This window comes from Poecile atricapillus, chromosome 3 (genome assembly GCF_030490865.1).
Source record: "Poecile atricapillus isolate bPoeAtr1 chromosome 3, bPoeAtr1.hap1, whole genome shotgun sequence".
Taxonomy (NCBI): domain Eukaryota; kingdom Metazoa; phylum Chordata; class Aves; order Passeriformes; family Paridae; genus Poecile; species Poecile atricapillus.
In genome coordinates, this window is record NC_081251.1 from 4680838 (window position 1) to 4752561 (window position 71724).

General features: G+C 42.2%; 2 protein-coding genes across 5 annotated transcripts in view; both read right to left on the reverse strand.

The window, feature by feature from the left end:
* Nucleotides 1-17084: 17084 nt before the first annotated feature.
* On the reverse strand, nt 17085-45059 carry TFAP2B (transcription factor AP-2 beta). 3 transcript variants are annotated; one of them, XM_058836590.1, is made up of 8 exons: nt 44923-45018; nt 40983-41009; nt 39235-39693; nt 33897-33957; nt 25614-25833; nt 22968-23086; nt 20169-20310; nt 17085-18161 (listed from the first exon to the last, which is right to left on the reverse strand). In XM_058836590.1, the coding sequence occupies exons 1-8, from the start codon at nt 45001-45003 to the stop codon at nt 17861-17863; spliced, it is 1410 nt and encodes a 469-aa protein (XP_058692573.1). In that variant the 5' UTR covers nt 45004-45018; the 3' UTR covers nt 17085-17860. The 3 variants fall into 3 exon arrangements, with proteins under 3 accessions (XP_058692573.1, XP_058692571.1, XP_058692572.1); XM_058836589.1 differs by lacking the exon at nt 44923-45018 and adding an exon at nt 43271-43468 and having other exon boundaries at nt 17088-18161; XM_058836588.1 differs by lacking the exon at nt 40983-41009 and having other exon boundaries at nt 17086-18161; nt 44923-45059.
* Nucleotides 45060-65966: 20907 nt separating this feature from the next.
* The window catches only part of TFAP2D (transcription factor AP-2 delta), a 47872-nt gene continuing 42114 nt past the window's right edge, over nt 65967-71724 (reverse strand). The window contains exon 8 of one of the 2 annotated variants that reach the window (XM_058836021.1): nt 65967-67750. In XM_058836021.1, the coding sequence (XP_058692004.1) occupies nt 67531-67750 (220 nt within the window). In that variant the 3' untranslated portion in view covers nt 65967-67530. The remainder of the gene's footprint in view (nt 67751-71724) is intronic. The other variant, XM_058836020.1, reaches the window with a different exon arrangement.

Genomic DNA, 71724 nt, shown 5'->3' on the forward strand with positions numbered 1-71724 from the left:
TGTGCACTGATTCATTCCTTAAAATTTGCACTTGAAGGCCCCAGTCTTGGGCCACTGATGGCACCAAAGGCTGTGGCAGTGGCGGGTGGATGTTGAAGCAGACACCACGCTCAGTGACTCAACACACACAGCTCAGACTTGAATCTGTGTCCTCTGACTTGAATCCATGTCCTCAGACTTGAATCCATGTCCTCAGACTTGAATCCGTGTCCTCAGACTTGAATCCATGTCCTCAGACTCTCATACCTCAGAGAAATCTGGGAGCATAATCCAAGAGCTTGCCTCTGAAACAAAGATCTCTAGTCACAAATCAGAGAACTATCGAAGGGCTGGAGCGCTGCTATGGAGACAGGCTGGGAGAGCTGGGGTTGCTCAGCCTGGAGAAGGGAAAGCTTTGGAATTACCTCATTGCAGCCTTCCAGTACTTGAACAGGGCCTATAGGAGAGGGAGAGAGACCTTTCACATGGGCAGATAGTGACAGGACAAGGGAGAATGGGTTTAAAACCATTATCTCTCCTGAAAGATGAGATGGTGTCACTTACAGTCCATAACCACTTCTATTCAAAGAGTACCAGAGTTGTTTCTACCCAGAAAAAAAGGAGATTTAAGGTTAGTGTCGTGCTCCACTTTAAGGATTTCAGGCCCATAAAGCCCCTTAAACCACCAGGCTACTTTAGGAAAAATAGAATCTCACTGCTTCATGCCGCAGTTAAGCGACTGTGAAACCAGGAGTGGGGAAACAGGGGAGTCTGATTTCCCTTTGGACAGCTACTGTGCCCCCCAGACCTGTCTTTGTATTACAACCAGCAGCAAGTGTTAAATGTGGAGACCACATCCAAAGACCTTCTGCTGCTGGTAGACATTTTGTGCTCCTCCTGTGGCAGCACAGCAATGCCAAGCACCTGCAATAGTGTCAGAACAAAGTGTGACTCTAAAGATGCTCTGAAACTTGAGCTCATGTCTTGCCTGTTAGGCCTCAAAAGCTGAATCATCCTAGGTCAAACAAGTTAAAACCCCTTGCACAAAAAAGCACAGCACAAGGAAGGAGGAAATTCTGCAGTAGTGATGAGACTGCTGGGAAAATGCAATTCTTTATGTCGTAAGACCTCAAAATTCTTCTCAGCATAAATTAAGTGGCAAAAATCATCTTTTTGCCACTTATCTCTGCCTAATTTAGCAACTTATCAGACACAGCCTCTTAGTTCATTGAGGGTATCACTAAGCATAAAAGGCAATTCATAACGTCTCCTTTGAGTCCTCTGAGTGTCTGTAAATTCCAGAAACAAAGATGTAGAAATTATGTTCTTCCAGCCAATCTAGGTACTCAGGTCAGGGTGATGCAAGGCACCCACTGGAAGTTCTTTCTATCCATGTAGAGGAAATATTTGTAATTTTTACAGGTGTCTCCTTATAGTCAGATAAAATCTAGTGAGATTAAGTTCAGTCCTTAACAAACAACCAGAATACTGCTCTTTATCCCCATTTATGAGCATTAGAAGTGAGGGTTAAAGCAGCTTCTCCAGTGGACCTGAGAAAATACAGCATTTTTTCCCCATTCCCATGCCATGTCTCTCACTCAGGCACATTGTTTCTCTAAAGGTTTTCTACTCCTGGAAATTTACTATTTCTGGATAATGGTTCCCAAGTAGTCACTTAATTAAAGCCCCCATGTAGCCCGTTTTATTCCAGAATTCTGGAATAGCTATTCTGGTAAATTCTGAAGTGTCAAGAAGCCCTAAGGCAAGAGAAGAGAAGTGTGTGCCTGTCTCAATGAGAAGCTGTTAAAAGGAAGGTGAAAATAATAGGAAACTTTCGTATATTGGTAAAAAGCAATGAGTGTGTTGCTGGTAGCATCACTTTAAATCATTCTGGCACACAAACAACTGGAGCTGCACAACTAGTTTGGAGGGGAAAAGAAGGATTGAATTAATGTACCTTCTTTTTTTTTGATTCACACATGGTTTTCAAGGTAGCAGTTTAGTCATTATCTGAATTAACATTCCAAATAATTTCTTGGAGACATCTCAGTCTCAGGTCTATGAACTGTTGATTGTATGTGTTTGATACATGAAAATCAAGCAGTGATAATTAGTTTTGATTTTACATATAGTTTATGATGTGTTAGCTCTTTGCCTTGATTGGATTAATGCAGCTTTTAGAAACACATGTTTCACATGAAAAAACAGTATTTTCAAGTACCTCTGACACAAATATCCTCTAACAGTCATTGGAAATTCCTTGTTTGCTTAAATTTTCCTGCAGTAAACTTACAGGTTAAACTATACATTAAAAAATATGCACAGGGAAAAAAAAGATACATTCAGTATTTTATTTGAGCAAGAAGTCAATGTTTCGTAGACTAGCCCAGCACTGTTCACTACTGGATTCATTAATTGCATCCACTAATTTTGTAGCCCTTGTTCCTGGCACTGAGAGTTCTCTGCTCACACACCAGCCCCATCTCTCACACACACACACACTGACCTTCAGCTTCAATCATGCCCTCCTGCCTGCACTAACATGTACTCACTCAGACACTTTCACATTGGGTTAGGTGCCCAACTCCTGGCACTCACATTCAGTTATGTCCAGAGGGTTACACCCACACTTAATTACAATCACACCCTCACACTCCCCATTCAGTTACACCACCAGGGCTGCCCACCTCCCCCCACGGTCAATTATCATCAGATGTGATTAAACCTGCAGTTCTGCACCTATAATCCTCCCCTGGCATTCGCATCCACTTATGCTCAACAGCCCTCCCTGGGACGCGCGTCTGCTCGTCACATTCGTGCACGCATGGAAACACCGAGGTTCTTCCTTCGTTCTGACACTGGAGTGGGTTTTCCTTTTTTTTACTTTTCCTTTCTGTGGCACAAAGAACACCCACTTCTTGTTGAGGAGCAGAAAGACCTGCTGTACCTCTGGACTGTTGCCTTCTCAGTAAATCGCCTTGAATCCTTATTTTATACCTCCTGAAGAATGTATGCTGTGCTGGTTTTAATTTTAGTTCTTGGTGGGACTTTAAATCAAGGCACCATTTCACAAAATGCTGTGTACTTGAAACAAAAGGCAGTGTAGATTCAGTCTGTATCAATCTTTCATCTGTAGACAGTGATGGAGTTTCTTTTGGAGGAATACAGTCACCTCAATCCCCTGTTGCATCCATGGAAATGTTACCAAAGCAAATTCCTGATGTTCCCTGACACATGGACAAGCACCCACCGAGTAGTCTGCAAGCAGACCATACACATCCCCTCTGAGGTGATCCATACAAATAATCCCCTCTGCATGGCTGCATGGCCTTCCTGAGCAGCTGGTGATGAGCAGGTGAAATCCTTCTCCTCCCAAATTCAGCAAAAAGGGTTGTTCCAGTGACCACAGACCCAGAGGTGTCCAAGGCCAGGTTGGAGGGGGCTGCCAGTGACAAGGTCTGGTGGAAGGTTCCCTGAGCATGGCAGGAGAATTGGAACATAACCTTCAAGGCTACTTCTAACCCAAACCATTCCATGATTCCTTGCTTCTCTGACCTCAGCCTGAAGCTCATCATGTCTTCATGAAGACAAGACACACCACAGAGGTGTGTGAAGCCCACACAAATGTTAACAAGAAATCTGGGAGGCAATGGGACTGGTTTCACCGGGTGCATTCAATTCCAGGAACAGTATCCACAGCCGTGAATAGTAATAAAAGATCAGTAAGAAAAGAGGATAGAAGAAAATGTTGTGTTCAGACCCTTCAGAGGCATAAAGAGAGAAGGCTCATCTGTACCAACTCATGTGCACCCATGTGCCCAGACATCACTTTATTTTTTTCAATATTTGAAACCACAGTCAGTCTGAAACAGACTTAAGAGGAAGCTCTGAGAATCTGAAGTAATTTCTAAAGTGGGTTTTGATTTAGGAAGATAAGGAAAAGCTCTGACTAAGGAGCCAAGTTTCCAATTGTATATTTCTGACAGAAGCTTGGACCAGAGTTTTTATTAATCAGGACAAGATCCCAACAAAATTCAGACCTAGAAGTAGTGACAGGTGGTGGGAGAAAGGAAAAAGAAGAATAAGGAAAGAAAAATAACAAACTTAAACCAAAAAATCCAAACCTAAAAACCCCTGCAGGACGAGACAGAGTCTATGGATAAGTGCCTGCCACCACAATGGGATACACATGGCCTGATCAAAAATGCCTTTGCAGTAAGCCAGGCCACAAATAAAACAAGACATGTGGTATGAGGTTGAATTGGCCACTTTTTTATTAAATAAACAATTGATCCACATAAGTAACTCTAAACCATTTAGGAGGTCTTTGTTGATCCTGACCAGGACTAATATGTGCAGATAACCTGGACTTGGCATTATGATCATCATTCCCTGCACGTCTACCACCCACCAGAAATTCCAATTCTGTGTGTCTCAGAGGGAAAGGAGACCAGAGGAGAGAGAAGGTAGGGAAGGACACAGAAAAAGGGAACAATCTCTTTTCATCACCCAAAAATCTTCAGGATTGTCCAAGCCTGAAGAGATACAAACCACAGAGGTTTGCCAGTGACACACTGGTGTTGGTGTCACGGGGATGGCACTCCCATTCCACCACCTCTGTGTGTTCTGCCCAGCATTCTATGCAGGGACTAAAATACCTTTCATGTCTGGCTGCTCCTGACATAATCCTTGGCAAAGCCAACAGAATGAGGTTAGAAAAATATGAAGTGCTGAATGCATCCTGCCATCTCCTAGAGAAAGATTAAAAGCCAGATTTTTGCCACAACCTAATGACATTAAAGATACAACAGAAATTGTGACGGACCATAGAAAAATTAGAAAGTATTTCAACACAGCATTGTCATAATCAACAAAGATCACAATGACAAGACAGAAAGAATATTTTGACCAAATCCCTTGCGAGGCTCTTGTGTTTGGAGAGGGTGAGATTCAGGTTTGGCTGCTGTGGATACTCCAGGTTCACTCCTGTGATTGGTGTGGCTTCAGATAAATTGTCTTGCTCCAATGTTCTTATATGGCTTTTATAAGTCAGGGATATTTTGATCAACATTTTTCCAAGCTGCTGTTGGCTGCTTACTCCTCATTCTTTTTCAGGAGCCCATATTTTAACCACCATTTTTTTAAAAGCCGTTCTAAATGCCACCCCTCCATAGTCACCATATTCACTCATCCTACAGAAATGGAAGCATTTTGGAAAATCCAATTTGACCCTGATGTAACCGAGATAGCACCTGTGAGCTTCTGCCATAGTTATGGCAAGGTTAGGGCCAAGGGGCAAAGATCTGGATTCAGAAGAGTGAAAAGCTTTGTGGTGACAGTAAAGATTATAATTCAATCATTTGCTAAGAACGTGAAAAAAAAATTGTAGATGTTGCTCTCTAGGAAATGTATTCTGCTTTTCAGCTAATGATCCATCATTGAGTATTTTGATTTTTCATCAAAATATGAAAAATGCCTTCAGAGTAGTATTTTTCTGGAGGCTTGATCCTTAAAGACTAGACCCAGCCCTGAGGGTCCATCAGGATCTCAGCAGAGTTTCTGTGGCACCACTGGCATCCCAGTGCTCAGTTAACTTTCTGCTGAGATGTTTTTTGTGGATTTGCACCCAAAATTATCCATGTCTGATGCTTGTAGTGGGCTCATTTCCTATAGAGTAAAGGAAGGGTGAAAAATCATGCAGCACGAGAATATGCCATTATTAAAACAAAAGTGATGAATGGAATAGAGCAAAGAGAGCAACTTTGCAATAAAAAAGATTCCAATCCACATTTTGGGTTCACACCTCTCAAACAGCTTGTGGGAAAATAGTAACAGCCACAACAATAAACACAGGAGCAACAAAAAATGTGGAATCCCAGTGCCTGTGCCCACAGTGAGAATAAAAAATGCAAAGCCTGGGCCACCTCGCCTTTAATTTCCTAACTGCTGTTTTGTAAGGCTGTGTCATGCTTCTCAGTTCAAACACGCTTTGGCTCTTTATTATTCATGGGCCTTTTTCTCAGTCAGTGGTGTTGAATAATAAAACAGCCCAGGATCAAATGGGCCAATTCTCCACGCCTGACACCAACTGCTACTGTTCGCTGGGCTCTGCCAAGCGTTGCCTCTGATAATGAGTGGGATTTGGTTAAACAGTAAATTAATGAATAATGAAATATCCAGGTTGATCAGTTAGAGAGCACGCTTGCTTTGCCCCCGGCCAAGTGCTCGGGGCAGAAATTACTCTCAAACGGCACTTGCCTGTGTGCTGGGCTGGATAACTATTTTACAGCCTATTGCTTGACAGGATGTTGGGAAGGGGGCGAGGGGAAGGGGGGAAGTCGGGGAAGCAGAGCGGGCAGGGCAATCTCCTTATCACCCTGCATGGAGGGGAGAAGGGGCTGCTTTGGGGTGTGCAGAACCCCCTAGGAAGGAAAGAGGGTTGCAGGGTTGAAGGAGGTGGTGATGAGGCTGGGAAAAGGATGGGCTCCCTCTTAGGTCTTCCTCCCTTTTCTGCTGGCATTCTTTTTATTATTATATCTGTGGTATCATTATTATTATTATTATTATTATCATCATCATCATCATCATCATCATCATCATCATCATCATTTATTTCCTAGTCAGGATTACTGATATCACTGGGGTTAACCCAAATTTTCCCCCCTTCCCCATCACTGTTAATTCTCGCTTTCCATCAGCCGCGTCCGAGCCTGTTTCAGAGCGGGGCCATCCCTCCTGGCAGGGCTTGGAGCCCAGGCTGCAGAAAGAGCCACCCGGAGCCGTGTGTCAGGAGTTCTGGGCAAATAAAAGAGCCTGTGAAAGGCTCTGCCTGCACGGGAAGGGGCACAGAAACAGAGAGATGGAAAAAGCAAGTGCGGAAAGGAGAAAACAGCCCCGAACCCTTCATTTTAATAACCCCGTACCCTTCATTTTCTGCATCGGGAGAAATAAGTAGCTGTGAAATGTTTCCCGCAGGTCGGGAACACAAGCACATGTATGTACACAAACACACAGGCACGATTTTTACCGCTGGAGAAGGTCAAAAATCCCTACTTGACTCTCACACGTGGGACTGTACCCCAGCCCAGGGAGTTTATTTGGGCTGCTGGTATTGCTCCACATCAGCGAGAAAACCACTACAGTTACCACCTTTTTATCCAGACGGGAAACTTTCTGTAACCAAGTTACTTGCTTTTTTTTTTATTATTTTTTTTCGTAATGGTTATTCTTTCCAAAGTTTCCAAACAAGCCCAAACTTCCAAGCCGGAGCAAGGAGGGTCAGGTAAAACAATATATACATATTAAAAATAAAAGAAGGGAGTAGAAAAAAACATCTCTTTCCAAAATGCGAGTTTTCAGGTCGGGGCTCAGCTACTTTTGCTCGCCTCATGTCACTCCGAAGTTAAAGTTTAGAGAAACCTGTGAAGCGTAAGGAGAAGGAGGTCCCTGCTCTGCCTCGGCCATCGCCCCCGTCCTCCCCCGGCAGCTGCCGGGAGCAAGGAAAAGCCTCCAGGCTCCGGCTGGAATGGCAATGTCCCGGGAAATCAGCATTGGAGGGGTTTAACCAGAGCCTCCCTGACTCTGCCAGCCTTCCCTGATGTGGCTGCACGGTGTTGTGTGAGTGTGGGGATGAACAGGCGGCTCTGGGACGGGGTAGAGCCGGTGATCGCTTCATTTCTCCAGAGGAGCCACCTCTCACATTCACCCTCTCGTCTTAACTTCAAAATCCAGAACTTTTCGAGTATTTCGCTCCTTTCCTTCCTGCTCTCCAATTTAAAATGCGTTTTTTACTCCAGACTATTTTCGTGAAAACCGTTTACCCAAAAAGTGGTTTCTAGCCCCGTTTGCAGTTCTTCTACCACCACCCCACACCCTTTTCCCATCACTACCAGTTATTATCCTGTGATTCTCTACACAGAGCTGGAATCAGGCTCCATTTTCCCAGCCAAAACAGGTTCCACTCTGCACTGGAATAAAGCGGAGTTTAGGGGTGACCGGGGCTGATCTCACCCCAATCGTTGGTCATAGTTCTTTGAGAAAACCGCAGCTTTTGGTTAAGTTACTGGGAGTTGCACAGGAGCAAAAAACCTGCCAGGTGATGCTTTGTGCACGAAGATAAACTATTGTTAGTGCTGATTTCATGAGGCAAAAAAAAAAACCTTCCCTGCTATTTTGACGGATTTTTACAAGGAAAATAAATGCCCACACGCATTTCATTCACATTGGTGTTTCAAACGAGTAAAACTATGGATATAATCGCAATTGAAGAGAATGCTCTTAGTAAATCTCAACGTGCACTGATTTATCACCTGGAAGGAGACAAAGGTTTTTGTTATAAAGGAAGTGTTCCTCCGGACCTGAGTGAAGCATCCTCCTCTCACGCTGCCAGGAGATGCAGACGATTTCTCTGTGTATTTAACAGGAGTGATAATGACCGCCGCGGCACTTCCCCACGCTGGGGAGCTGTGGAGGTCCAGTGTTTGCCTTTTTTATTAAAAACACCTTGCAAATGTCAGATTTGGGTGGTTTGGGGGTTATTTCTGTTGGGGAATTTTTTTATATATTTGTCCCACCCGTGGCCGGAGCGGGTAAAAAGATTCTGAAAATTCGGGTGAGAAATACATGCGCAAACACGCACACACACTTTTTTTAAATTTTAATTTTGTTTGGAGGAAGCTCCAAAGTAATTGCGGTCATTTTGTAATTGGGTGAGATTCTGGTTGGTTGGTTGGTTGTTTGTTTTAACTTCTTCATAGAAAGCAGGTAGCATAGAGACACTCTTAACTCCTAAACCCCCAGAGATTTATCCCTCCCTGCCCCTGGAAGAGCTCGAAGGCAGAGGGGGGATTTTGCTGGAAGGGTAATGGGGGCAGTCCCTCCTCCGCTGGGACACCGGGATGTGCAGAAAGCAGCAGAGCCCTGAGGAGAGAGCTCCGGGAAGGACCGGCCCCTTGCACCGCCTGGACTCTCCTGCAAGGGTTAAATTCCGAAGGCAAAGACAAGGCGCATTTTTGTTTTATCCTTAACTCCTAAAAGCCAATAGTGGAAACAACTCTGGAGCTACGAGCAGTTGTGACACAAAATGTAACACAAAGTCCTGGTACAGCTGTGCACAGACACAGGCACACTTCCAGCTACAGGGGAAAAATATCTGTGGATGCCTGTTTACGAGACAGACAGAGAAAACGAAGGAATTCGGTGAATATACTGGTCCTGGGGATTATTTAAGACATTTGACTAGTTCCATCATAGGGACACCAGATGTTATTTATGAGATCTCGTATAAATGTGGGCCATACCATGCAGGTAGGGAGGGAAAACGCAGGGAAAAGAAGCTAAAGAAAAGAGTTCACCCCAAAGGGATGAAAGACAAAACTGATGTTTATAACTACATAAATCACGCTGAAGTTTTGTAATGGAAGCTAAAACTACCTGAGTTTAAAGGAAGAGAATGGGGCAGGGCAGGAGAGGCGGAGGGAGGGAAGGTCCCTGCTGGTCATGGCTGGGAAAGCAGATGAGAACCCTGGGGAGGGGAGGTGGTGCTGAGCTGGGGCACGGCTGGACTTGCTTGGGGTCACCACGGCTACTCTGGGGTTCATCCTTTACTGGGGAAGGTGCGAGGAGGAAAACCAAGGCATAGGTAGATAGGTAGGAAGAGAGAAAGAGAGAGAGAAATAGAGAGAGAGAGAGAAAGAAAGAGAGAAAGAGAGAAAGAGAGAAAGAGAGAGAGAGAGAGAGAGAGAGAGAGAGAGAGAGAGAAAGAAAGAAAGAAAGAAAGAAAGAAAGAAAGAAAGAAAGAAAGAAAGAAAGAAAGAAAGAAAGAAAGAAAGAAAGAAAGAAAGAAAGAAAGAAAGAAAGAAAGAAAGAAAGAAAGAAAGAAAGAAAGAAAGAAAGAAAGAAAGAAAGAAAGAAAGAAAGAAAGAAAGAAAGAAAGAAAGAAAGAAAGAAAGAAAGAAAGAAAGAAAGAAAGAAAGAAAGAAAGAAAGAAAGAAAGAAAGAAAGAAAGAAAGAAAGAAAGAAAGAAAGAAAGAAAGAAAAGGAAAAGAGACATCAATCTGATCACTAGGAAAATGCAGTGGAGGAGATCAGCAGGAATATTCCTGCTTTCCTGACACGGTTTCCAGAGTGCAGTGCTCCAGTGTCCGAGCTGGCTGCAGGGCCCGGGGGGAGGCAGGACACAGCACTGCCTCCCAAAGCAGCGAGCTGCACTTTATTATAAACAGACACATGGATGTGCTTTGGATTTGCAACCTTGACACCGTCGCCGGGAGCCTGGGAAACTCGGGATGAGCCCTTCCTCGTTTTGTCGGGTCCCGTTTAAAAGGAAGCCCTCGGTTTCCACAAGCGGGTCCTTCTGCTGAGTTACAAGAGAGCTTTTCCCGGTGCATTTGTTTTTCTTTTGGTTTGGGTTTTTGGTTTCGTTGCTTCGGTGTTTTGGGTTTTTTTTTGGTTTTTTTTTTTTTTTTTTTTTTGTTGCTTTTATTTGTTTGTTTTTCTGTTGTTTTTTTTTTTTTTTAAATCCCTTTTTTACATAACTGTTGCACAGTATTTGAAGCAGAGAAACTTCCTGATCCCTCCCTCTCCCTCCAAACCATCTCCCCCCAGACTCCGCTGGGAACGGCGAGGTCTGTTTTGGAAGGTTTCATGCAAAACATGTGCTCTACTAAAAATAATACTATCGATGCGATTAAAACAAAAGCGAACAAAACAAACTAAAAAAGCGGGGCATGCAGCCTGGCTTTAGGGAATCAGCTCCAGTGCGGCTGGTGTTCCCAGCCCAGCGGCATCCTTACCCCCACACCTGCCCGCAGCTGCTCAGAGCGACCGAGGAGGGGAATTTTGGGGGTCCCCGCTCCCCGCCCTGCAAAGTCACGGTAAAAATTAGGAAAGGGAAAGAGGGGGATGCCCTTTGCTCTTCCTCCCGCAGCTCGGCTGCTCCCCCAGCTCGTTTTCCCCGTGCTTGGACCCCGGGCTGTGCTGTCCCCGTCCCCCACACCCACCCACCCGCCTCCTCCATCCCGGGCCCCACAAACTTGCTCCGGGCGTTTTTGCCATCACACCACGGAGAGAAAGTAGGTCACGGCTGAGTCCAAGCCTGGCTGAAGCCGAGGCAGCCGAGCCTCGAAAGCTTTCCCATAGAACACACTTTGGGCTCGTCGTTTGCAATGTTGTTTGGTTTTGGTTTTTTTTATTATGATGAAGATGATGATTTATTTTGGACACCATGGGCGATCAGCTGAGCCGGCTCCCGCAGTCCAAGCTGGAAGGAGAGGGAGAAGGGAGGTAGTTTGGGAGATGGAGGTGGGGATGGATTTATTCTTTGCTATTCCCCCATCCCCTCCGAGAGAAATATTAAGTTGCAAAAACCGATCCACCGCCTGTCAGGGCTCCTGCACCTCTCCGTCTGCCCTCTCCAAACATCGACCGCTCTCTCTAGAAACCAGCAGATAAACCCCAGCCCAGGCGAGCCCTCAGACCGGCTATTTCTCTGAAATAGTTCACCGCACTAAAAGGGAGCCTCTAAACCGGTTTTCCACCCTCAGGGCTCCGTTCGAGCACACGTGTGTGTTTGTTTTCAGAGTGACTGCGCGGAGGGTTAAATTGACAGTCCTTTCCAGGAAAAAAAAAAATGCCCGAAAAATTAAAAAAGAAAACAAAATTAAAAAAAATAAAAAGAAACACGGTGGGGAGGGGTGGAGGAAAAGGTGTTTTCTATAATACCGGTAAAAAGCAATTAATTAAAAGACCCTGAGGCCCTAATCTGGTCCCGCTCCTCCTTTCCCCAGCCGCAGGGTAAACCCCGAGTCACTCCGGAGTGGCTCCGGGTTCACCCTGGGGATCCGGATCTCCCCTCAGCTCTGCCGCGATTACAAACCTAAATTTGGGAACGGAGGGGAAGGGAAGGGGGAAGGGGGAGAAATAAGTTTTCTTTTGAATATTTCCTTTTGCTAATTGCTGGTGCTGCAAGTGTAGACCCAAAGGTAGAAAATAAACCCGCACTGTGAATACGAACATCACTCCCGATCTCTATAGAAGAGTATATATAAATATACATCTATTTACAGACATCCAGGTATGCATAAGCGAAATGTACAGTTACAGTAACATAGCGGTGGGAGGGAAAAAAAGTTTGCTGAGCTGCAAGCTTACATAAAATTTTCTTTTAGCGGATCATACTTTAGAAAGAAAAAGGTTTACTCCGAATTCAGCTGGTTAAAGCAAAATGAAACAAAAGCTCACGTTAACATGACATGAGGTTTATTATAGGTCTGCTTAGAATGAAGAGGTAAGAATGGGAAAAAATATGGACACTTTTGAGTCAGACAGAAATAAAATACCAACATTTCTGAGAAGCAATATTTATTGTCTTTTTTTTTTGTCTTTTTTTTTTTTTTTTTTTTTTTTTTTTTAATGTAGAGACATGTCCTGAATTTCCCCAAAGCCTAGATTGGGAAAATAAAGACTTCTTGGCATTATAAGTAAATCCGTCTGCAGAATCGAAGCAGCACCAACATTCAAAAAAACTGAAGAGGAAAATACAACAAAACACAACAATCTCTTTTTTTTTTATTCTTATTCTTATTATTTATGTAAATCAGGTCATCACTGGACAAGAAACCAATTTCTACCCATTACCATAACAGCTTGTCTATAAAGAACAGAAAAGATTCAGATAGGATACTATCTAGTCAAGCGGGATTTTTTTTTGTTTGTTTTATTTTTTCTTTCTTTTTTGTTTGTTTTTTTTTTTATACTTTTCGTTTTTAAATTCCCCCACCCATTCACAGAGGTATAGAGTCACAGATAAATAACCCAAAAACTACTTGCTCGCCATATTTACACATTCCCGTTAAATTAAGCATAAATAAATATATACAAACTCAATACTGAATGCCTCTCCACATGTCTTCTCAGGAAGAGTCGATAAACTGATATTTCTAACTGCATGGTCAGATTTTTCAAGAAGAGGAGGTGAAAGGGATTGTTTGGGGCGTAAAAGGAGAAATTTTTATTATTTTTTCTTTCATCTTACCAGTTTCTCATTTGCTTTTTCAGAGCTTTGCGTTTGTTTGGGTCTTTTTTTTTCTGTCTTTCTTTTTTTATTCTTTTTTTTGCCTTATTTCTCGCTGGCACACAGTGTTTCATCTCTCTCGAAATGTTCAGGCGTTTGCCAGTGTGTTTGGGGATGTTTTATTTTTTTTTTTTCCCTTTGTATAAGAAAATATACTATTTGTAAAAAGCCTACGGTCTCTCTCACACAGGGAAGCCGGAGGGGAGGGGGAGGTTGGCTGGGTCGATCTGGTAAATGCTTACGGCAGCTGAAACAAGCACCAAATTCTCGGAGAAATGTATTAAAGCAGAGCCGGACAGGTCTGTGTGATAAACCGGTCAGAGAGGAGCAGGGGAAGGGAACAAGCCCTTTGGGCACAGCTAAAGGTCTTAAAACCATCCTTCCCCCGCTCCCTCCCAGCCCCAAATGCAAATCTGGGGATTTGGGGAGAGACTGGTCTGGGATGCAAAGGGACTTTAAACAGCTTCTCACAGAGAATTTCTATTAGGTGGGACAAGACACAACCCGATTTTAAAGAAACCATCGGGTTGTAAAAGGATTCCCATAAAATTGCCTTCTTGTTTCCCTCACATCTTGTGTAAATAACAACCAGGAAAAAAAAAAAAAAAAGTCGGGGAGCATACAAAAATAAAGATCTTTCCAATGGCAATTAAGGAATTGTTATTAAAAAAAAAAAGAAAAAAGCGAGACTAAGAATAAAATAAAATTTACAGCAACCCACCTGTTTGGTTTGAAAACAAACTTTTCATGGTCTCTCCTCAAACTTTTCCCTTGAGTTACAAAGCAAGGCTGCCGTGTTAATCCTCCTGTTTATTGATTTATGATCCCGAGGAAACCAAATCTTTTAATAACTCAATTATGAGATAAACGTCTGAGGTGCTCCGCCAACACAAGTAGTCGGGCTGGGAAAGTGGAGGGGAGCAGGAAAATGCCTTCCAGAGGGAGGCTGAGTTTAGTTTGGGGGGGACCTCTGTACTCAGCACTGAGAGGAGCCACCAAGCAATGGATAATTCCCTCTGGGACCAAGACTAAGCTGGGGGGAAGGACAGAGAGCTGTGCTCCTCTCCCGTTCTCTGCCTGATTGCATTCAATCATAAACCTCGTGAGTTCTGTCTCCACACTTTGGGGAGCAAATGGAGGGAGGACATCCCACTGCAGTCAATGGGAATTTGGCTTTATTTTGCCTGAGCACTGCACAGTCTGGCATTTGCAGTTTGGCTCCTCCAGGTAGAAGGCACAAAGGGACAGACTGAAACTCTTCCCTCAACCTGCTCAAGGTTTAGGCGTGGTCCAGGTGACCAAACCTGTGTCTAGGGGAGATTTCAGCAACAGCAGGATCAGGCCCTCACATACCTAAGTCTTTCCCCAAGAGGTTCCCCAAGAGTCCCCTGTGCCCACTAATCCACAGTGATGGTGGGATACTGTCGTGTGCAGCTGAAAGGAGAATCCCCTACATTTCCCCAAAGAGACAAGGAAAGGCCATTCCCAACACGGCCCCAAAGCTTCAGCTGGAAGCTCTGGGGTGGCAGGGGGCAGGTTCCCATGGCCCTGCACATGCAGCTGGGGACGTGGAAGACTGAGAGCTAATTTGTTCTCAGTCTAATAAAGCTCCCCACACCCAAAAGCCCCACTGGGCTGGGTGATGCTGAAGGGCTGGACCCACAGGCTCCTCATAAATCCTATTTGCAGGGGGAATGCAAGGCAACATCCAACACTTGGCTCTCTGCTCCAATAAACAGGATATTCCCATCAGGCAGAGAAGGGAACTGTGCTTCCAGGTGGGGCCATTTGCTCCTCCCCAGATCCCCTCTTTCCCTTTCCCTTGCATCACTGCTGGGCCACTGGAGCCTGAATTGTCCTTCCCCAGAAGCCTGATGGACTTTGGGGTGGTTGGCAAGGGGTAAGATTTGGAGGACTGGGGGCTGCCTGGATGTTGTTTTTCAGTCTGAGGGTCCCCAGCCTGCTGGTGGGGATCCATGATTAGACCACCACACCTCCCCTGGTGACATCCACAGGGATGTGACAATCCCTGCCACAACCAAACCCACTGGCAGGGACATGCCAGGGTCTAAGGCTGCCTCCAACTCATCCCAGCAGCCCATGGAGAAGGCTGCCTGCCTCGGTTCCCCCATTTTCTCCCAGGAGAGCCCCCACAGCACACTGCCCCAGAAGAACCAAAGGTACGTGAGCAAGGAGCAGCTCAGGAGGGGCCACTGCTCCTTGGGGCTGGATGATCCCTGGATTTCCATCGCCACCTGTGCCCAAATCACAAGTAGAGGACAAGAGCTGAGGCCTGGCTGCATGAAGATCTGAAAAGCAGAGCAGGTCCTCAGCTGTAACCACGTCTCAGAGAGCCAAGGGACAAGAGGATAGTTTGCTCTTTTGTTTTGAGAACATTTCATCAAGGGATGTTGAGAGTATGGCTGAATTATTTCTCCCTCACTATCCACTTTGGAAGGTATCTCAAAATTAAAGCAAGGCTAAGGTTTCCTCTCTCTCTCTCTTGTTTTGAGTTCAGGTGTGCATGCTTGGGATGGTGGGGCTGAGTCCTGCAGCTTTCACAGGGATCTTAGGGGGAAGCCTGACCCCACTGGAATTTTGCCAGTGGCTCCAGGAGATTTACCCACACCCAGTTCTGACATAAGCAAAAAGATGTGTTAGTGCACAAGGCCTGCCCACTGAGAAACACATGCAATTACCCGACACGGCAGAATCCAAACAGAAATTCATATCCTTACACTTCAGCGTTATTTTTACCAGAGAAGACAAAGAAACGTATGTTGAAAAAAGAAAAAAGAAAAAAAAAAAGAGAGAGAGGAAAGAAATAAGACTTCCCCTTCACCCCCACCACCCCAAATCATATGCATAAGACATCCTGTCAGACACCAAACCACCAAGAAAAACATTGGAGTTAAGAAGTTTTTGCCCCCCTTACCACACCGACTTGTTCTAAAGCAAGAGTCACAAGACATTTTTTTTTTTTTAAATAAAGCTTTCTAAGAGAAACAGAGTTCCTCAGACTGAGCTCAGAAATCAGGATATTCCCTGGCAAACCCTCCCCACTCCCATCACGAGGAGCCAGCTCACATGGCAACTCTTTCCTCCCTGGGTACAAAATCCTAGTGCCAAGCAAGTGCCGTAACATTCAACACAGCTCTTATTCTCTTTGCAACAGTACACCTCGATTTCAACTTATATTTTTATCTCATTCAAATTATTCCCTTTGAGCTTCTTTAAAGAAGTGCACCTACAGAATTCAGTAACAACTGGCTTTGATTTGAAAAAGCAAAAAAAGCAAAAAATAAAAAGTATCAGAATATCAGAATTGTGGATTTTTTTTCTCTGTACCTGATATATTGTGTAGGGATCTCTAGTCCTCTTTGAAGAAGCTCATAAGCCAAGCGGGCAAAGCTTTAGGAAACAGAAGAAAATAAAATAGTGCATACTCCTGAGAAAGAATTACATACTCATATCACTCATTTTTTGTTGCTGTTAACAGTTCTTTAAAAATGGGGGAAGAGCTCTCTCACACACACTAGTCAAGGAAATTAAGGACTGAAATATTGGCATAGTTAGGAATATAAAACTCCCTAGAGAAAAAGAGATCTCAGAAAATTAAGAAATCAGATAGCGCTGACATTGTACCAGACCTTACTTCCAAAATTTTGCAACCCATTATAGACAAGGCATTTTACCATCAAAGACAAAATTACTAAATTACAAAGGTATGTTTGCATGCATTAATATGCGTGGCTATGCACACATATTTTATATATATTTATATATATATATATATATGTATATATCCACATATATACATATATATCCACAAACATACAGGGGATACCCGTGCCCCCCTGGGGAGCTGGGTGTGCACATACACAGATGCACGCACAGAGGCACACACGCACCCAGACACACCTGTAAACGCTGCCAATCTAAACAGAGAGTCTGTCTAGACCAGGAAAAAGACCACAAAATAGTTCTTAAAAAATAAGAGCTGGCAGATTCATCTGAGCCACGGCGACCCCGAACGTCCCTTCTGGTGGCACCGAGAGTTAAGACGCTGCCGTGAGCGCAGCTGGTGTTGATGGCTTGGCGAGGGGTCTGGGAGCTCCCCTCCTTTCCTAGTCTAGACAGAACCAGGGTGGTGAGATGAGGTGGGAAGAGCTGAGGGGAATGAGGCCATGGGGCTGCTCAGAAAAGAACATTCTGGAAGATTGTTTTAGTCTAGGTGGAGACAGGACGTTGTTCAAAATAAAACAAAACAAAACAAAAAAAAAAGAATAAAACAAAAAATAATAGCAAGACAGACCGTGCAGCTCAAGAAATCAAAGCACTGACACCAAAAATGTTTCTCCGATTTCTTCCAATAAGTTATTCATTTCTTTCTTTTATTATTATTATTAATTATTATTATATTCCCCTCCCCCCCAATCATTATTTAAAAAATGTGAAAGAACAGAAGTGGGGAAAAAAATCCTGGTAGTTGTCTTCACATGTTCCTGGCAAGAGACTCTGAACCACTGGTCTTGCGCCATTGTGCTCCTCTGATCTTAAATTATTGTCTTTCTTTTATTATTATTATTTTTATTTTATTATTATTATTATTATTATTTTGTCCTACCTAATAGAATTCTTCCAAAGCCCAATCCAGTATTTTTAAAGCTAGAATTAAGACGGTTTTGTTTTAAAAGATTATCTCTCTCTCTTCTCCTTTTATTTATTTAACTTTTTTTTTTCTTTTCCTTTCTTTCATTCTAATTTTTTTCCTCTCTCTCTCTCTCTTTCTCTCTCTCTCTCTCTCTCTCATTTTCTGTGTTTCTCTTCCTTGTCTCCAGTTTTACTACCTGGTCCTTCGCCAGATGTGTGCCTGTTAGCAGTGTTGTTGTTCAAGAACATCTTGTCCATGCCTTTGAGAGCTTCAGTCAGGTAGTTTTGGAGGGCCGTGAGGGCAGCGCAGATAGCGGGGGCCCCAAAGCCGTGAGTGATGAGGCTGAAGTGAGTCAAGCAGCTCTGAATGCCCGGTTCCAAAATAGGGGTGGGCCGGCTGTTTCCAATGGGCGTCCTGTCCTGGGCCAAGAGATCTGTAAATTCTTTACAAAGTTGCCTGCAGGGAAGACAGAAAGGCAAAGAGAGGGAGAGAAGAGTGGTTGTTAGGCTCACCCAACAATTCTCTGTGACAACCAAGGGGCAGGTTCAGGCCAAAAGTGATCCCAAGACATGGGATGGGACCCTTTTTCCATCCTTACACCCATCTGTTCTTGGGGACCAGCCATGGTGAGTCAGCAGCTCCCTGCTCAGACTGATGCTCTTCAGGTGACACCACCAGTTCTGGAGATTAAAATCTCCCCAGCAGCCACAAGGATGCTTCTGAAGCACTGTGAAGACCCAGCCCTGCCTGGTGGCTTCAGGAACAGCCAGGCTGAAAGGGAAATGTCTGGATCTGCCAGGCACCCATCCTCCTGGAGGCCTGAGCCTGGCTCAAAGCAGCTCCCAGAGTATTTCTGTACTCTTCCTGTAGGAGAGCTATTGGGTGGCACAGGGACCTGGAGCAGGGAAAGGCTAAAACCTCTGAGAGCCTCTCTGAGACTGCTCAGGCTGGGCCAGATTATTGAGAAAAATCAGGATTTTGGGACTCCGTGCTGGCTTGTTTGTGGCATGAGAAGCCAAGCCTGCACTTCCCATTTGATTCTGGGGGCATGGCACCCCAATTAACACATCAGAATTGACATCTGGCTCTTGGTTGTTTGCCTGCACCTTTGAAAAATCAGATTTGATTTTTCTAACGAATTCACACACAAACATTTTCTTTTGAATTACTCTGCTCCAAAAGACCTTCAAGTCAGCAGGTGCCTGGGCAATGCAGAAATCCTGGAGGCTGGTGGGGTTCCCACAGGAATAGTTTCTTTAAGGATACCCAAAGGAATCAGTTTTTTTTAAGATAGGTGCCTACCCAGGGACTGGAGATAAAAAAGACCAGATTTTTTTTTTTTTTTTTTTTTTTTTTAAAAAAAGGAAAAAAAGAAACCCTTAAAAAAGACATTCAGCTCTCATCTTCTGAAATTCACTGAAATTCCCAGTGGGTTAAAGGTTTCAGAGGGTGGAGAAAGATAAAGGTCTACTTCTATGTGTATTATCCATTAAGAAAGTGCAAGAGAGGAAACTTTGAATTTGGAGAACAAACAGTAATGAGTCCAACATTTTACATCTTCAAAGAGCAAAGCAGGGTCTGTGAGCAATTAAAGTTCTGGGACATTAATATCTTCTGACCCTGTGGAAAAGGGCAATCAAATTCCAATCACGTCTAAGAAACATCTGGACAAATTTGAGCAAATGATTTTTCAACCCTCCATATATTTCTTTAAATTACACTGTCATCGGAGGCAAGCCACGTCCCAGAGCATGAAATAAATGAGAGCTGTTTGGGCTGGGATTTTTCTTTCTTTTCTTTATTTTTTTCCCTCTTTTTTCTTCCTGGCAGATGAAGATGTGTGAACACTCAGGACCCACTGCCAAGTACCCGAGCAAACCATGAAGCACCCGGTGAGTAGCCTGGGAGGCACAGCCTGGTGTAAATCATCACACACCGAGGAAGTCCCAAGGGAGAGAGATGGGTTGGGGGGGCCCAAACAGAGAATCATTAGCAGTGCATGGTGGTGGGCTTTTATTTTTTTCTTTTTTTTTCTTTTTTTTTTTTTTTTAATATAGATATTTTTAATTAAGTCATATGGGAAAGGCATTGCAGTTTGGTAGCAGACAGACAGGTGTGTGTGAGCAGCAGGAGGGACAAACAAACACACTGTGGAAGCAAAATATAAATTTTTGGTTCACTTTGCATAAAAATTATTTAATTGGGGGTGGCTTGGAAGTGATGTACAACAGCTAGGGGAGCATCACCTACAACTTCTATAGGGGCAGGGTCTGGTTGGCAGGAACCCCACTGCAAAGGGTGCAGAGGTCCTTCGGGCCATTCGAGCATCCTTCCTCCCCGCAGGGCTGCTGGAATTTAGAGCTTGGAAATTCCGTCTGCTTTCCAAACTCAGAGGAAGAGTTTGAGGGCAGGGAGGATTTTCTCCGAGGAGGGCAGAAGGGGACGAATTAACTTGGCACTCACTTTGTAGCAAGCAGCATGTTTTTCCTGGAGTGGAGGTCGCTGGGGTCCGTGTGCTGTCTGTTCAGGTACTCAGAAACAGCTTTGGCTGGGAACTCCGTTTCACAGATGTACCCAAAATCCCGAGCTAAATGAACGGCCTCACCTGGAAGGAACGAGACGGGAATTAACACCTCCGGGCACCGCCGGCCCCGGGCTGGGCTGGCTGCGGGACACCGGGCGGAGCCCGCGGCTCCCCTGGGGGACACCAGCTCCTTGGAGCCGTGTTTGGAAACCTCTCATCATCCCTTCCACCTCAGGGACAGGCTGCAGTTGTGTGTTTTTCCCCCAGCAGCCCTGTTGTGGGGACAGAAGTCGATGGGACAGATTTTGAGCTGAGATTTGTCTTTGCTGCGCTGCACTCGTGTCGGTCTGTACCCAACAGCTGCTTGTGCAGAACCGAGGGAAGAGTTCACACACACACCCACCACAAACACACACAAAACTTTAACTGGACCAAAGGAAAATGCGAGAGGAAACTGGTCAAAACCTGAAAAACTAAGGACTCAAACTTCTCTAAAGAGCAGAGAAACCATTTCTGTTTCAATACCTCATTGCCCAAAATTGTACAGATGCGGATATATTGTTAATATTGATGTTAATTCTTTGTGGGACGTTATAGGAACACTTTACCCACACACAGAGCACTCGCATCATTATCACAGTTATCCCACATCTGTAAAATTAAGGAGATAACTGCATTCAGCCCGATGGCAATTTAACAACCTGCATTTTTAACTGACCATCATGCAACAAGAACTCCTGTCTGCCGGGTGGAAAGATAACAACTAATGGCAACTTTTTCTGTGAACAAAATAATTATTATTCTAACTCTAATTCTAATTCACTTTTCCTGCCTGCCTGGTTTCAGGTTTCTTGCCTACAGAGGTTTGTGTCATCCAACTCCTACTGATGTACTTCATGCCACAAGAAGAAGACAGTAACTGCAGAAAGGAGGAAAAGAGGAGGGGGGAAAAAAACCCCTCAGACTCTAGAGGGATTCCACCAGATTACAGCTCAGCCCCTCTAGAATAAAGCGTTAAACCCTTTAAAGCATCGCCCGAGGGACGAGGGGGAAGATTTCCAGCAAGCAGGTATGTCTAATAACTCCAGGACCACGTTATTTTTAACTCTCAGGAGCTGCTTTCCAGCGTCATCTCCTGCTCTCCAATGCTTCTCGCTAATCATCAAACCGGTTAATGAGGGCAAGGGCAGAGCCTGGAGGGGGGTCCCGAGCAGGGCAGGGTCCTCCCCGGCAGCGTTCGGGCAACGCGGGCCGGGACCGACCGGAGCGCTCCTGCTCCTGGAGATGCAGGAGCAGCTATGCTAAACCTGGCTGCCGGCAGGAGGGAGAGGAAAAAAAAAATAAAAGAAAGAAAAAAGGAGATAAAACTCCATCAGGTGCAGCTTCTTCCAAAAGGAGGGAACTCTCTGGAGGCAAACTGTTGATTTGTAAGGGAATCAGGGGAGAGGAGGGGAATGTACACCTTACTGCACACTTGACACAGATTTTAGCATCACTACACAACCCCTCCGGCTTTTGAGCCTCACAGCAGCCTCGGGGAGGGGCTGGTGCTGCTGCGGGCAGAGTGCACGGTGCTCCGCACACACCGCGGGGGTGAAGCTGCACTAACAGGGCTCTCAAGGGCACTTGTGCCCCCCGAAATGCTTCACACAGCGAGACCCTTTACCCGGAACCCACCCTGAGCCGTGCACACTCGGCATCACCCACACGCGGGTACCAGACAGAGCTCCAGCCCCCCTCCTTTCCCGAGCCTTCCTTCAGCTCTGCAAGCAGCAAGGTCTTGTCGCTCACATAACTCAATCCAAAGAGTTGAAAAGTTAATATCTAGCACAAATATTTATGCTCGCTTTATACGCAGAAGAGATAAGTGGATCATTTATACGCCTCTCGGTGTGCATGGGTAATGTAGACACGCATAATTCATAATTGCATCCATACTATTCCAGTTAGGTTTCTTTTGGAGGAAGTCCAACTTCTCTTAACATAAACACGCACATAACTCTAAACTTATTAGTGGCTCTAACTTTTCCTTGTCGATACAGAAACCACAAATCAAAGAAACACGCTGGCCACCAAAATGACATTAGTTGACTTGAAATGACTTGAAACTTCAGTCTGACCTTCCCTCTCTCCTTCCTCAGGAGTCGCTGGTCTCTTTTTTCAACTCCAGCCACCTTAAGGGAAACTGAGCTCTGCTACTCTTAAATTGCCCTGCTTTCTTATCAAAAATTAAAAAAAAAAGAAGAAAAAGAAAAAATATTTTTAACAAATAATTTTGTATTATTTTTTCCTCAATGAGCATCTTGTAGAGGCCATAAATCAGCTCAAGAGGAGCGAATTAGCGGGAGGATGGAGCAGACCTGGAGCTGGAGATCACAGGGCAGAAATGAATAGCATGAGGAATGGGATTGCCCTGCAGAGTTACACATGCACACAAGTGTTCACACATATATCCACACGTACACACACAGACACACTCCCTCACTCCTGCCACCAAGAGGGATCACTGATCCTCCAGACAGTGACTTCTTTTTTGGGAACTGTATCCTTAACAGTGATGGAGTTCCTCCTAACCCACCCCGATTTTCACCTCCACAAGGTTTTCCCACCTGATCCCAAAAGTTGGTGGGTTTTTTTTTTGTTCGTTTTAGTTCAGTTTGGTTTGTTTTGGTTTGTGACTGTCAGGCAGGAGCTCAGAGCAGGCAGGGGTGTGAAGGGAGCTGCGACCCTCGGCTTACCTTCCACCAGGGAGGTGAGTAAAGTGACATTTGCGGCCTTACGCCTGCCGGCTGGTAAATTCAAACCGATTTTTTCTAGCCTTTCTCGCAAAGATCTCCCCCCGTTTTTCGATTTGGCTCTAGAATTGCAAAGAAATTAACATCGTGATTAACCCCGCAGTGTTCCTGGAAGAAACGTTTAGTCTGTGCAGTCAGCGAAGCCTGGGAGGGTTTTCACTCAACTTTAAGGACTCTGGGGGTGTTGATTTCTGCTCGGGTTTGCTGAGATTTTCTTAATTTTTCCCAGGGGTAGAAGTGGGGATGAACCCACTTTTCTCCCGATTTTATTCAAGGAAATCAAATAACATCAAACAGCAATAATTAATGGAGAGGTTCTAATCTAGAGAGCAAGTGGGTATGATACCAGCTTGTGTTAAAATGTAGTAAAGGGATGAGCAGGAAGGTAGAAGAGGATTAAACCCTCTGTTATTCCGAGGGGATTAAAAAAACAAATAAACCTGAAAAGTTCGAAGGGTGTGTGTGCGCGCCTGTGGATAAATTGAAAAGGAGGGAAATATTTATTAAACTGTTTCGCAGCCTGTGAGTGTGTTCCTGTGAGAGGAGGCGATGCTGAGAGGAAGAGCTCACCTGGGGCAGGGTGCTATAAAGAGGGAATGGATTGCCTGAGGGAAGACTGGAGTATCTGTCGGAGGTTACTGATAAGGGCAATGAAAGAGTGAGTGAGCTCTACGTGGGAAATTCAGAGCTATTGTTCGAACGCCCATACATATGTAAACCCCCAGGGATGAAATCTTGCCACCTGCGAAGTCAGGGAGAGTTTTGGCACCTAAGAACAAAGTCTATCCCTAACTGTCTAACTGTCTCCTAATTCTTCAAATTTGTTGAAGAATTAGAATTCACACTTAGAAAAAGGAAACCAGAAGCTACAGAGAAGCCAGGCTGGCTTTCCACTACTCTATATGGAAGTAAATAGGGCTGGATGTCAGAATTGCAAGAGAACAGCTTTCTATATTTCATCTGCTCAAAACCAAAATCTTGTTTAAAATTTAGATTCAAGATAGGAACTGAAGTCAGCAGCAGCCAATAATTATGGCTTGGGCCAGGTCCAGAAATCTGTTAAAGTTCAATAATAATGCTTCTTTACCTTGGTAATTATATTTTCTACAGAGCATCTCTCAGATGTTCTCCCTGCTCCATTTGTAGCCTCACAGAAGGAGCAGGCAGGTTTGCATCTGTAAGTAAAAATCTCTGCTGCTCTCCCTGGCAGCTGAGCAATGATTACAGACATTCACATGGAACAGCAGCTATTTTAGGAGACCCCAATTCTCACGTGTGTATTTGGGTGACTAAACACATGTAGCAGAATTTTTCCCCTCGTCTCCAGACACGGAACCAGAGCCCTTGACATCATCACAGAATTTTTGACGAGGGGGGAACCCCAAACATCAACTTCATTTTAAAGCACCTAAGAGCCAACATATTCTAGGGGCTGCTATAGGAGTTTTCAAGATATTTCCTCCTCTAAGATTAGCAACTTTTAAACGTGATCTGAAGTTTATTCATTGTCAATTTGCATGCATCTGCCCCCGTCTAAAAGTTATGATTTTTATCCAGTTTGGTGTCTACCTCACACACAAAAAATGACATCTTATACCTTCTCAGCTTGAGTGAGTGAACTGGTACCTCGTACAGTTACCTCATGGCTTCTCCCCTGTTTGACTGGAGATAGAGCCTGAGCTCATCTTTCTTACAGACAAGCCCTGCTGACAATTCACAGCCCCTCAGGCACTGCCAAGAAGAAAAACCCCTTTCTCCCTGGTAGCTTTTCCAGCTAATGGCCTCAGAGTTTAAATTCTTGTTGCTTCTACATAAAAGCACAGTCTCCCACCTGTTATGACGGAGTGGCAACAGGACCTCAAGGTTATTCCTTGCTCCCCACTTCCTTCAGTACCAATATTGCCAACAATTTTGAGATCTTCAGCAAAACCCACCAGTGGGACATTAGTGGGTGATTTACACAAATATTAAGCAGCAAAAGCCTCTAGACCAGCTGTGAGCTGTAGCATCTTTCTCCGTGTGAAGCACTAAGTTTCTGGCTTTCAGAGCTCCCTGTTGGTGACTTTTCTTCAGTCGGGTACTTGCCTACCTTACAGTTTGCCTATCAGATCCCTGCCAATTTCGTGTGTGACACCACGTGCCATAATTGACATAACTGCCTGATCATTATTGCCATACAGAGGAAGCCTCGTGGGTTTATCTAGGAAATCCCTAGAAATATATCAGGTCCTGAAATACTGGCAGTTCAGCCTGAAACATGCCCATCATGGCATTTTATCTTGTCCACTTTCTAAGAGAGAAGTGTGAGGAGGAGAAAATATAGAAAGTGTGTGTGCATGGAAGAGGAGAAAGTCTTTCTTGTCTCAGTTCCTTCGTTTGTGGATAAACAAGGCCAAATCTTTCTCTGCTCTCCATACATCCATCCCAACGTTTGAACACAGCATATTTTTGCCTTATCCCCAGCATTACACACACAGGCTCTGACAGTAGGAACAATGCATGTTTGAAATCATCTGTGCTGTTGACCAAGGATTTCTGGTGCATGCATGGAGGCCCAGACACACTGACACGTTTTCCCCAGGCTCTTACCTTCTAAGCACTCCTCCTAGGAGGGACGCGTTCAGACACTCTGGAGGGGAAAGGCGTCTTTGAACTTCTCCCACAGTTACTTTGTACTTTGAAGTTGAGCTAAGCAAAGACAAGCGGCCAGGTACAGAGCAAAACACCTCTCCGGTATTGACTGAAATTCCACCCAGGAAGCCATCTTTATTCATCATCAAAGAAGTAACAGATTTTGGAGGAACCGGAACTGGAGAAAGAAAACGGGAGGAGGGGAGAGAGAAACCATCACGCCAGGAAGGAGCACAGGATAACCACAGTCTCCCTGACATGCACAGAACAGCAAAATGAAAGGGAATTTTGAATCTCTGGCTACCTCCAGCAACCTAAAGGGTGCTGCTCCCCCAACCTCTAGGAAAGTGCTCCATGAATGATGGATGGAGAGAAGGGTGGTACAGTACAGCCTCTATGCAGGGTTTGATCATTGGGAAATAAAATACATATTGGCAAGCACCTGGCAACTTTCGGGTTTGAGCCTGTGTCTCACCCAGAGCCCCCCGATGCCTTTTGTACAACGGACAGCGCCTTTCTGGAGGGGAAAAAAAGAGGAAAATTTACTTTTTTTTGGCTAATGTTTCCATTACTGCTAAGCTGAGCCAGGAATAAATTCACTACACAAAGGGAGTTGCTGTCTTAAATAAGTATCAAGGCTGGAGGATACAGCAATGAGAAGACAGCTCTGTTATTGCTTTGTGTTTTTATTAAGTCTGGTTTATGAAATAAAATGAGTCTTTTCCTTCAGAAAGATGAACACCAGGAAAAAAAATATCTGGTCTAACCATGGTGCTCTCCACTCTGATCATATTGTGCTGTCCGTGAATTAGAACTCTCCTGCCCCTAAATTAAACTGATTTAGTTACTGCAACATGTATTTAAAGGTAGTTATAGGGAAAACTAAAAGGAGAATGATAAAGTGAAACTAAACTAAATAAAACCATGTTGTTCTCTCCAAGATAAAAAGAAGTATTTCTGAGAAACCAGTGAGGTTATTTTAAGAGCAACCAAGGGATTATAACAAACAAATTCCTATAATAGCAACCAGACACACTCAGAAATAAACAAAAAAAAAATTGGTTAAACTAAAACTGAGAGCAATTCCCCCATGACATGGATTTTGTTTACAAATGAACTTAAATAGCTCCCTCATAATTGTGTGTAACTGTTATGATTTACAGCAGGTGCTCTAATCAATCACCCAATCACTTTAATTTATAGGGAGCCTCGCTGCATTTTCCCAGTTGTTTCATTTCTGCAAGTAATTGATAACAAACCATACTTAAGGTATGTTTTATGCAGGAGTTAATAAGAGCTGACAGCTGCTACTGCAGCTTCCTCTCAGATCCACAGCAACATGCGTTTCCTTATAGAAAATATACGCTGGAATTGGGGTTTTTGCTGGTGAGAGAGACCTGGCAGTCCAGCGGGCATGTTTCAGAGGAGAAGACTAATTGATTACACACCCTCTTCAAGCAGATACTGCTCCACAATCTCCCTTTTCCACTCAATCAATTGCAAAACCAATTCGGCAAATAATAAGGTTCTATTATGCACATATGCCAGCTATTTAGGTAGTTATAATACATGTCAGTTAAGTCATAAAAGCCCTGTTTATTTGCAACATATCTGGAGAATCAAACCATTAGGGTTGAGCGGATATTTAAGTCGTCTGGAGTTGCTAAACAATAAGATCGGGTATCCTAATATATTACCAAGTGCTAACTACTGGGCAATTGCCAAATTTATAACCTCAGTGCATGGAATAGACACAACCGTGTTTCACTGTTTTTATTGCAGATCATTTCCTACTGCCAGACCAGACCCCCACAATAAAAGCTCTATAACAGCTAAAAACCAAAAGGCATGTCGATTTTAGATATACATATTGCTTCGTATGCCTTGTATGTAGTCTCCAGTGTAAACAAATTATTTTGAGTGGCTTGACTTCAGGGAATCGGAAAGTGAAATGGATTCCTATTTCTCTATTATTTTTAGTTAGGCACTTTATGCAGCTCATAAAGGCGGTTTCAAATAGTTTGAGAATGGCTCAGAAACAGTTATAAAAGAGTTAGAGGCCCGCTCCTGCCTTCGTTGCCATTATTAGGCTTTTTTTTTTTTTTTTTTGCCATTGATTCTATAGGAAAAAACTCGTCTGCATATCAGAGGCAGTACCCGCAGACCAAAAAATTACATTTGTACTTTCCCCCTCATTATATATAAATTTATCTCTTATTTCATGCACAATGATCTGTTTGAGTGAGGCATCAAGAAGAAAAAAATAGAAATTAAAGTAAAAAAAAAGAAAAAAGAAGAAAGTTGGATTGAAGCAGTGCCACCAGACAGATTTTCATGACTGTCTTTTTTTTCTTGGGGCAAACACACGGGCTCCGTGGTTCGAGTACACCTTTACCGTGGCTATATTTAGTGACCAGTTTATCAGGTCACTGTCCAGTGAACTGAGAAATTAAACAAGAGGCAGCAATTCCACGAACATCTGATCTTAGTCCAAACTCACTAAAGAGAGAAGGACCCGTGCAATGCTTAAATGTACCTCAGCCCACTCGCTTTGGCCTTTTGGAGCACTCATTACATTAGTTAACCTTTGAATTATGGATTTTCACATGCTCGGTGTTTTTTGTTGTTTTTTTTTTTTTTTTCCCCCTTGCAAATTGCTTTTGGAAAACAGCCTGGCTCCCTTCCCTGCTATGCTAAGAGCTCCTCAGCTTCTTTTCCTAGCAGTGTTTCCCTGAAAAGGACGGTATGAACAAACCCATCAGCTGGAGCCTGATAGCTCTGAGCCCATTTGAGAGGCTTGCCAGGCGGTGTAAGCATATCCATCGCAATTTCATAGCTTCAGAGAGATCTATTCTATCTAGGCTCTATATCTTCTGTAAATTACCTAATGCTGCCTCAAAAAAGTGTTTGCCATGGAATGAATTATCTCTATCTATATCATATCTATATGTTTATCATGGCTGGAGCTTTTCAGATCCAGCCCAGACATCAGCAGAGATAACAGAACGTGGAGCTTTTGTGGGTGAGGAGATCTCCACGTCCGTGCGTGCAGCTGCATGTGTCAAATCCCTGTGCGTATGTAAATAAACCCGAATGCAGAGTATATTTTTAGCCAATGTCAACTTCCCCAGTTGGTCAGGGACTGCCACAGCTGCTGAAATGACACGGAATAACACACACATATCCACGCAGCGTCCCCACCACCCCTGCTTTCACTTTATCCCATCTAGTTCTTGTCATCCCAGGCAGAAACTGTTCGATTTTCTTTCATCCCTAAACTACTTTCTGTGTGTTTGTGAGCACTCACAAATACATAATTCCCCCTTTCAAAATCTCTGCCTTCTCCCTTCTTTTATACTTCTCTATTTACCTCCTTTGTCTCTCTCTTTTCCCCCTCTCCTTTTTCATCCCTTTATCTTTTTCCTTTTCCTTCCTCTTTTTCTTTCTTTTTTTTTTTTTTTCCTTTTTCTCTGTGGTTGCTTCCAGCCTCTTTGTCATTTCTCCCCCTTCCATTTCTCTTCAGCTTATCAATAAACCGGGAGAGCAACAGTAGCCGCTTGATTTGTTAGTAATTATAAGCATACTGTTCCTGCAAACGGGATCTCTAGATGAGTGAGATCGCTTTAGAACGACAGCAGGAAATGGTGGGGAAATGGAGCATGGCGAAACTCAGCGTGAAGCTTTCAGTTCTTTACATGTTTACAATTTTCTGTGCATACATTAAGTCTTAGGCTTTTTCTTTCCTTTTTTTTTTTTTTTTTTTTTTTTCCCTGGTTTTTTGGTGGTGGTTTTCTCTTGGGCTGCCCGCCACAAGAGTGTGAAAATGCGCACGAATGTGAGAGCACAAGTGGAAACAGGGTGAAAAAAGCTGTTTTGACTACAGCAAAACTAAAGAAATAAGATTTATGTCCTGCAAACAGCTCTTTAATAAGGTTTTAAACCACTGATATCATTGCAATAACCCAGCTGAATAATATCGTAGTCAAACAGTCACTCAAATAATCAATCAACAAAAATATTTCTTGTATTTCTTGCTAAAAATGTCGTGGACAATTTAATTACTAATAAACTCTTAAACTACTTTGAATTTTTTTACTCTGCCTATTGGGCTTTAAACGAGTAGAAAGTCCTTTGTCTGTGCTAACAACAGGACTTTAAGTGGTGATTCTGTCTGACTCAGTAGCCAAGCCTAAATCGTCCAGGTAAAGAGTCTTAGAGGCTGAGACTAAAGGGACCCGGAGTTTATCTGAATTTTAAGGAGCAAATACAAATAGTGCTCGTTCATCTCTCATTTCCTGCTGTCCCACTCGTCCCCTCCTCTCCTCCAGCGCAGCCCCCGTTCCCTGAAAGCCGGGAATAAATTTCCAGGTGGAATGTATTCCCTCGAAACTGTTTTGCGTTTAATTAAAGGGGATCCTCAGGTTCAGTGGGTAATCCAGGAATAAGCACGGAAATGAGTGGTATGGAAGCAGCATCTCATGAGCCCCAGATCCATCACCTGAAAAGCTGAGGCCAGAGTGGTTCTCAGTTAATGATTTATCAGCTGCTCCGAGGGGTGGGGGGGAAACTCGTGCTGGATTATTAACAGCTAAAAACAAAAGGTTAGGACACCTTCTTTCAAGTGTTTCCTTAGAACGGGAGGAACAACGGGGCACGTTTGCAAGACCATGAATTAAGGTCTTCAAATTAAAATGGCCTTTCATGCTAAATCAGATGTGAGTGTGCAGACGATCGTCAGAAAGAGCTGAAAGTAAATAAATACATCAGAATAATTTTAAGGTCACTGACTCTGCCCCAGAGTCACAAAAAATTAACTTGGGACTCAGGCCATGTAAGGTTTTGCAGGAAGACAACTTCTTTCACCATAGAGAGTGCCAAGGAAATTTCAGATGAGCATTTGACAAGGGGACTCGATCTTTTATTCCTGACACATGGCAAACCTTCCCTTCGTTTCAGAAAAAAAGTGAGGGAAAGGCCTCAAAGTGTGCAGCCGGTAAGCTCTGAAAGCTGAGTTAAATCTGATATTAATGCTCTTGGCAATTATTATCATCTTGATGATTTATCTGGCTCCCTCCCTCCCACTTCCACCACCCAAATCTTAATGGAAGTGGGAGTTAAAGATGATTTTTTAATGTCTTGTTGGATTTTTAGACTCTTAATGTACCGCATCCTTCTCATTATTAGCTTATTGATTGTTCATTGACCAGCCCCCTTCAAATCGTATTAACCACCCTCTGCCAGTTTAGATTAGGGGAGTTTAAAAAGCACCTTTCATTATTTCAGCGCCACCACCACCACAGTGGAGTTCAGGCTTGGTAGCTTAATGCTCGCTCTAATGGGGCAGCTAAGAGACAAGGGGCCACGGTCCCTGCCTATTGCATTAATAGCTCAAAGGGGGCTAATACAGAAAATTAGCCTTAAACGAGCTCTGGAGATCTCCAAATGAAAGAGCCATTTATCACGCTGGCTACCTTCACTCCACTCGTTTGCTCTCTCTACTGGGAACAACTCATTTCCTCTTAACTAAATTACTTCAGAAATGTCAAGTAAGCTCAGATAGCAAACATAACAGGAGCCTGGGTATATGTAATCTGTTGTGTGGGATCGATACGTGAGATAAATCAATACCCGTGTATGAATCCCTATATAATTTCCTTAATATTTTGGCAAACCTTTTGCATAGAGAGGAAATTCCCTCTGCAGGCCTCAGAGGCCATAAAGGAACAGACACAGCCTGGGTGATGTAATTAAGTTTAGGCTTCAAGTTCCCATCACACTTTTCCCACTCCTTTGCAATTAAAGAATTTTAGGGACTGAGTAGGGATTGGGTGAAGCAGACCCCCTGCGACCCTTGTCTGCCAAATATGAGTCACAGCAGTGTTCCCCTGCACAAAAATCTGTCAGTACCTGTGTGTCTGTCTATCCATCTGTGCCATCTGCCTGCAAGAACGACTCACAGAGTTTAAATAACTTCTTCTTGTCTCAAAGTACACCCTCACAGCTACAAACTGCAGGGAACAAAGCGAAATTGATACTGAATGTTCTCTGTGCTGCTCCTTCCCTCGTCCTGATTAAATATTGACTGCCACAAATGTGACCTGCTATTTATTACCCATTTCTCTTCCTCTGCACCCAGGAAACTCTCTGTGCAAAAAAATAAATAAATAAATAAATAAAAAAAAATAAAAAAAAAAGGAAGAAAATATAATACAATATTCCTTTATGCTGGAAAGTTTCTTGGATCTCAGCCTTACTTCTAAGGAGAAAATGCTGCTACAGTGACTTTTAAACAGTAGCAAATGCATCTCAGGCTCCTTTTTGGTCCCCTTTTTTTGAAAGAGCATGTGTCTCCTGTTCATCATGTGTAAACTCAGAGTATCTCTCCTTCTGGCTGCAAATAGGCACAAGTAATCCCACCTAGATGGGACTGGGTCTCTTTAGGCAGCAGCTGCTCCATCTGGGGCCGCTGCAATGCCCACACGCACAAAGCACACCTAAATATATGCCTAATGCATATAAAAACCTGTACCTAACACGTAATGATCGCAGGCATTCACATTCTAGTGCTACTCGCTGTCTAATTGCACCACCCAGCACGCACAGGGAATATCTCCGCTGTCCTCGTCAGCTGAAGGAGGGAGAGATACAGGAGTGTTTAAAAAAAAATAAAAATAAAATAAAATAAAAAAGCATTTTGGATTGTGCATTCAGCGAAAGACCAGCACGGAACAACCTTAGAAAGGAGTGTCTCGACCACAAATCAAGTACCAATTAATCAAATACACCCAAGAGGGAGTGAATGAGGTGTCAAGTGGGGGTGGGGAAGAGGGAGGAGAGTGAGAAAAAAAAAAAGTTAAAAATACAACCAGAAACCATCAGGTTACAGACCTTGAGTATAAATCTCACCAAACATCCAAATTGAACCAAAACAACAGAAACATACCACTTTTTTTTTTTTCTTTTTAAAGTTAAGTAACTCTCTATTTCTTAAAAAAAAAACCCAAACCAAAAAACAACCCCAAACCCTTCGACCTTTCAACCGATAGTCATAAATGGTGCTGTCAAATGGTCTTCAAGTTTTCATTTGTCCTCGCTCAAATAACAAGACCTTGATCGCGTGTGTGAAAGAGAGCCCGTACACGGAGATTTAAATTAAAAAAAAAAAAAACCAAAAAACGAAAAAACACAAAAACCAACAAAACAAAAACAACAACCAACCAACAACAAAACAAGCAATAAATACACGGAAGGACCTCATGCTGCCTTCAACACATTTTAGATAAACACCATCCCTGTTATTTTGCTTTACGTCCTAGAAAATCGTCGCTGTTAAACTATTTGTGCGCGTTTGACAATAACAAGGTCCTGGAGATAAGCGCCGTTGATAGTAAGCATAAGGGACAGCGTTTTTAAATCCCATCTCTGGTACTTAAAATTGAATCTAGAAATAGAAACTCCTTAGATAATTAAAGATAGCTTTCCCTCCATTTGCAGCGCGTGATCTGTTTAATGTCTATCAGCATAACACAACACTAATCGCCAAGCATCTTCCAGTGACTGTCAGAGAAATGTAAAAAAATTAAGCAGCTGCAATACGCCCAAAATGAGTTATTGTAATTACATTTAATTAGTTTAATTAGTTAATTATTTTGCTTACAGCTGTACGAGAGACTGCAAACATTTGTTAATATCACATTCGCTTTAACAGTATGGGGTGATTCTGCAGTTACACTAAATCATGGGCGCATATGTAGAAAGATGTAAAAAATGGGCACGGGGAAGGGGGGAACCTTGGGGGAAGGGGGGAATCTTGGGGGAAGGGGGCTGAGTCTGCCCTTCCTTGGGCATCTCCTTCTCTCCTCTCCGCCTTTGACTCGCCTGGGAAATGCATTTAAGCCCCAAAGGGAATCAACACCTTCCCCCATTAAAAACCGAGGGGTCCGCACCGAAGAGCATCGGGGGAGAGGGGGAGGGAAGGGGGGCGGTGGAAGCTGCACTGGAGCACGGGGTGCCCCGTTAGAGAGCGTTCGTGTAATTAAACCCTTTGAAGGGCGGGGATATAAACTTTTCCTTTCGCGTGTCTTATCCCTTCACTCTATCTGCTGATCCAATCAACTATTCATCTTGCTGCCATGGGTGCCTGCTTCCCGGAGAAATTCATTGCCCCAAAGTCAAAATATATCATGAAGATATCGCTTTTACACAGTAAAAGTTTGTCTAGCTTGTTGGAATAATCCATACCTTTTTTAATGACAGACTGGTCCAATAAGTTCATACCGCTGTTATTGGCATCTTCAACTGACTGTGGATATAAAAACATCACTATTCAAATTGACTGGATATTAAAGAATCGCGTACATAAATCATGTCATTCCAAACTGGAGTCCCTGTTATTTCCATTTATATTAATTCACTAAGGGAGGAGGGATTTTTTTTTTTTATTGTTGTTATTATTATTATTATTATTGTTGTTATTATTATTATTATTTCCCCCAATCGACAAGGAAATTAAATTCTTACAAATTATATAGTCTTCTAATAAAACAAAAAGAGGTGTGAAGCATATGGGGTGCAATACTGGTTTTGTTATCTTATAAAACATAGATATCACATAGACTTCTTTGCATTCCATAAAGCTTTATATTTCTTCCTTTGAAAATGTGGCAATTTGGCAACATCTGCAAGATCTATTGCATGACATAAATGAACACGATTAAGGACAACTTAAATGCTCCCTCCCCTTTCCTCCCCCTCCTCCTTTTTCTTTTTTGTTTTCCTTTTTTGTTTTGTTTTGTTTGTTTGTTTAACCCTGCTACAACTTAATAATTCAAGGGCCATTTACTTTTTATATATCATAGTTTACATTATGGACTTTTAATTAAAGCCGGAGCCTTTCGGAGCTCAGTGCAACGCCCACATCGTACAGGGGACGAGCAGAAAGAGATTTACAGCTCCCGAGGTTGCTTCCATGTCCTGAATTAGTGGGGACGGGGAGGGAGGAGCGGGAATACACATTATCAAAAGTATGAACCATCAAATTGATTGCCTAGGAAAAAAAAAAAAAAAAGTCTCCGAATTTCAAAGCCTTGTTTTCCCCCCTCTTTTTTCGCCTTTCTTTCCAGCCAGCCAAGGAGCACACCTGTTATTATGGAATTAACTTCTTTAGCAGGGAAGAGAACAAAGACGGGCATAGAGGACACAGAAAATGTTTAGTTTCATTTCTCAAAACGAAAGTGGGAGATACAAAAAAACCCACAAGCAAACCAAAATTACTGCCGAATCTGCGTTCAGCACGGTAAAGCCACCTCCGAAAAAGAAGAGGTGTCATAAGAACAATTTATTGCAGAATTCCAACAGGCTCCGTTTTTAGGGTAAATTCTGAAGAAAAGGGGGATTTGGCTTTATTATTTTATTTTTTCCCATTACTATTACTATAAGGTTTGGAGTTTTCGGTGTTATTGCATATTTGGGCAGTTGTCACGTTTTTCCTTGCTGAGCAAAGCACCTTTACAGCAAAGCAATGATTAACACTTCATTATTTTAACTTTATCTTTGCTACGAGAAGCTGAGCTTATTCGGGTCCAGCCCTTATCTCCGTCTCTGTGCTCTGCGGAGACATTCCAGATGGAATGCGGGTTAGGAGAAAATTACATCTCCCCAAAATGCGATGGAACAATATTTTCTGTGAGAGCTTTCCTTTCATTTTCCTCGAATCCACCCTCAAATGAGCGCACACACAGAGCGGTGCCTTATGTGCTGTGTTTGGGCATGGCTGTGTCTCTCTCTCATAATCAATAGGCTCCATACCTAAAGGGCACAAAATAAAATTACAAAGTCTTTCCCTCCTTTCCCTGAGCAGCTCCCAACGAGGGATGATGAGCAAATCCTGCAGCCTGCTGGAGTGCAGAAACCTCGATGGCACAGAAACGGAGGTAAATGTGAAACATCATCTTCCCTTTTTTTTTTTTTTTTCCCTCGTTTTTCCTCCTTATCTCACCTTATGTCTGGAGCCGATGGTTGCGCGCACCCTTTATGCGTGTGCGTGCACTCAGCTCGCTCCATCAGCAACGTGGGTTAGTTGTTGTAGTTAATGAGAAGACTCCTGTCTGATTTTCTATCTAATTACGCCCTCCTGCTGGGTTTTTGTACAGGATATTCGCTCAGCATGCTGGCAGTTAATAGTCACAGAGAGGATCGTAAAGATTTAATTAGGACTGCATGCGGAAACGTGGAAAAACAACTCAGACTTTTAATTACTAGACTTCTTTAGTTAAAAGTGATACCAGGGGTTACTTTATAAGAGACTTGGGTGTTTTGGTGCAACTTAACTTTCCGTGTCTCTAGCTCTAGCACGTAGTAGCAGCGTGAGTGAGGAGGAGGAGGAGCGGAGGTGTGTGTGCAGGGAGGGGAAAGGTGATGAGTTTCCAGATATACTTGGAAAATCTGGAGAGGAAGATTCCCCTCCCTTCCCTCCTCCAATAATCTGATAGCATGAAGCTTCCTAAGTCCTATCTGTAACCACCTTATTCAACTTCTATGGATACATCTGAGCGAAAACCTTAAAACTGAGCTCTATATTTTTCTTCAAAGAGTCTAAAGAATCTGAATTTCCCCCTCCATTTTTCCTTCATCTAATCCTTTATTACTGTAATCCTACTTTTGCCCAGCCAGTGGTGGGGGGCAAAATATGTGGGGTTGTAATACCGGATTTTTTATTTTTTTTTTCAGGGTCCCTATTAGATGATGCAAATTTTTGTTCAATAAGTAGGTCTTGGCTTCTGAGTTCCCTGTCTTGAAGGTTGTAAATCGCAGATTGAAAATTCCTCACGAGAGAGGCAGCAATAGCAATACAGTGTGTCCTGTTTACAATAACAGAGAGCTATCGTGTTACAATCACTTAATTCTAGCCCTGGACAATGGCTCACACATGGACTGGATTAGATGTTTATAAAATAACCACTGTTTCTTTCTGTCACGCACTCTCTGTCTCCTTCTCCTCAGCCCAGCCCATTCTCATGGCACATATTCGATCAGACATGCATAAGTGAAGCAAAGAGAAACATCTTTATCCAACTATACATCTAGTTATCCTTTCAACCCCTTGGATTACTGAAATAAGAAAAAACCCTAGTATTTTAAACCCTTCTTGGAAATTGTATCTAGTGATGGTGGATAATGAGTATAGGTCGCCTAAATAAAAAACCTGTTGCTAGAAAAGGTTCCTCGAATCTAGAATAAACCCAGATTAAACATCAAGATGGAAAACTGCCCAGCTTCATCTGTCACTAGTTGAGGGAAAAGAACAGAGAACGCTGAGCAGCAGCAGCGAGTTCTAGGCTGCTTTCCCTGCTGCCTGCGTTAACTTGCAGTGGGACACCTCTCCCTTCACGTGTTTCTCCTTGGGATACCCTCCTCTCCCTCTTCCCCTCCTCCCCCGACCTGGGAACAAACTTTCAGAAATAAGGGCTCTGTTTAATTTCCTGCTGTCTCAGCATCCCAAAAACAAGAGCCCCAGCCCTGCTGATCCACAGCCTCGCCTGTCCCATCCTATCCCCATCCCATCCTATCCCCATCCCATCCTATCCCCGTCCCATCCTATCCCCATCCCATCCTATCCCCATCCTATCCTATCCCCATCCTATCCCCATCCCATCCTATCCCCATCCTATCCCCATCCCATCCCATCCTATTCCCATCGCACCCCCTGGCCCGGCCAGCCCTGGCGAGCAGGTCGCGGGTGGCCGCGGGTGTCCCCGCAGCTCTGGGACCATCGGGGACAGGCACTTTCCTCCAGTGCAGTGCCCTTCCCGCAGAAGGGATGTTTTATTGGGAAACGGATGGAGAGCTGCTTTATTTGAGCTCCTTCTTTCCTATTTCTTCTTTCTTTATTTCCTTCTTTATGTCTTTCTCTCTCGTTCCCTATCTTTCCCCCTCCTTTCCCTCTCTTCTCTATCTTTTCCTCTCTTGTCCTTTCAGCATTCTTCTCTCTTTTTTAATCTCCTTCCTTTCCCTCCTCTCTCCTCTGTTTTACTCCGTTTCTCACAAAAGCACAACAATTACCGACTATTCTTTGGGGAAAGTGTAAATACCCAGGCACAAACAGTACTTAACGCCTATCGGCTGCAGAGGGAAAGGAGGAGAGCGATCTCCTTTCTGCATTCACAGAGGTAAAACTCGCCTTGACTTGCAAAGCACTTTGTCTGAGCCAGGAATGCGAGACGAGACCTGCGCATCGCACCCTTGGCGGTCAGGGGCTGCCCCCAGGTCTCAAAGCCACCTCGGAAATCAGCAGGAACCAGCGACCCGGCGGTCACTGAGCTCGGAGGCAGGAGCAAATCCAAACAGCAAAACCTTTTTTTTTCTAAAACATTCCTCCCCAGCAAAGCTCGGGAATTTTCCCGTGCAGCCCTAAGACAAGCCTCAAGCCAAAGCAATGCATCCCCTCCGCTTCCCTGCCGCTGATTCCTCTCATGTTCAGCAGCATCCTTTTTCACGGCTATTTTTAAATCTTCCCAGCTCCTCTTTTCTCCTTTCTTTTTCCCTTTCTGTAACTTTGACGTCATTATTTCATTCAGTGGCCCATACCTTTATTTATCCCAAGACTAAATACATATACAGATATGAGATATGATAAAAAAAATTGGAATTAATATATATATATATATATATATATATATATGTAAAAACGCATGGAGGGGAACCCCAAAAATCGCGATCAGGAGCGCCTGAGGCAGGATTTGGACCCCGGAGGCTCCAGCCCCTGCCTCGGGGGTCCCCACGGGCTGGCCATGCTCTGCTCCAGCAAGGTGCAAACCTCCCCAGCAGCGAAGCTGTTAAGGGTCCTTCTGTTTTTAGGAAATAGCACGTGATGATGAGTTTCGCGTGGGATGGAAGAAAGCTGGGAAATACTGTGCTTTGAGCTCGGCGAAACTCCTTTGTTATCCAAAAGAGGGAATGAAACTATTTAAAATCTGTGCTACCCTACCAAGCACACTTCGCAAATAAGGGGGGTGGGGGGACGGACGCGGGACTTGTTCCTGATTGCCAGTTATTGCTTTTGCTTTGGGTTTTGTTTATAATTTCCCTCCCTCCCGGATGAAAAATGTAGTAATTCGACAGTTTCATCAAAATCTCTGAACGGCAGGAAATTGGTTGGGGGGAGGAGAGGGGGGTGGAGGGGAGTGGAAGCTGAGATTGCATGGGAAATAACTGGAATTTGAAAAGCCAAGCTTGAACTCTGCCAGTTTTTGAAACACGTGGAATATTTAGAGCAGCATGCCTGCCTTCCCCCTGCACTTTGCTGCTTGGCCATGTAGGGGAGGGTTGATAAAGCAGAGCCTGTGCGTGACGGCGAGGAAATAAATTCTCTTATTTAAAAAAGAAAAAATAAATAAGTAAAAAAAAATAGAAAAATAGAGGGAGAGGGAGGGGGAGGGGGGAGGACCACAGTTACAAACCCGGTGTGGAAAAAGGACAGCAACCCCCAGCAACACTACTGAAAATCCCTCAGCGATCACTCCTGAGCCAGGGACGGGGGCTCCATCTGCCTTGCCCGGGAGAAAGGAACGCGGTGCCTTACCTGGACCTCCTCCATCCCTGGGTGTCCGATGCCGTGCAGAGAAAGGCTGTCCCCCATGCCGGAGTCAAGGCCATGGTGAGCTGAGTGCAGGAGGACATCTGGCCTCCGAACTGAGTGGTAGTCCCGCCTGGGGTCCAGTCCCGAGAGCTGGGGCAGGGCGGCCCGAGGCTGTGGCAGCAGTGACCCGGTTTCTGATCCCACCTCTTGCCTCTGCCTCTGTCCCCAGGGGTGCTGCTGGGGCTGGTGCAGGGGGTTTAGGGAGTAGGGGTCATTGACATGGGAGTAAGGGTCCTGGCTTTGGTGGTAAGGAAGAGGCTGGTAGGGGGGTGGGAAATAAGGCGGCTGGAAATCCGAGGATGGGGTGTGAGAGAGCGGAGGAGCGCTGGAGTAGGGTCCCTGCGAGACGGATCCCAGCTGGGACAGCCTGGAACTGTGGCTGGGCACTCCATCATGCCGGTCCTACAAGCGGAATGACATACAAACAACAACAAAAAAGAGGATCTTTTTTAGAAAAAAAAAAAAAAAAAAGGAAAAAAAAAAAAAGAAAAAGTAAAAGGAGCACAAACCACCCCCCCCGAAGTGAAATAAAACAAAATAGGATGTAAACAGCCGGAAAGTGGGATTCAGATGTGTCCCCTTCCCCCGCCACTTATTAGAAATGTTTTGCACCCACATCATGTCTATTCCCAGGAACTATCAAGGAGGGGGAAGGGGCGGGGGGTGTGAGGGAGAATTGCTAAATGTCATAATTAAAAATGTAGGACTAGTGCTCCAAATACATGTACGATCTGCGATTTCAGACCAGTAGCATAATTCCCAATCCACAGCCCCCTCAAATCAAACCAAAGGGAAAAGAACACTTTAAAAAATTAAGAGCACCAAACCAAACTATCCAGACAACCCAGCCCTTCTCCTGCCTAAAGTTTCCCAACATCTGTTTATTCCCTCTGCTCAAGTCGTGTAACTCAAAATCACCAACCCATTTTCACATGGAAAAGCCCAAAAAGAAAGTTGCACTTCTCGGAAGACTCCGAGATGAGAAGTTGTGTTAAAAAGGACTTGGGAAAAAGGAAAAAAAAAAGGAAAAAAAAAAGAAAAAAAAAAAAACCCACTACGGGGAATCTTCGCTTAAAGGGAGTCTACCCCTTAAAAATGAATTTAATAAAAAATCAAATAAAATAAAGATGAAACATCGGTATTGAACAAATCCAGGCGCTATGATGTCTGCAGCAACTTCCAGGGTCTTTTGTTTCCTTTTCCAATATTATATTCCAGAGAATGGGGTGGGGGTTAATTGTAATGAAAAGTCTTTGAGATGTGGGGGGGGACAGGGGGTGGGGGGAGTGTGTAGAGGCTTCAGAGAAAAGGTGGGAGAGGAGTTTTGTCCAACTCCAACGCACTGAAGCTGCGAGGTTAAAGTAAACAAGAAAAATATCTATTCCACAAAGTGTAGCTCAAACCCCCACAAGCGATGGCACACATGATTTAAAAAAAAAATAAAAAAAAAAATAAAAACAACAAGGAAAAGAAGTTCTTTTTCCCCCTGGTCGCCCCCCCAGACTCCCCTAGCTCAAATCGGGAACACACAATGCAAAAAGGGAGAAGCAGCTGCAAGCCTCCTCCAATTATTGTGCTAAATTACCAAGCCAAAGGCGTTTAAAAAGACAGAGAGAGGGAGAGAGAGACACAACAGATCGAGAGAGAGAGAGAGAACATGCAATTCTAGTACAACATGGATCCAAACTCACCATGGCGGAATAGGTGTGGACTAACATCTGGAAATAAAAAAAGTCTTGTAATAGCTAAAAATAAAATAATGGTGATAATACTAATAATTGGAGGGAAAAAATATCAAGGAGATCTGCAAAGGGACGTGTTGGACACAGGAGAACAGCTTGAGATATTTCGAAGTCTATCCATCAAAAAAAAAAGGTTAAAAAAAAAAAAAAGAAAAAAAAAAAAGGACCAGTGCCCCCAAAACCGAGCCTGGAAACCTCTATCTACATATATGATTTACCCCTCCCTCTCGGGGTTTTTTTTTTCCTCCTTTTTTTTTTTTTTTTTTGTTTTTGTTGGTTTTGGTTTTTGGTTTTTGGTTTTTTTTTTTTTGCCTTTGAGCTCCCAAATACAATCCTCTTCAACCCAAGGCTAGGCTCAGACTGCTCCGCTACCCCTTCCTCCCTTTCCTTCTCTACACCGCCTCATAATAATTGATATTCATGACTATTAATATTACACGACTACTTTAAAGGGAGAATGCAGGACCAAATGGAGCGTGAAGCTGGCAGGCAGCTCGAGAGCTCCCCTACTATTGTAAATGACGTTCATTCAGTGGAGAATTACTAGATGTAATCAGACGAGGGGGGCTGGCAGAGGCAGAGTTTGGGGAGAGGGAGAGGGGGGAAAAAGTTTAGCGAGGAAGAGGCAGAACTTCAATAAACTTGAGCGGAGGAAGATGTGGAAAGTAGACACTGCTGAGCTGGATCATGGAACTGAGATGAAGCAATGCTTCAGGCGAAGAAGAAGAAGAAGAAGAAGAAGAAGAAGAAGAAGAGGAAGAAGAAGAAGAGGAAGAAGAAGAGAAAAGTATATTTCCTTTTTGTTTTAATACATATTTAATTATACATTTCTAATACAAGGAATTGATTGCCTCCGGTGTTTTTGTACTTGCAGTTTGTTGCTGGGTTTTTAAGTAAATAATGAAGAAAAAGAGGCTTTTTTCTTTTTTCTTTTTTTAGGTAATTTTTAAAGGAATGGAAGAAGAAACGCTCATTCACTGTAATATATGTCTATCTACAGTAAAGATTAAGCCCTTCTGGCGCGTGTTACAGATCATATTTATCTGCAATACCCAAATAAATACTTGAATCTGCATTGTTGGGCTCAATTTTTTTTTTTTGTCTGAATCCTCTTTCTACGGCTCGATATGAATATATATATATATATATATATATATACTTATAGAGATCTCCCGATTTCTACTCAAATGTGAAATGCATCGAGTGAATTTTAAAGGATAGTAAATTTATAGTTTTGAGGCAAAGCCAGGGGCGATATAAAACCTTTTTGATGTTGCAGGAACCCGTTCAACTGGACTGTCTGCCATTTCTGTTAAAGTTCAACTTGCGTTCCTTCCTAAACAGACTCACACTTCCCAGAGCTGCCCCCCTGCACGCACACACGCACACACACATACACACACACACTTTTGTTTTAAGAACAGATTCAGTTTAAGTGGCTGACACACCTCTACCATCGTGTTAATTATAAATCAGAAAGAAGAGAGAGAAGTGGGTTTTTTTTTGTTTTTTTTGTTTTTTTTGTTTTTTTTTTTTAAACACAAATCTAGAGGGTTTCATCTCTTAAAAGAAAAAAGAAAAAAAAAAAAAAGACAATTATTTTCTCTCTCTCTCTCTTTTTATTTTTTTTTATTTTATTTATTTTTGCGAGGCTACGCGTTACAAAATTCCCTGGAGCGCATCCCCAAGTTAGGATACACCCTGCCCGCAGCCAAATCCCACCCAACCGCTCCCCCAACTCTTCTCTCCCACGGCAATCTACAAACGCCAGTGTCCGTAAATCCACAGCGCCTTAAAAGCCCCCATCAAAAGCAGGGTGGGAAAAAAGCCCTCATCCCCCAGCTCGGCAGCCAGCGAGGGGAGATGTTTTGTCGCCTGCTGCTGCGGGCAGAGACAATGGCCGGGCTGTGCCGGGAGATGGGGAGGGAAAAGCAACGAGGGCTCAGAGGGCTGGGGACACGCGGGGACACTCGGGGACACTCACTCACACACTCACACACTCTCACACACTCACACACACTCACACACACACTCACACACTCACACACACACACTCACACACTCACACACACACGTGTGTGACCATTCTGCTCGTTCTGCAGACGGATTTTGCCCATGGTAATTAGCCTGACGGCAGCTTTAGGGAGAGGAGACATTTCTCCCGAGCGGCTGGCGGGTCCCCTCCCCGCTTCCCTCCATCCCGTCCTGTCTCCGGCCGGGGGCAGCCGGAGCTGTACCTTCCCTCGGTCCCTTTCCACGCTTTTCCCGGGAGTTTCCCCTCTGTAAGTGCCGAGGCGCTGCCGGAGGGGAGGGCTGCGGGCGGATCGGCGGGGCTGGGGACGGGGCGGCCCCGACGGCGCTTCCCGGGGGGCTCCGGCCGCTTCCCGATCCCCAGCCCTGCCCGGCTCCTGCCCGATTCCCGGTCCCTGCCCAGCCGCCAGCCCCTCGCTCGGTATCCCCTCTGTCCTTGGTGCCCAGCCCCTGCCCGGTCCCTGCCCGGTCCCGGTCCCACCCCGGCTCCTGTCCGCTTCTCTGCTCTGTCTCCTGGCCCTGCTCAGTGCCCAATCCTTTCCCGGTCTCGGTTCAGACCCCGGTCCCTGCCCTGTCGCCGGTCCCTGCTCGATCCCCAGCCCCTGCCAGCTCCCTGCCCAGCCCCTGCTCGGTCTCCGCTCCCTGCTCAGCGCACAGTCCATCCCCGGCCCTTGTCCCTTCTGCTGTCCCCGGTCCCTTCCTTGTCCCCGGCTCCTTGCCGGTTCCCGGTCCCTGCCCGGCCGCGTCCCCACGGAGCAGCTCCAGCGCTGGAGGTGGCGGATTGAGCCCCTCTGAAAATCCCCCACGATCGCCGTGCAATTAATCCCGCGTAATTAAAAAACAAAAACAATAGAAAAAAAAAAAAAAGTGTTTTTTTGGAGTTCCATTCCTCACTCATCTTTCCTGTTTCTTTCTTTTCTTTTTTTTTTTTTTTCCCCCATCGTTTCTGAGAAAATCCCCCGCGCTGGTTTAACTTACAAGGAATACACTGGCGGAGCCCGTTTGGGAAAGATCCGGCTCAGGAAACCGTGCAAAATTAAGAAAGGTTTCGCAGCGTTTGAGCTGTGATTTTTTTTTTTTTTTTCCTCCCCCTTTGGTTTGCTTTTTGACCTCGAAAATAAGGTCTGGATAAAGCTCACAACTTTTCGTGCCCGCGGACTATGCGGAGCTGCCTTTGACTGTATCGGTTCGGGTGTGTGAACTCACACACGCACAAGAATGTACGTGCCGCTTAATTAATGCCGGTATATGTACACATGCACAGCTTATCTGTTGGTGTAGAGGTATTAAAAACTCGTAGAAAACGTATCCGATTGTGAAAACCAGAAAAAGAAAAAAATAAAATCCATATTCAGGTTGAGCTGAGCTTGGAATTGAAAAATAAAAAATAAAAGAAAGAAAAACATCCAGTCACTGAATACCGGATTGTGTTTCTTTTCTATTTTTTTCTCTCCTTTTAAAATTTTCCTCAACATTTGTCCATATTTAATCGAATTATATATAATTGGCGGTCTAAACACTCAAACTCTTGCCTTTAAGTTGCCTTATTCCAATCCCCAGATCTTTTCTTTGATGTTTTAAATCGCATCAAACAGCTTTTCCATGAAAAAAAAAAATAAAAAAATAAAAAGTTTAGGACTTGGCATGCTAAATACAAACATGCAAATAAATAAGCATTTAAGCATTTAGTCTCAGTTTCCCATCTCTATATTCGTGTGTGCTGGTGTATGCCTCTATTTCTGCCTGGATGTATATGTAGAGCTATATATATATTATAAAGCCATGCCTGTATCTATATGCTAGATGTATATTTAAATATACATATACTCTCTTACTCATATGCATATTATATACTCACCTCATAGATATCTTCATACTTGACATTTTCAACCAGTTTCCAGAGCATGATGGCAGGCTGTTCTCTAGGAGGTGAGTGCATTCATGTGAAGAGCAGATGTCTGGATTCTCAGTACTTCTCTGTCTGTAATGATCCATCTATAATTGGAAATGGGGGACAGACACCAAATCCGACGTTCCTCTTCCATCGCAACTTATATCTGTTGTCTGAAACAATAGGCTGCAGAAGCCTACCTCAATCGGATAGTAAAAAACATTATCTGTTACATAGTTACATATAGCTACAGACATATATGTGACTAGATATAGACATATACACACATATAGACACTTATATGCAGGCATTTAAAATATACACACACACACAGCTGCACTTTCACAGATTTACACGTACAGGCACCTATACACACATATATCACCGAAAAGGCAACTTTTCCCCATGTATAGACATATTAGTTGCCACATTTAGATATGTAAATTATATATATTCTTCCACATGTGGGCACATGGAGACTGCATGTTACATAGGCACATGTGCATGCAAACCTGGTCAGTTTATATAGGAGTGTATTTAAATGCATATTTCTGAATCTAGTTATGCATTTACACATATATGAGCCGGTATAGAGGGATTAAATACACCTATTATGCATTGCATATATCTGATATTTTAGTAGATGGTTGGATGGATGCATAGATAGATAGATAGATAGATAGATAGATAGATAGATATAGATAGATAGACAGATGAAATTAAATTAATATATTTTAGATCCTCCCTATGATAAAATGAAGGATAAGTTGCCTCTGCACTAAGTGATTCATCATTTACAACGAGATATGATGCTTTTCCCCACATGCAATATGCTTTTATTTACATGTCCAGAAATTATCCTCTCATATGCAGTTAAACACCAAAACAGCGTCTCATCAAAGCACATTCAAGCAAATCTAAAAGGAGTAAATTTAGATCAATGATTTCCACTGGAAAGCCTTAGACTTCAGGCTTGTACTGTATATTTTATAACTTAGAAATACTTTATATGGGGAAAAAATAAAAGAAAAATAAAAAAGGAGTTTAGCAAACCCTTCTGTGCACTCATTTAAATAGCGTTTGCTACTTTCAGAAAACGATTAAAAATAGAGTTGGATTTGTGCATTTCCCGGGTAGCCCTCGGTTTGGAAGGGGAGAGGAGGAGTTAGACCAGTTTTAACCTTTATTTTTTTTTTTTTTTTTTTTTTTTTCCCCAGGCAAACCTTCCTTCGCATTGTCCGATTTTTTTAACACGTTGCACAGCACCGGCAGCAGAGCCCATCTCTGCCTTTGAAAGGAAACAATCGAGCTTTGCAGTAGGCTGGTGCACCAGGAGGGGAAGAAATGGGGGGAAAAAAATGAGGCACAGAGGCAGAGAGAAGAGAGAAAGAAGGTGTTTCTAAATTCAAGGTCCTGTCTCTGGAAATTTCAAGCTCTGCCTATAAGGTTCCTACAAATCTTTGTTATTCTGCACGGGATCCTATGGGAAAGTGCACGGTGTCCTTTGTACTTTCAAAGGTCCTACAGGTAAAGATGCTTTTATATATATATATATAATCTCGGAAACGAGGAGAACTTCATCAGGAGACACATTTGCTGCTGTGTGGTTGGCTGGTGGGAAGGGTGGGCTTTGCTTTTTCTGTTCGCTTTGGCCTCAAATTAAGGCAGAAAGTATAAATTCATCCTTTCCCCCCCCCAGCCTCTACACCACCCTGCCACCCCTCCCCATTGCAATGTGCATCTTCTTCTAAAGCCTCAACCCACAAAAGGCAAGAGGCAAATAGTGGCCAGATATTACAGCAGGAGCTGGACAACGGTCTTGCTAGAAGTTATTAAAGCAGATAAAAAGCTTCTTTTTTTTTTTTTTTTTTTCTTTTTTTTTTTTTCTTTTTTTCTCAACACAGCCAGTGCTGCACTGAAGAGGAGCAGAAAAAGGACACATCTCTGAGTGGGTTGGACAGATCATTTCAGCTGAGGCAATAGGGTAAAAAATGCTGTAAAAGGAGAAAGGATGTGAGCTGTTTGCATGGGGATGTGCGGAGATACCCATGCAGCCACCCTTACGCACCCACAGATCTGAATGACCCTCTTAGAAAAATACCAAGCTCATAAAGGGACAGCTTGCCATCACTTTTGTGAAAGTCTTTGAGTCATGAAGGCTGGCACAGGGCAGAGTGAATGAGCTTCGTGACGGCTAATGCTTCACAATTCCGTGGCACTCTGAATTAAATATGCTCTGCGAGCTGGGGGAGGGGAGAGGAGGGGAGTGAAAAAACGAAGACTCTAAAATAGACTTGGCGTCCACTGGCTTCTTGCTAACAAATTGATATAGACGGTAAATTCTGACTTTTAAACCCCACCATTATTACATTTCTCTTGCACTTGCAAAACATGACAAAGGAACAAGTGTTCATTTGGAAAAGTAAGGTTCTTCGCATTTGATTTTTGCCCTTTTACGCCACCACGCCCTCAGCTGCCTCCAGTCTAATTCAGCAATTCCACGCAGCAACACTTACACCAATTTATCCCTCAAACATGCGATGAGCCCTGCGTCCAAAAAGCGACACACTACCCAAAACTGACCACTACAACCCGTACTTTCAAAACTAAAAAACCAAAAAAAAAACCCCAAAAGGGGAGAACCAGTCGTTTCCCGGCAGTTTGGGTCGCGCTTTCCCAATCTCTTCCAAGGAAAACACCGTTTGTTTTTTTTCCAGCGGTGAGCTGGGCACGGGCGCTGCAGCTGGCAGCTGCGATGGCAAAGGAACATGTTATAATTTTTATATATATATATATATGTGTATATATTATTTTTTTCAGGATACCTTTCCTCGCAGCCCTGCCCTGGCGGAGGAAGGGCCGCTCCGCTCCGGCGCTGCCCGCGGCGCTCGCAGCGCGATGAGCGGGGCGGCGGCGCCCTCTGATGGGAACTCGCTTCCCGCAGCTTCCCTCGGCGCCTGGCACGGCTCGGATCGGCACCGAGCTGACACATCGTCTCCTTCCGACCCCCCCTGCCATGGGCAGGGACACTTTCATAGCCCCGTCCAGCCTGGGCTTGGACATTTCCAGAAATGGGGAAGCCGCAGCTTCTCTGGGCAGCCTGTGCCAGGGCCTCTCCATCCTCGCAGGGATGAATTTCTTCCTCATATCCATTCTAACTCTTCTCTCTTGCAGTTTGAAGCCATTCTCCCTTGTCCTGTCCCTCCAGGCCCTTGTCCCCAGTCCCTCTCCAGCTCTCCTGGAGCCCCTTTAGGCCCTGGAAGGGGCTCTGAGGTCTCCCTGGATCCTTCTCTTCTCCAGGCTGAACAGCACCAATTCTCTCAGCCTGTCTGCTCCAGTCCTTAGAGCATCTTTGTACTCTACTCTGTACTTTCTCCAGGTCCATATTTGGGAGTTGCAAACACCCAAATATTTCCTCTGCTAGAAATGATGCTGATACGATTTTTTCCTCTTTAAGGATAAAGTTGCAGGTTCTTATTTGCATTGATTTTTTGATTAACAGACCACTCGGTGCTTGAACCTCTACCTTAAAATCAAAATAAATCCTTTACACCCCATGTTCAATGCTGTGAGTGTTATTTACTGAAGAGCAGTGAGAATACAGACTAAATTGAATATCCTAATTATCCCAAAGAAAGAAATATCTGTTAATAGCCCTGGAAGGAAGAGAACCTACAATAACAGGATGGCTACTTTGTTGAAAATTCGAAAAAAATTAATTTTAATTCAATAAATTATGCTACCTTTATTTCATATGCTTTTTCCAGAATTATTGTTGGATTTTTGTTTTTGTTTTTGTTTTTTTTTTCTAATTTTGTTTTGTTTTGTTTTGAATTTAACCCGCCCATAATCAAAGCCCTATTTCAGAAATGGGCTTTAAATCCTGCTTTGCCTTTTAAATCTAGCACGGATCTCTAGAAATAAAAGTCTCTCTCCCTCAGTATCCAGCTCCCAGCAAATCCGTATTGTTGGCTGGAGTTTAGAGGAAATCCGTTTATCCCAGCGCCCTCTGCTGCTCGCTGAGCTCATGGAAAGGCAGATTTCCTAGTACTGGCAAAATCCAGGATTTCTGAGTGTTTTTGGTACCTTTTCCTCCAAACCAACTCTTTTTTTCTCCTGATATTTTTCTTCTGTATGTTTTCACGTCTATTTCAGAAATCAGTATTTTTTATTGAAAAGCTAATTTTTAATTATAAAGCTTTTAATTTGCATTGGAGGTATTTAAAAATTTACTCCCAACCTACTGATGTATTTAAAAAACCATTGCTTTGGTGAGCACTTTAAAACCTTTTCTTTGTGAATAATACCAAGACTCTTCTCTTAAAAATACAACTTTCCATAATGCTTGCTGGTAAATCTGTGTTTCCTGCTACATCTCCAGACATAACCAGGGTTTTTCATAGAATCATAAAATTGTAGGATGACAGAATAATTTGGATTGGAGAGGGACTTTAAAGGGCAGCTAGTCCAACCCCCTTCCATGAGCTGGGACATCTTCAACTACATCAGGCTGCTCCAAGCCCTGTCCAACCTGACCTTGAATGTTTCCAGAAATGAGGCATCCATCCAGGTAACCTGCACCACCATCCTCACTGAAAAATTCCCCCATTATATCTAGTCCAAATCTGTCTTTTTTTTCAGTTTAAAACCCTTGCTACAGGCCCTGCTAAAATTCTCTCCCTGTTATTTTACATTTTCCTGAACCCACCAGTGCTTTCTTCAGGGAAGAGCATCACCAAACCCAACAGCAAGAAAGATACCTGGAGCAACTTTTAACAAGGCAGGAAAGCTCAGCCAGATGTATTGAACCCTTATGGACAGGTCCAAAATGTTTGTCACATTTAACACCCCCGGGTCCCTCAGTCATTCCTCACAGGACAGGTTCTCAACATCCTTCACTTCATTTCCCTACTCTGGACCCATTCCAGAACCTTTTTAGTGATGGGCCCAAAACTGAAGACACTGATTTTGTCTAACTGTGATAGAAAATGAGCTCAAATGTCACTCACTTGTATCTGGTACCCATTTAGTGACCAGTTTTTGATGTCAGGAACCCCAGCTGGTGAACCCTCACATTGATGGGTCATGTCCAGTTTTTCCCAGACCAAGCCTCACACAGCCTATGGGCTCCCTGGAAAGTGGAGCCCTTCCAAGAGCTTTCTGCATTACCATTTTACTATCTCCTCTTACTGAGGAGAACTCTTGTATCCAAGATTAATTTTGTTTGCAGTCCATGTGTTTTATCCCTCTGTACTGCCTTTTTCTTATTTTCTTTTTTCTGCCTTTTTTTCTGCCTGTACTTTCCCTGCACTAGCTTTTTTCCCTTAAGAAATCCAGGTACATGATGCCAACAAGGACCCCACAAATGTGAGGTGGGATACAGCTTTAGCATCCCCTCTTCAGAATTGTTCTACAGAGCCCAAACCCTCTGGAGCTGAAACAACAATCGGATCTCCCAGGTTAAGAATGAAGAACATTTTTGAAGCCTTTTTTTCTCATTCCACTGTCCTTTAATTGTTATTTTGATCTGATGTGGGTACTCAGCTCAGGCTGAGTGAACTTCAGAAGTTCTTGGCTCCCTAAGACAGGGAGCTCAAATCCCTGATCAACTTGTACTGCCCCACCAGATGAGCTTGGATTGCCCCTGTGTTTGCCTCATGTTTCCTTGTCTTAGGACCAAAATCTCTTTGAACAGGAATACTGAGTGCCAACTTCACAGCATTCCATGACCGACAGGAAAAGCAGGAATTAGATGATAGAGCATTAAGCTGAAGACTTTATGCATGATCACTGGATGATTTATCTGTTTTATGCAGATACCACTGGATGATTTGTCCCTTGGAATACAAAGGGGAGGCTAAGAAGTCTCAAGAGCTGATGTTATTGCTGTCTCCACATCCACCTTTTGAAAATAATCAATCCTTTCTAAACCTTCTTCCTCCTAGAAGCCAAATAAAACACACAGAAAATTGCTGAACTCATTTCCTTGAAAATTTAGAATCAGTCATATCAGCTTATCTTTCATTTTTCTCAGCTGGGGTATGGACAACACTGAAATTAGCTTGTGTATCTGAATAAGGTATATCCTTTTTATTTCTCTATTTTTCCCATTCCCAAACAACCCCCATATACCTAAACAGAGTCACAAAATCAAGAATGGGTAAACTGTACCCATTAAAAGGAGGTCTTAGTTTTAGTGAATATTTAAAATGTCAGGAAGTTAAGAGATTCCATTTTTATTAGCTTAATTTAGTTCAGCTATGCTTATGTGGATACAAAGTGTTTGCGTGTGATTTAGCCAAAAAACAATATCTAAACTATACTGATGTGAGGAAATACATTTTTTCCATGTTAGGATATAGGCAATAGAGCAAATGTTATATTTAAATTTCATGTCAGGAGAGAGTTAATTAGTTTTAAGAGGAGAGAAGAAAAATTAAGACCTGGCCCATTATCTGTTTTGAGAACATAAATTTTTTTTCCTCCAGTATCACTCCCAGCCCCCTTACTTTTTAATTTCTCCTCTCTCTTAACTTGCTTTCTCGCAGTAGGCACTCAGAAAATATGACCACAGGCATTGCTTTAGGGAGAGAAAAAATTCTGGGTACATGAAAGAAGACATAGCAAAGTCAGCAAACTGCATCTATAGGGGAAATGCATTTCAGGCTCCCTAAACTGCTCATGATGTGTCTGGAGTTATACCATTACCTGGATTCTCCCTTCAGCTTGTGCTGAACATACTGCACTGTGGCCTTCAGGGATTTTAGCACAAGTAATAGAGGGGATTTAGGTTCCCCTTCCCTTCCCTTCCCTTCCCTTCCCTTCCCTTCCCTTCCCTTCCCTTCCCTTCCCTTCCCTTCCCTTCCCTTCCCTTCCCTTCCCTTCCCTTCCCTTCCCTTCCCTTCCCTTCCCTTCCCTTCCCTTCCCTTCCCTTCCCTTCCCTTCCCTTCCCTTCCCTTCCCTTCCCTTCCCTTCCCTTCCCTTCCCTTCCCTTCCCTTCCCTTCCCTTCCCTTCCCTTCCCTTCCCTTCCCTTCCCTTCCCTTCCCTTCCCTTCCCTTCCCTTCCCTTCCCTTCCCTTCCCTTCCCTTCCCTTCCCTTCCCTTCCCTTCCCTTCCCTTCCCTTCCCTTCCCTTCCCAGGAACATATCTGGTTACCCAATTTTCCTGTTCCTCAGAAGTTCACAGGATCCTGCCATGGTTTTGGCTCACATCAGGAATTTCAGGCAGCTTCCAGGCACAGTTTGGGGGGCAGGAAAGACCAGACACTATTCCCAGGAGTCTGAATCAATATGATCACCTTGATTTAGAGTCCATTCAGTCACTTAAAGTTTATTAATATGGATATAAACTACTCTGCACTAGTTAAGTAATGGTGAACAATTCAGATGTAGCCTAAAAAATTGGGCACAAGCTTGTTTGATTCAGGTTAACTTCATCCTTACTGCTTTCCAGGCAATATTCATTCTAGTGATAGAACATGGTATTAATATTAATATAAGCATGCAATTTAGAGTTGTAATCCTAAGGTAATTGTTTTCATATAATCATCAGTTTCATATTATAAATGCAGAAACACAATAAAAGTCAATGTTTCCTGCCTAACAGGCATAAGAATGAGCAAGAATAAATGAATCATTTTTAACAGTTCTGAAATTAAACATTTTGTTCTCCACTATCAAAATGAGAAATTTGAAAATCCAAATTTTAGCTTTTCTCCCACTCCTAGTTTTGAAATGAACATCAAATAATTTGATTTGGTTATCAGAAGAGAACTTACAATGCAAAAAATATGAAAACCTGCACTTCGATAAACAGATTTGTTTATGGAGTTTCAGAATACTTTTCTAAATATATAATGACAATGCACCTTTAAAAATGCCTCTCAGAACTGCTGTTCCATTTTGACATTGGTCTTTGTTACTAAGGTTCATCATGGTAAATTTTTTCTCTGACAAGACAATCACAAGTATTTTTGGGGGCCCATTTTTTTTCCAGGGGCTTTAAGCTGAGTTTTCTGACATGCTGGAACCACAAGAGCAGCATCAGAGTTCCCTGAATAACCAACCTTGATTCAGTCAACTTTGAATAAAGCCCCTCTAGTAACGAGTGCTGGTTATAAGTTAATGATGAATCTGTAAAACTTCAGTGAAAACATAAACTTGGTATACAGGTATTGTCCTGGTTTAGGGAAAATTTGGGAGAAAACCTTCAATGGGGCATATTCTGGGTATTCTGGGGTATATTCTGGTATAAACCAGAAATACTCCTAAAAGCATGTGGGGTATAAATAAAGGGACCTTAACCAATGTAGTGGAGAGGGGGGACTGGAATTTAGGAGAATGCTTCCCTTTCCCAGCCCTGCTTGGATCTCTTCTGTGTGCACTGTCCACACAAATTTCTGTACTGAAACTCCATTTTGATTACCTTGTTAACTGTTAATTAATAAATTTATTAAAATAAATAAATATTAATTAATTGATAAATTATTCATATCAACATATTATTAATAATTAAATATAAATAAATAATATAAATAAATATAAATAATAATATAAAACATTTTATATTATTATATATTATATAATAAAAAATAAATCATATGAATAATTTTAATAATAAATTAATTGTAAATTAATTAATAAATCATAGAATCCCAGAATAGTTTGTGTTGGGAGGGACCTTATAAATCATCTTTTTCCAACCCCCTGCCATGGGCATGGAAACCTTCCACTTTCCCAGGTTGCTCCAAGCCCTGTCCAGCCAGGCCCTTAAACACAATTAATCAAAAACAACTTGATTACATCTCAGAGGCAGGAACATCAGGAAGATGCCTGGCTGACAAAAAATAAAAGGGATAAATGTTGCAGCACCAAGAACAACATCCAGCAAAGTTCCCTGTAGTGTCAGAATTCCTTGTGCCATGCAGGATATCTTGTGCAAATTACGGGTGCTGCTGTTTGGTCAGTTCCTCTCGTTCCCTAGGGGTTTCCATTTGTGCATCCTTTGAGTATGGAATTAGTCTAAAGTGGAGCAGCAAATCTATTTTGTGCAAGTGATGAAAATAGCCACAAGATAGAGCAGGAACCGTGGGATGATCACAGCTTTGTGGAAACAAAAGCTGCAATTGCTCAGTTAATGTAACTCATGCAGAACTCGGGCCAGAAAATCTGCATGGAACAACTGTTGGATGAGCTACAGTGCTCCTGCAGAAGCACTAATAATAATAACACTGCCTTGGTTTTACTTTTTAAGGCCATGCACATAAAATCTTTGCCTAATTTAATAAATTGTTCCTTTCTTAATCACTACATCTGATAAAGATATGAATCTGTTTTCCATTCAGGGTTTTATTGAAACTGAATCCTTGCACAGTAAAATCTTTTGATAAGGTCTATCTGTTAACTGTTGCAGTCCCCTGTATCACCTTGCTATTAAGATGAATAAATTAAGCTTGTTTTCCCTTTCATTATGTTGTAGATTCTCTTACACTTCACAGAATCACAGAATGGTTGAAGTTGGAAGGGACCTCTGGAGGCCATGTGGTTCATCCCTGCTGCCTGGTGCCCAGGACCATGGCTAGATGACTTCTAATAGCTCCAGGGAGGGAAGTCCACAACCTTCCTGGGAAACCTGTGCCAGTGCTTGGCCAACTTCACAATAAAAATGTGTTTCCTGCTGTTCAGAGGAATCTCCTGTGTGTCAGTGGGTGTTCTTGACCTCTGGTCCTTTCACTGGATACCACTGAGAGGAGCCTGGCTCTTTTCCATTTGCATTCTCCCTTCAGGGATTTAGGTACATGGACCAAACCTTCCTTGAGCCTTCTCTTCTCAAGGCTAACCTGTCACAGCTTTCTCAGCCTTTCCCCATGAGAGACGCTCCAGCATCTTAATCACCTCAGGGGTGCTTTGTTGGACTCTCTGCAGTCTGTCCATGTCCCTCTGGCACTGAGAAGCCTTGAGCTGGACACAGCTGTGAGCTCACCAGCGCTGAGGAGAGGAGAATGATCTCTCCCACCTGCTTCCAGCACCTCTAGGACACCACTTCACACCCTGGGGTGAAGGACACACTGCTGGCTCACATCCAGCTGGGTGTCCACCAGGAGCCCAGGTATTTCCTGTAAAGATTCAGACAGAGTTTTGGTGACACCAGGGATGCCACAAAGGGATGTATCAGAAATAAGCTTCATATTCCATGTGTTGTTGTTTCATACCTGTGACAGGTGCAACGTGACCTTTATGAATAAGTACATTATATCCTTTTATTTAGTCAGACACATGACACTTGGCCTTCTGCCCTCAAGTTCAAGCTTGTGCTTGGTGAATCATCCCCTATAACCAAAAATTCCCTTTCAGAGTGGCTGCTTTGCAGAGCAGACCCCATCATTTCATAGGGAAAAAAAATATGTATTTTCTTCTGAGATGTAGAAATTCCTTTTTCATCTTTTATTAAGTTGATTATTAGTGTCCAGTTTGTTGATCAATCCAGATCATGATACATTTTTCCCTTTAACCAGTTTTTCTGCAGTCTCTCAATCAAATTACAAACATTATCATCAATGACATTATTTATTCTCATCAATGAGAATATAAACTATTGTCAGGGCAGGAGCTGAAAAATGAAACTCCTTTAGGAATTCACATGTTTAATCACTATTCTCTTTTTTTCATCTATTTCTGGATCAAATAGATTGGTATCTATTTATGGCCTTTAGCATTTTGGTGGATTGTTATATTTGTAGTCAACATCCTTGTGGTTGCAAGTTAAATGTGCTCTAGAATTTGATCATTTTGTCATCTCATTAAAAGGAAGAAAAACAAGTTTATTTGACAACATTTGTTTTCTGTAAACCCATACTGATTAATGTTAATTATATTATTCTCCTTTAATTTTTTTATTAATTGAGTCCTCAGTCAGATAATTCATTAGTGGGAACAGAACTAATGCTAGATTGATAAGTATCTAATTACGTGGATTTTTCTGTTCATTTTTTGAAAATTTTAGCCACAAATTAGCTTTTGTGCTTCACCATGTTACAAAAAAGTAAATATTTCTTTTCCAGACAGCTGATCATTTCTTTGAAAGCTCCCCAAGTTGTCATACTGTAAGATATTGTGCAACCACAGATTAAATTATTCCTTTGTTTTCATCTGTAGCATTTTTTCTTCTTTTGAGGCACTAGTTAATAATTGCTGTGAGAGGTTACAGGACCTGCTGCTTTGGTTTGATTATTGCACAAGACTGATCCCTGCTATTAAAATCTTCTCTCCCCCTTTTTTCTCATTCTTGAAATTTCACAAACCTGGAAATAGTGGCTTTCCATAATTTCAGATGGAGTATAGAAAAAATACTCCTGTGTTAAATGTAAGAAAACAAAACATCACCTGAAAAAGCCCAAAATTTCCATTCATTTCCACTCCTTGTGCCACATTGTCTCCTCAACATGGGTATGAAATCAGAACAGTTGCTTATAATGATCTGACAGATTCTCTGCAGAGAGGAAACTGAAATGCAGGGGACAAAATAAACCCTTTGTGTGGATGGCACACACTTCTAAGTACACCCAGATAATGCCCAGAAATCAGAGCAGTGATTCTGTTTGGGCTCATGAGTGTTCCTCCCAGAGAAAGGCTGAGTGCTGTTCAGCTGGGTAGTGGACATGGGGCTGTGGGATGGGTTTTCAGTGGGACAGGAGATGTTTTGGATCTGGGTTTTAGGGACTCAAGAGAACCCAGCTGTGTTGTTGTTGTTGTCATTTTTGAGAGTGAGAATACTGGGGAGTCACGAAGGAATAATAGAAGAGTGAACAGCTCGAGCATTGCTCTGCCATCTCTGCAGATCTCCCATACTCTTCTAATGCTAGAAGAGCTCATGGAAAAGATTTGGCTTGGATTAACTAACAGCCTCCCAAGCATGAGGAAAAAAGGGTAGCACATATCAGAGATCTTTCCTCCTGTGCAGGCTGGATGCAACCACCTCTTTGGAAGGGGAAAAGCCATGCTGTATTACTTCTGTGAGGAATACAAGAAGCCCCATAGAATAAGGCGAAAAAATATTGCTAATAAACAGAGCTGTCTGGAATTAATCCTGGCCCTATTGAAGTCCATGGGGATTTTGTTATTGACTCAAGTAAAGGCTGAACAGGGTCATTAAGATAGCCCCAAGGTACTTGAGTACCAGAAATCAAGGATGTAGTGTGATATTGGAAAATAAAAGGAATTATCACTCTTTTGGGCTATTCTGTAACTAGGTGAAGGGAGGAAACTAGGAGGTTCTCTTTGAACTGGTATTTAGAGGATGTTGTTCTCCACAGTAAATAAGACACATTTTATCTAATCATATTTAAATATTATTCAGTGTATCAGACTTTTGTTTGTCATTCTAAGAATTATTAGAGTCCCATTAACATTAGAAGAAAGTTTTAGCATTTTGGGATATAAATAGACTGCCTGTATTTTTATTTTTTATTTTTATTTTTATTTTTATTTTTATTTTTATTTTTATTTTTATTTTTATTTTTATTTTTATTTTTATTTTTATTTTTATTTTTATTTTTATTTTTTTACACAGATTGCCTCCATTGACACACATTATTATCATTTGAATAATATAGTTGTTTATTTTGTCTGCAAGGTGTGACTTTGATCCACTCAGCAGCTACAGTCAATGCAGCCTTTCACACTGGAGGCTGGGAATGTTCACCTCACTGAGGTTTCCCCTGATCCTGACAAGACTCCCTGAAATGTGGGGCTGACAGATGTGACCCAGGAGCTGCAGGAGATCCACATCATAATTCTGTAACACTTATTTCAACATTATGAAATGAAAAATATACCTTATTCCAAAAGCTAACTTGTGATTGTCTTCTTCTGGCTTTGGCTTCATCTTTGGCTCTCTCCCCACATGGTTCTTGTTGATAATTGCTGTGGCACGTTTGTCTGATCTAATTTATGTGCTGATATCTTATGGAATGTTTTTAATGACCTTCCTGAGGGCAGGCTGTCTTTATTGCACTTTTCACAAAGTTCAAGATGATCTGCGTGTCAGAAGTGACTGATAGGAACATTTTACATAGTGAAACATAATCAACTACTCAAAAGAAGCAGCTAAGTGGCAAGAAGCTGCTTATGCAAGCTGAGGTTACAGACTTGAGAAAGGCTACCCAGAAGTTACTAATAGCAGCTGAGATCAAAAAGTCAAAATCTATCTTCTATCATAATTGAATGAGTATTGAATGAGATGCAGCTCACATTTTGGCAGGCAGTTAACAAAAACAAAACAAAAGAAAAGAAAAAAACAGAAAAAAAAAAGTACAGAGCTGAAACATACTAATAAAAAAAGACTGAAATATTCAATGCTTCAAATACCGGTTTTGCTGATTGAAATAGCTGGAAGAGCACATAGATCATCCAGCCCTGCAGCCTGTGTGTCTTGCAGAACACATCACATATCAGGGAACTTACCACATCCTTGGTTATGTGGTGGAAACATCTTTACAACAGTCTAAGGATCCATTCCCTGTCTGATTTCCAGCTGAAATTTAATTGTACAGGTGTGGCCATGCTGTGACAGTTGGCCTCAGGACCAGAGATCAATCTGTTTAGAAACATTAATTAAAAAACCCAAAAATGCAAAAAAACACAACCAACTAATACACCAAATTATTCAAGGCTTCATCTGTGACTGGTTTCCCTCTGGTGTACTCTTCCCATGAGCCTGCTGGTTTCCATGAGGAATATTCTTCTTATGCTCATGCTTGCTTGTCTATACAGTGGACATTTTTGAGGTGCTGCAATTCTTTTTTTTCTCAAGACAACAAGCTTGAGTCAACTCAGCAGGTTAATAACAGTGCAGAATCTGGAGCAGAGGCTGTAAATACAAACTGCCTGTAACTGGAAATGCTGTCCAGTCTGGGGGATGAATTGAACCTGAAAAACTGGAGGGCAGGATGGACAGCAGATAAGGTTGCTGCAACTCTTTCTTCAATGGCACCAGTTTCAGTCCTGAGCTGAAGTGGTGATTAGAAGTTCCTCTCATTTAATTTTATCTGAAGGTAGGTTTAATGTGGGGTTTTTCCCTTTCTACTTAAAAGTTAGGTTTTTAATCAAATTAAGCTTCCTGTAGAGTCAGTGGAGTTGCTCTAACTAACCTGTCTATATACCTGACTGTCTAAAATTGGAGACCTGTGCAAAGCTGTGCTTTTGTTTAGGGGTTCAGTGAAAAGCAGGTTAAAAACTAATTGTATGGTAACAATGAAAATGAAGAAAAGGCCAGTGGTACCTCAATTAATTTTACTACAAAATTACGAGTGGGTCCACAAAAGCTTCTTCTGCTGCCACAGTGCACTTGCCTTGTTAATCAGGAAGGAAAGATTTTTATTTTTTTTTTTACTCAAAATGGTTGGTGCCACCACAAGCATATTTCCCTGATGTAGTTTTCCAAAGTGGTTTTTCCCCACAGGATTTCTGTTTTCTGTTTTAATTGATAGGAATAAAGGGGGAGAAACATAAACTTTTAATGTGATCCAAAAATCATGGGTTTTAAGCTGTTTTCCTCATACACCTGTCCATAGCTCATTGTGCAAGATTTTTATCTGTTTGCTCATCTTTAATTTTTATTTTCACATCATAGGCAATTTTCAAGGGAAGTTTTCCCACTTATTTCTCAGAGCCAAATTTTGCAAATAAAGAGATTATATCTAGACATACTTCCTGCAGTTTATTCACAGAGCATCCAGTTCCACTAACATGCTCTCTACTGCCCATTCCTAATTTTCTGTGTAGTTTTATTACTGGCTTTACACTGCATGTTAATTGGCAAAGGTTCAGCGCTTTGATAACACCTTAATTTGTCTGACCATAATGATGGCCCAGAGTGCTTCATTAATATTTGTGTTAAATGCATTAATTAATAAAAAAAAAAAAACCCCACATGTGAAAACTGGATAGCTCTGTGTGATAGCAGTAATGGGATCATTTTCCTGCCATCACATGCCCAGTCTGAGACTTTGGATCGCAGAACCACAGAATTGTTAAGGTTGGAAAATATCATCAAGTCCAACCAGCAGCGCCATGTTCACCTCTAAAGCATGTCCTCAAGTGACACTTCCACATGTTATTTTCCCCATGTCCCTGGGCAGCCTGTTCCAGTGCTTTACAACACTTTCCATGATGAAAGTTTTCTAAATGTCTAGTCTAAATCTCCCCTGATGCAATTCCTCTCTTCCTGTCACTTGTTACCTGGGAGAAGAGACTGACAGCCACTGACTCCTACCTTATTTCAGGTAAATGTAGAGATCAGTAAGGTCCTCCCTCACCTTCTTTTTCTCCAGATTAAGATGGAGATTAAGGTGGAGGCCTCTGAACCAAAATATTTCTACTGTGCATGTAGGCAGACAAATGCAATGTACATTTATTCTTGCTGAGGGATGATGCTCAGCACCATTTCAGGTCTCCTTGAGAATCCAAAGTATGCACAAGGGATTGACAGATACAGTGAAGCTGTAAGACCCTGATTCTTCTAGGGAAGCAGTAGAAGTCAGACAGGGTAGACAGGACCAGCCTCCAAATCTTGACATTTTGAGTTGCTTCAGGAGCTGCATTTATATATCACTAATTCAAATATCTTTCCATTAAAAAACTCCACAACATAAACTCTGCCCAGAGCAAAATGCCCTTTCCATTAAGGCTTGAATTTCCCATTAATTTCTTATTCATGTTCTTTTATGGGAAGGTGAACCTGAACTGGAGTTAAGAGGTTAGATTTTGTTAGATTAGGCTTTTGGTCCCTGCCTAGAAACTAAACTGTACATTCCATCAAAATATAAATACCCAGCCTTTATAACAAGTGAGAGCTCTGCTGCTGAAACAAAGGATAATATTATCATACATACTTGAATAACTCTCCTAATTCCTGGAGTTCAGGGCACTCAGTGTTTTACAGATTTGGTCCATTTTTATCCTGGTCATTTTGAATGCAAATTTTCCCAAGCTCTCTGTATGCAGTTTGCATATAAAATCTGACAGATTAATTTTTTTCCTATCACTTTTTTTCCTTTTCATCTTTTTCTATGGTGCACTGTCTACAACTTAGAGGCTACTTTTGCACATTGACTTGTACTTTGGCACTGCACCTCCGTAAATCTCAGTGGAATTGTCTCCTTTTTGTTTTAATGGATTGAGTGGTAAAATTAACACACCAAAGTGAAGAGAGATAGGAAAGGCAGCCTCTCATGTGACTGTGTTTAAAATACTGATGAATTTGTCACAGCTGCATTTCCTCTGATTTTGGAGAAGAACACATACACAATTTATTAGAGGTATTCACTGTTACAACTGGGGAATTGTATTTCCTAGAAGATTACAAGGATAATATTAATTACTGAGAGTTCATTTGTGAGGGAACAGAGGTGATAGTTGGATAAAATTAGTTCAAATATGTGGGAACTTCCTCCCAATGCATTTCCTTTTCTACTTGAAACTCTTCTGAAGTTTCTGCCCCTACAGCTTTGCCCTTGGTGTGTTGTCTAGAATTGCTCAGAAAGTCATTTCTGAAAGAGGCACTGAAACAACACAGAATGAAGGATTGTCATCAGGTTCCCAAACAGTTTTGAATATGTATGTCTATAAAATTGCTGTTAAAACCGCATCATTTTGCTTTTTTTTTTTTTTTTTTTTTTAATTTTTAGTGGAAATTTTTAGATTCATGTGTTTATGTGGTAAACCTCTGAGCTAGAGTTGCTTTAAGTCATACCTGAAAGAGGATATTGTTTACATCTAAAGACTTTTATTTGATTGTTATTTCTGCCTGGAAAGAGTCAAACTTTGTGCCACAATATTGGAATCAAAATCTCGATTGGGAGCAGTGGAAGTTAGCCACTGAAGTAGGACTTTGAAATGAGGTGCTGTAAATTTTCAGGGAGAAGATTAAATCATTAGTTTGAGGCTGTGGGGGTGAGGATTTGATTGCCAGCACTGTCACAACCTTTCTGTGTAGTTACGGGAAAAGCACATTTGAGGGCCTCTAAATATTAAATATCAAGGGTTAGCAAGCTTTCTAGGGTTCATCCATTATAAATTTATACACATGAGGACTCCTGCTGCTTTTCCTAATCTAATCTACCACTTATCTAATATAAATCATCCCAACAGTTTGGATTCCTGCTTTAGGACAATACAAATTGCCTTGCATTAGATCTTTCTCTTTACACAAAAACATTAAATCTGGTTTACAGATTTTAGACCAGATAACTATTTAACATAGTCACATTCAGGTGGGATAAATCCCAACTTTAATCTCTGTATAAACTGATTTCTTTGCTGTAATTTCAGAATATTTTTATTGTTTCTCTACTTTGTATGTCTTACCTGTTGGATGAAAGGGTCTTGTAGTGTCATAGATCTGATTCCTGGTCAAGTTTGATAATCTTTATTCAGAGATGGAAATTATTTTTAAGCACCAGACAGATCAGGGTTAAATCAACATAGATTTTATTGCCGTGAAATGTTTGATCAAATGTGGTCATTATCTTCATAGACTCATGTAAAACAGGTAGCTTGTATAGGAAATAGAAATATAAAAGATTATGTTTTTCACCACTGAATTATAAATTAAATTAAGTGGAATGAAAAGAACCAAACCAAATTTCCAAAGCAATAAATAGGACATTGTTTGTTGGTGACCAAGTGCGCACTCACATTTAAGTACAATCACAACAGCTGCTGTACAGAACAGAATTAATTGTACAAAATAAAGAAAAGAAAAGAATAGCAATAAAAAAGATCAGACCTCTCCAAATGACCTTCACCTGGAAAAGGAAAATTACTTTATCTTTCTCCCTCATTCCACACAGCTGTATGTGAATTCTTGTTAACCCTGTAATGAGGGCAGAGGCAAAGGATACTTTTATAAATACAGTTCCTGTGTAATTTATTGATTCTTCCTTGTGTTGCAGGCTTGTGTCTTCTACTAATGCTGTTTCTTCTTGTCCTTAGAAATAAAGAATCAGAGCAGCAGATTTTTTTCTCCAAAGGATAAATGAAAGTCAAATGACCTTGGAATTCACCAGCAGCTCTTTTGGATACCTAAGACATCTAAGACCAAAATTGCTTATTGGTATTAGGAAACAAACAAACGAACAAAAAATAGCAGTTAGAGATTGTAAAGTTAAAACCGGCTCTTAGGGCAATAAACAGCCCTTCTTGAGCCTGGATGCAAAACTGTGAGCTGCGCCTGTGCCACTGAGTCACGTCCAAAGGAAGAGATGAATTGGGGAAATATTTACACAGAGGTCCAGGATTTGGAAGGACTATACATTGTGCCTGCTTTGTAGCAGATTTTTCTGGTTTTAGGAAAAGTCAAAGAGAAGCTTCAAAGAGCAGATTCCATGTTGATTTGGAGAGCTGAAGTCTTTTCCCAACAAATGTTGGTGTTTATCTTTAAAAAGGAAGCAAATGAAAGGTCTAAATTCACCCCTTCTGCCAGTTCTCCAAGGCAACAGAGTGACACCTAGAAGGAGTTAGGGTTAAAGGTGGCAGCACGAAGGACAAAGTTCTTGACAGTCTTCAGTTGTAGGTGGCAGAGTCACCACTGCTTGTCTGTGCTTCCCTCCCCATAACAGGCCACGTGAACTCTGCTCCAGGTCCCATCATCTGATAAAACCCTGCTACATTACATGTCTGTCATGTAATGGTGATAAGTGGGGGCTGTGTGAACAGAGAACTAAATCCCAGGGCAGAGGTGAGAATGGTACTCCTCCTCTGCCAGACTCACCTTCCAAGCTTAGTCAGCACAGGAACTGTTTGTACTCACAGTGGGTAACACCTTGCTCTAGAAAAATAATTTGTAGTTAGCATGTTTGCTCCATGAGTAATTTGCTAATAAATCCAAGAGTCAGAAGCTGTACTTTGTGAGTCAAATGTGCCAGGACTTAAGATAAAGAGTAAGTTCAGGGACCTACTTAAAATGTTTTGAGATTGTTGGTGAGAGAGGTTACACATCCTGTAACATCCATTGTTACATCCTGAACAGGATCCAACTACTCAGACAGCACTTGGGTTATGAATCGATTTTTGAGGTCCAACAATCATAATGACTCATTGTCCTGGCCATGAAATTTTGGAGACTTTTCTCTACTCCTTTGATGGTTTTAACATTGAATAAACGCTTCCATAATCTCTGAAAGGAAGATTTTTTTTTTCTTTTCTTTTTCTGATCAGATAAATTTCCAAGTCAAAGAGATACAGGTACTTCATACTTCAATCTGACACCAGAGAGCATCCACTAACCTCAAATCATGAACTTCCCTCGGGTTTATCTGGGTCATTAATGTGTTTTGAGATGAAAATGTTTCCACAGAGACAAGAACTAAGAAAATAATAAAACCCCCAAAACTACAATGTGGGAACATGGACATATTCCTGTGGACACCAAGGGAATGCAAGTGGATGAGACCCTAGGCTAAGATTTTAATAACCAGTGAATTTATTGCCTAAAACCTCATTGGAAGTTCCAATGTCAGAAACTAAAAAAAATGACACCGAACTGCTCAGACAGCTAGTTCAGCAGAAAAGGCAGTGATAATTATTGTTTACTCAATAAAATTATTAAGAGCAATTAAAAATAACAAATAAAGAGCCTGTTGAATCAGCAAACTTGCAGCCACATTTAAAAAAAAAAAAATTGCTTTTAAAATGTACTAGTGTACATTCTGCAAATGTACAGAACATTTGACATGGAAATAGAAGCTTCTTAATGATAAGAACATATAGCAATTCAATCAAGTTGAATCAGATCTGCATGGACCATTAACAAAAATGGACCCCAACAAGGGTCATTAAGCCAAAAACTGGAAGTTCTGGGGCTTGAAGTGTGCTCAGATTTATTAATAGTAATAGATCAAAGGGTAATCCAGGCCAAAAAAAATCTGTTGCCTGCAGAGCAGGCACTCATAGTGATTATGTAACAGCAAGAGACACAAGTCCTGAAATAAATTATTGTTGGGACATTGGACCATATCCTGAATAGGAAAATATTTCATATAAGGCTGTATACATATTATTTCCACATTTAAGCATTTTAATTTGGTGGTAATAAAATGCTGCTTTCCCGAAGATTTATTTGCCCAAACATTTATTCCTCCTTCAAGAAGTTGATATTTTAGTGGAAAAAACTGAAAAGGATTTTAGAAACATTTTCCTTATATTTTCCCCCCACCCAAAAATCTAATTTATCTACGTCTTGAAATAGAGGTTCAAATTAAATTGTTTTACAGCACATATTTTTCAGATGTGGCAAATCTGCATATCTGATACAGTAAAGTATCAGATTTTTTCCTTTCCTCTCCCTCAGTTTGGGCAATAGAAAAAGAAGAATGGGTTTCCTTTTTACTTTTAATCATGATTACCTACTTTCACACTCAAGTATTTAATGTTCTAGGACAGTTCCACAATATTTCCGCTGAAGACATCTCTGAGGACTGTTAATTTGATTTTAGCATTTCTCCAGAAGTACCAGCACAAATTCATTAAATTCATTTAATAAAGTTAAATTTTTTGAGGCACTTATCTGATCTTGGTGTGTTAAGGAGATGGAGTCCCATGGAGATACACCTGTGTCCCTCACGGCAGGATGGTGACTGGGTAGCACTGAAGCAGGTATGGGAGTTATAGACCTACCCTGAGCAAGGACAAATCTGGGCAAAAGCACAGGATTTTTTTTCACAGATTTTCCTAAATAAACACTCAGGGATTCCTTCCTTTATAGAGTGTTTCCTCATGGTGATGGCAATGTCCTTACTGACCTTGAGAGAAACAGCATCATGCCATCATCACTCTATTGCCTTCCATAATTTGAAAGTTGAAGGTGATCTCGTTAGTTCAGTTTGATTCCTTGCATCTGGCCCTAAACACCTCAACTATTTGTCACAGTCCCTAGGTTTAGTCTAGACTAATCATCCAAGGTGTAATACATGCTAACAGCTTCTAGAAAGTGAAAATGTGTGTGAGAGCTTTTGTCACCCACAGTTATCTAGTGCTGTCTCTGGGATCCTCCAGCTCCTCCTCCAGGTGAGTCCAGTTCTCCTAAAGGTTTCATGTCCTAGCTGTCAAAACTCTGTGGCTGTCTTCGATACCTAAAACGTCTCAAATGGCCCTAAACATTTACACATGGACAACTCTGGTTTTTCCTACCACAGAAAGAGTTGAATTGTCCCTTGGAAGAAAAGGTCTGGTTCTGCTGATCTTAAATAGAGTTTAGATGGACAACATCAAGCCCTCCCACTAATACCATTCCTTCCTAACTTTCTCAATTAGGTGATGTCAGAGAAGCAAGAAAAAGAATGGAATAAAGGTCTTGTTGAAGAAGGAGTTAGAATGTGACAGGAAAAAGTCCCTAGACTCAAAGAGTCTTGAGTTCAAATTATGAAAACCCCCCATGTTTTCTGTGTGAGAATGTGTGGTAGGTGGTAAAGCAATATTTCAAAAGTAGATTAGCAAGGTTATTACCACTCAGCTGCTGTGGACTAAGCCAATCTGTCTTATTGGTCATTTTGTTTTTATTTTATTTCCAGTGAGTGGATTCTGTTAGACCTCTGCACCTCAGCTGGATTTATAAAGACAATAAAGCTGCAGAAACAAGCTGTTGAAGAAAAGAAAGCATCATAAAATCAAGGCAACACAAAAGGTGACTCCAATTGCCTGCATTGGTTGTGTTGAACGGAGACCCAGGTATGGCAGAGTGCTGTGGGAGCAGGGGCTGAGAAAATAGAGGACAGAAGACCATGCTGTCTTTTAACTGAAGTTCAGAGAGGGATCAGGGCTCTTACTGAGACTATCAAGGTTTGTTTTCCTTTTAGTCTGCCATGCTCTTTTCACAAGAGACACCATGGCTGCTGCTTGAATGGTCAGGACAGATTCCCAACAGGTTCTGGCCTCATTCCAGTGCAGCTTTATTGTACATTCCCATGTACAGGACGGTTCATTTGTCCCATGACCCAAGAATTCCTCTTTTGCCAGATTTCCATATTGTTTTCCCAATGGTGAGTAGATCAGGCATTTCTGATGGACCAGAGGAAGCCCTTCTTTCAATCTATCCAGCATGCAAGCAAAGTCAGGATGCTGGAACCGCGTGTCCCACAACGATGCACTGGCCCTAACTCTGCTGCCGGAGAAGAAAGTGCTTCAAATTTCACATGCCACCTCAGCCAAGTCCAGAAGTGCTTATAAAAAACAGTGTTAGTGTATCATTCAGAACAATCAAATACTACGTGCACAAAAAAGCAGTTTAGAGCAACATAAATTTTAAAAAAGTGACAATTTCATCACACAATTACTGTACACTGCTGTTCTTAGGGTTGAATACTTTCCTCTCGCACGCTCTCTCTTTCTCTCTGTTTTAATCTTTCTTTTTTATTTTCTTTTTATTTTCTTTTTTACTATTTTTTTCTTTTTTCCCCCCCCTTTTTTTTTTTTTTTTTTTTTTGGATTTGGTCCACTGGAGATAAATTGCCCTCAATGATATATATATTTAAAAAAAATATCAGCAGCAAGACTCTCTCGAAATAGATTCTGTTTGATGTAGCTAGTCTGTCTTTTCTGTTTTGCCCTCTTTCACAGCAGCCTCTGAAGTTTTCCGCAGGGGGGCTTTCTCCGAGTTGGCGTGTCCTTGGCCGGATTCCGCCGCTCCTCCGTTTTTGTGCGATGTGTGCTTTTCCAAGTAGTTCAGCATTTCACTGAGAACAGTTTGGAAAGTGCTTAGGGCAGCACATATTGCAGGAGTTCCAAAACCATGAGTGATCAAACTACAAATGGGAAGGAGGCAGAAGAAAAAGAAAAGGGAAAGAAATACACACACACACATAAATATCAATGCGCTCACAAACACTGAGGAGTTTACAGTACACTCATTTTGCTACAGTGAAATTCAGGATTTGCTCCCTAAACTATTTATTACCTGTGGGAGAAACAGAAAAGAAAGGAATAGAGCCAAAGAGCAGACTGCATACAGCTTTAAAGGTTGTTTTTGGTGGAGCCTCAGTTCTGAGACACCATGGGACAGACTCACAGCAAGTGCAGACTGACACAGAGCTGTTGATTTCAGAGAAGCCAAGACAGAATTGGCTCTCCAACACCATGTCCAGTGTCATGAAGTCTGGCTCCTCTTTCTTGGGTAAATAAAAGGAATTCTGTGTGGTTTATTCTCAATTCTGGATCACGTTTGGTTGATCTGGTGATCTTGGAGTTCTTTTCCAACCATCTGTGATATTACAGCTCTTAAACATGACCTGGTTATTCTACATGAAGATATGACAGCATCTGTACTCAGAAATTCAGCAAAGCCAAGGATACCATCTCCAACCCTCAGCACAATTGGCACAATTTGGCAATATCCATGCTGCTTAACTCCTGGATCATCCTACAGGGTGAGATCTGAAGTTCCTGTTGGGGATAGACCCTGGCCAACATCCTTGGCCAATTCCCCTGCTCAAGCAATGAACAGAAAATGTTTCACATAGGGCTGGTTTAGCCAGGCTGAATTAATGGACAATCCTAACCCATTATTGGCAAAAATAACACAGTTCTAGTGATGTTTCCCTAGTTGTGTTGAATTTACTGGTATGGATTTGCCTTGTTGCACCTTTAATCTAAACATCTAAATAAGGTGTTTTTTTAAATACTGAATTTTTATTGCCATTGTTCCTAGCTGCCCCCTGTAGATCCAGAGATCCACAAGTCCCATCTCTTCCATATAATCTCTGTCAAAATTAAATAATCCCAGAATTGTCTGGGTTAGGACCTTAAAGATCATCTCCTTCCATCCCCCTGCCATGGGCAGGGACATCTTCTATTATCCCAGGTTACTCCCAGCCCCATCTAGCCTGGCCTTGAACACTTCCAGAGATCCTGGGGCAGCCACAGCCTCTCTTGGAAACCTGTGCCAGGGCCTCTCCACCTCAAAGGGAGGAATTTCTTCCCAATATCCCATCTAACTCTGCCCTCTGTCAGTGGGAAGCCATTCCTCCTTTTCCTGTCACTCTAGGCCCTTATCCAAATTCCTTCTCCAGCTAGCATGGAGCCTGTTAGGGTATTGGAAAGGGCTCCAAGGTCTCCCCAGAGCCTTTTCTTCTCCAGGCTGAACCATCCCAATCCTCTCAGTTTTTCCTTGTAGCAGAGCTTCTCCAGCCCTCTAACCATCCTCATGGACTCCTCTGACTTGCTCCAGCTGCTCCACATCTTTCCTGTGCTGGGGACCCCAGAGCTGGATGGAAAACTGCAGGATGTCCCAGCTGCCATAGGATATGGGATGTGCCACTAGAAACAGTTCTTAGACAACTGACTTTGGTGCCATTTGCCTAAATATTATGTATGCAGTATAAAATGATCATGAAAGGGCCAAAAACCCTAAAGTTATTATGGGCAACCAAGTTGTTCTCCTTGTTATAATGATTCATTTTGGTGAGTGGTATGTGAAAACAAAAAACTCTGCGCTGATCCTCCAGATTTTTAGTTTTCATTTAGAAACATAAATTAAAAATTATTTCAGAGATTGAAATGCCATTGAAATTTTCAAAAGTGATTTCAATTATTTTAAGAAATAAATAAGAATTTAAGAATAATAAAAAAGGAGATGAACAGAAGCTAATTTTTGAGTTTGTGGGCATTTTTGGGAAATCAATACTTTGCATTGGTTTAGGTGAGGGGAAAAGAAAACCCACATCACAGTGATTCTGACAAGGATAAACAACTGTTTCCCATCCCCTGCTAGTTAAGATTTTGTCCCTACAGAGACTCCTTGGCTGTCTTGGGAACCACATCAGTAAATCCTGACCTGATGCAGAGACCCATGAAAGGGTCAGAAATAGGAATATTTCACTTCAGTGACCTATCTCCTCTGCACTTTGGCTTCTCAGTCTTCCCAGATTTTTTAGAAAAAAGTGAAAATGTAGGGACTAAAGAAAAAAGAGGTTTTACAGGACATGGCCAATTGGTAGGATGATGTAAGTATCAAAAAACCCATATGGAAAAGGCTTCAATATATTTTTTTGGGTCACCTTTGTGTCTGTTAGACGTGGGAAACTGATTGGATAGGAAAGCTGACATCTTAGGGAAGAAGCCAAAAATATGTGAAGTCTGACCAAAATGAGTTCTCAGTACGGAAAATTCTTCATATCAGACTGGGAGTTGCATAGCCTTTTATAAAAGGTCTCCAAAAGGCTATTTACAAATAACTAGCATTTAGAATGTTTATCCATCAGTCTCCAGGCACTTTTCAAAGCAGGAATTTATATTTATCCCCAGTTAGTAATGTGAGGAAAATGATAATTAAAAATTTACAAGCAATATTTTGCAGACATCAATTAATAATACCACATAAAGTTTGGATGCTTAGAGTTTGGACTTGTATCAATATATGGATCTTTATAATTTAGCGTTAAAAAGAGGTAAACATACCTCAGTTTGATTTTATTTTGTTTTTAGGTATGCCTGGCATACCAGAAATATAAAAATCATTATTATTGTAAGTCATATTTTAAATAGTTGCAAAAAACTAGATCAGCAGTAGTATATCTATGAGCATTTTAAGCCATTTCAAGTCACTTTAAGAGTCAGGTGATTTAGTGATTTTGTGTTGCATTTTATCATAACTTCTGGTCTTCAGAAATCCAGAGAAATGAAGATGTGATGGAGTTTGCAAAAACATTAAGCAAGAAAAAGGAAATTAAAGGTATCATTACTAGTTATGTTATTGCATGATTTTTACACTGCTTGTGTGATCTTCTGGGTGTTGATTTGGGGAATTGACTGTACTAAGACACATAAAAATCTTTTTGATCTTGCCAGTAAAATAAACTAGTGTATGTATTATAGAAGCTGTCAATATCTGCATTCATTCATTTTCTCATTTCCAGTAGATGGAAATCATATAATCATAGAATCATTTAGATTGGAAAATACCACCAAGATCATCGAGTCCAGCCATGAACCCAGTGCTGTCAGGCACAACACTAAACCATGTCCCCAAAAGCCACATCCAAGTGATTATTGGACACTTTCTGGGATGGTGAACCCACAATTTCCCTGGGCAGCCTGTTCCAATACCTCACCACCCTTTCAGTTAAGTTTTTCCCAATATCCAATTAAACCTCTCCTGGCTCAACTCAAGGTTGTTTCCTCTTGTCCTATCACTTGTTAGCTGGGAAGAAAGACCAACCCCCACCTGATTACAATTTGCTTTCAGCTCAGAATGTCAAGTAAATTGTAAGTTTAATACAGGATTAAATGGAAAAGAAACCTTCTGGCCTACAATTTTTGAAGCTTTCAGTCTGGGAACAAAAGAAATGATACTGTGTTTGTTTGACAGCTCAATAGACCCTGAGAAGAAAAGTGGGAACACCACCTTCAAAACTTAGAGAGATTGTCTCAGAAATTATCTCTAGGGGTAGGAACAAAGTTTAATGTTCTGAAACGCTGAACAAGACTGTACAAAATACCAGAATGGGACAAAATCTGATATTAAGGTATATAAGGGTAACATGTAGGTGTAAACATCACCAGTGCCAAACTCCTCTTGCCATCAAAGGGGACTTGATGTCATTTTTCCTCTCTGTAAGAGTCTACAGTGATCTGACATGTCTTGTGACATTTGGGACATCTGCACAGATTTGATAGGTATGACATAGGACTGAGGTCCTGACGGCTTCTAGATGTTTTAACACTGGGCAGGTTACCCTTGTGTATCTGAAATTGTTTACTCAAATGAATTGAGCCCTGGGGC

What these genes read in the sequence shown, in the direction of transcription:
- TFAP2B (XM_058836590.1), bottom strand. Translation starts at nt 45,003, where the DNA reads ATGCACTCACCTCCTAGAGAACAGCCTGCCATCATGCTCTGGAAACTG. An exon ending in CAGGGATGGAGGAGGTCCAG is followed by an intron (nt 33,958 to 39,234) that starts GTAAGGCACCGC and finishes TTATATCCACAG; the next exon opens with TCAGTTGAAGATGCCAATAA. An exon ending in CCAGTCTGTCATTAAAAAAG is followed by an intron (nt 25,834 to 33,896) that starts GTATGGATTATT and finishes TTCTTTCTCCAG; the next exon opens with TTCCGGTTCCTCCAAAATCT.